The sequence below is a fragment of the Dipteris shenzhenensis genome, chromosome 12 (genome assembly GCF_047967505.1).
Source record: "Dipteris shenzhenensis isolate YYH24624 ecotype China chromosome 12, Dip_SZ_1.0, whole genome shotgun sequence".
NCBI lineage: Eukaryota > Viridiplantae > Streptophyta > Polypodiopsida > Gleicheniales > Dipteridaceae > Dipteris > Dipteris shenzhenensis.
Window position 1 is genome coordinate 23,496,745 of NC_141607.1, and position 72,089 is coordinate 23,568,833.

The 72,089-nt window shown below is 43.7% G+C and overlaps 1 protein-coding gene across 3 annotated transcripts; it reads left to right on the forward strand.

Annotated features, from left to right (window-relative positions):
- Positions 1-24,421: 24,421 nt before the first annotated feature.
- LOC147895996 (uncharacterized) lies at positions 24,422-47,591 on the forward strand. Of its 3 annotated transcripts, none has more exons than XM_087382610.1 (9): positions 24,422-24,788; positions 26,308-26,442; positions 27,008-27,183; positions 27,295-27,359; positions 40,720-40,833; positions 46,249-46,404; positions 46,523-46,654; positions 46,842-46,974; positions 47,129-47,591. In XM_087382610.1, exons 2-9 carry the CDS (start codon positions 26,360-26,362, stop codon positions 47,230-47,232), a joined length of 963 nt encoding a protein of 320 aa, XP_087238736.1. In that variant the 5' UTR covers positions 24,422-24,788; positions 26,308-26,359; the 3' UTR covers positions 47,233-47,591. The 3 variants fall into 3 exon arrangements, with proteins under 3 accessions (XP_087238736.1, XP_087238735.1, XP_087238737.1); XM_087382609.1 differs by having other exon boundaries at positions 27,008-27,165; positions 27,274-27,359; XM_087382611.1 differs by having other exon boundaries at positions 27,008-27,165.
- Positions 47,592-72,089: the final 24,498 nt, after the last annotated feature.

The window sequence follows — 72,089 nt, forward strand, 5'->3', positions numbered from 1 at the left end:
ACTCAAGAATCTACATAAGAGAACATCTACAAGAGGGAGAGAAAGCTCATGGAAGAGGCTTGAGGACACTAGAGCTACAGCAACATGAGGCCTAATGGTGGAAGAGATGATGAACAAGGGAGAGGAGGGCTCCTTTTATAGAGATTTTGTCACCCTCCTTCACCCATTTACAATTGCTACCTGTAGATTCCTTTCCCCATCAATCAGATAAGTCCATATGTCACCATCCATGTCCTTTTTGGCTACTCTTGCCATGTGTCCCATCAAAAGATGCTCAAGACTCTTAAAATATTGAGAAAGTCAAGAGTCTCCCCACATGGAGCCCATAGGGACCCTCTCTTTTCCATATGTCCACATGCTCCTTATTCCACATGGGAATTCTAGAGGGATTCCTCTTCACTCCACACTCCTCCACATGTCTTCCACATGCTTGGCATGTGGCCTCTCTTATATTATTGGAACACATGGACATGAGCCCACCTCTTTATATGACTCACTCTTCCTGTTTTCTAAAAACCCCATAATATCCCATACACAAATAACTCTCACCCCATACCAAGGTATTTAGAATTCATACCTATGGTATTTATAATGATCCATTCCACTCATCCTCTCAATCCCATACAATATCTTAGAAAATAGAAATAAGTGAGAGCTGCTAGGCTATCACTTGATACTCATTGGTGCGTCCGGGTATCACCATGTCATCAACATCCTCAAGCTGATAGGTTCCATTTGTGAACTTCTTATACATCCACCAATCTCTGCTTCTATTGTGGAGTTAACCCTCGAGGAAACATGCCTTCTTCCACATATTGCTGAACATCTTGTAGATCTAGCCATCCACCAGTGTCTACCCAAGAAACCACCCCCTGATCTTCTACAATGGCTTGAGTAGCTAACTCATCTGCCCTTTGATTTTCTTTTCTATTTATATGAACTGGTGCATTAGTCAACCTAAAAGGCATCACTCTGTTAGCAAAAACTCCCCAAGGTGTGACAAATGATGTTTTCTTTTGATCTTCCTCCTGAATACGAATTTAAAAGTACCGAGAATACCCATCACATACAAAATACATCTCATGCCCTGCTACTTGGTCTAGTATTTCATCTTGGAATGGCAAAGGAAAATGATCCCTCTTAGTGCATGCATTCAAAGGACAAAACTCCACACCAACCTGCCACTTATTTGCTTTCTTTGGTGTGACAACTATAGGAGATATCCATTCTGAATCATCAACAGGAAAGATGAATCCTGCCTCAAGTAGTTGTGTTACCTCTTTGTTTAGTGCCTCAGCTTGGATCACCCCCAATCGCCTTAACCGTTCCACAACTGGCTTGCTTTCTGGCTTCAACTCAATCTCGTGCTCGACAAGAGAGAGTGGTCGAACTTGTGAATAGCTTGTTGCAAAGAGACATGGAAAATCATCTAACATATCCAAGTACTGGAGCTTCTCACTACTTGATAGAGAATCACCAAGAAGCTCTTCAATGCATTGGCATCCTTTAGTGTGCTCCACATCCTCCACATGAAGTGTCTCTATAGGATCTTCTTGGGCCACCACCTTGTTCCTTCCTAACTCATCTTGTGTTGAGAGTTGTGGTGCCATGAGCACATAGATTAAAGGCTAAGGTATGGTATAGGAAAGAATTAAAGTAGCCACCCTAGGATGTGGACTACATGATGTGGAGATGTGGATTGAGGATATCCACAAGGAGAGATGTGGATGAGAGGATCACACATGTGTTGACTATTCAAACTGCACTCTCTATATAAGAGGCCTATCATGTATGGTTGAGAATAGCACATTGGAATAGATTGAGTGTTTCATACTTCCTGTCTCTCTCTCTATGGCCTTCCTTATTTGGTTTGATCCTCCATGATCTTTATGCTCATTAAGTGATAGATTAGGCTAGTACGATCCACACTTTGATATAGTATTAGAGCTTAGGTCTAGCTCTCCTAGGTTAGTTTTAGTTTTAGGGTGTGAGTGTTTCTTGAGTATTTATTGGAGAGAGAGAGAGTGTCTACTCTGTGAGAAATAGAGATCTAGGGAAACTCTTAGAAAGTCTATTTGTCTTCTTCCCTTGGAGAAATAGAGTGAGAGACATAGGTCTCTACTATGCCAAGACCTCCTTGGGCAGAGACGATAAGCAAGACATTGCCTATCTATGCACTGTAGCCTCATCAGTGGCAAGGAAGATGCTTCCGGAGTGATTGAGCACTATTGCAAGTGACGAGCGTCAAGTCCTCCAGAACTGCAACAAAATAACAACAAGCCACTAGCTCTTCATCAACCTCAAGTCTGACTCCCTACAGCCGGCCTCAGAGCTCCTACAAGCTCACAGTGCTCCAGCAACTTCGCGGCATGGCACAAGTAGCTCTACCTTCTGCCAATGACTAATGACCTCTGGCTGCAAGCAAGACGCCGGATGCTCCAGTCCATCTCCAAGCTCCTTGCATAGCGCCTTCCAACACCCATAACGGTTCTGCCCAACCGCCTTCTCTGCAACATCGGGCGACTCCGCCATCTCCAACAAAGGGAGCAGGATGCGCTGTAGCAGGTTTACTCGAGGCAGATGAAGTTTGTAGGTTTTCTGTGTCCAGCTCTTGATTGATTGAGCTACCAAGTGCTTATGGTGAATTGTAGCCAAGAAATTCGCTTGTCTAGCCCGATTTTGTGCCTCTCCCGGCTCTCGGATCTATGGCTATGCAACAAAACTGTAGTCTCCACCCCGCATGAAGAACCTCTATGATAGCTCTACGCTCCAAAGTCTTTGACTCTAGCGCGCCTCTGTTCTCCCTTCTGAAGCTTGATGCACGTCGTCGTCGTCGTTGCAGTAGAGAAACTGCAAAGCTTCTTCTTTCTTCTCTAAGGTTCAACCTACAACAAGTCATAGCTTCGAATGCCTTGTCTTAAAGGAAAGTCTGACTGGCTAATTCTCCTTGTAGATGCCCTCTTTTTCTTAATACGGTGTTCCTCTTCCTAATGTTCCTCCTCTACTTCTTCATTGCTTTCTTCTTCTTATTTTGCTTTACCACGCCCCCGTTTAGCCATCATTACTTCTCTTTCCTCATCCCTTGAAGAAGCTTTTAACAAGGATACTTGTTTTTCTTCTTTTTTTCTCAATCTAGGACACTCAAGGCAAGAGTGACCTTTTTCATTACATTCATAGCAAGTGACCCCACTCTTATCTCAAGGCGTATCCTCACTCTTTGGTGCTCTAGGTTGTCATGCATCAACCAAATGCTATTTCGAATCCACAAACTCTGCCATCAATTGGGAGATATTATGATCTAACTCAAAGGACTTTGGTACCTGAGGAGTGCCCATTACCTCCACCTTAGAAGTTGAAGCTGTTGAAGACACAAAAGAGGATTCAATCTTTAGAGAAGCTTCCTTCTTGGTCGCAATGCGAAGTGTCTCCATGTATGTTGTTGCATCTTTACTCATTACTTTTGGGCGAAGACGAGGCTCCAAAGCCATAATAGATTTTCTCATCTTTAAGTGCTACATCCTTGAGAGACATTGAGGGGCCAATGATGCAGATGCCACATCTCGCAAAGCTGCCCGTTTATACTTTGTCCATAAAGATTCATATCCCAAATACGAATTCGAAAGTACCCAGAATACATCACATACACAATGCAAGAGAGATTGGTCGAACCTGTGAATAGCTTGTTACAAAGAGACATGGAAAATCATCTAACATATCCAACTACTAGAGCTTCTCACTACCTAATACAGAATCACCAAGAAGCTCTTCATTGCGTTGGCGTCGTTTAGTGTGCTCCACATCCTCCACATGAAGTGTCTCTACAGGATCTTCTTGCACCACCACCTTGTTCCTTCCTGACTCATCCCAATCAGCACCAAGACAAGACCAAAGGCCACTCCTTCTACCTCACCCTCTCAGTAGACTCCTCGGAGCTACAACCTATCTCTTTTTCTTCATCGGTTAAGTCAGAGCTTCAACTCTCTGATGTTTAAGACTGCTCCTTAACAACTTCCTTTTTCTGTTGTTTTGATGTTGTAGCGCACCTTCTTATCATTTCCCTGCAAAATCAATTCTCCAGTATCCCACTTTTGAGCAGCCTTCACCTTGCATAGCCAAGGCCTTCCCAAAATCAATGGATAGGCACATGCATGTCGCTTGGTAGGGATCACCTGAAAAGTAGTCGGCACAAAAATCCCACATACATCCACTTTTAGATTCTTCACAACTCCCAAGGTCTTAACACTAGTGTTGTCAGCCAATTTGATGCGATAAGGAGAGGTAGTACTAGAGTATTTTAAATCACCATCTATCATGGTCTTCTCACTCATGACATTAATCGATGCACCTCCATCAATGTACACATTACAAATAACTTGACCATCAATGATCACATCAACCACAGGTACATCATCACACCAACATCTATATCTACCTTTTCAACAACAGGAATGGCACTTTTCTTCTTTTTCTTCTTTGACACTCTTGTGCTTGCTAGCTTTCCCCATTCCTTCTGTGGTGTTGGAGACAAAGCATGTAATTGACCAAAGGTGATATGAGCTTCCTTTTCTTTAAGGTCAGACAACAAGTCATAGCTTCCAATGCCTTGTCTTAAAGGAAAGTCTGACTTGCTAATTCTCCTTCTAGATGCCCTCTTTTTCTTAATACGGTGTTCCTCTTCCTGATGTTCCTCCTCTACTTCTTCCTTGCTTTCTTCTTCTTTTGCTTTACCATGCCCCTGTTTAGCCATCATTACCTCTCTTTCCTCATCCCCTGAAGAAACTTCTAACAAGGATACTTGTCTTTCTTCTTTCTTTCTCAATCTAGGACACTTGGGCGATAGTGACCTTTTTCATTACATTCATAGCAACTGACCCCACTCTTATCTCGAGGCCTATCGTCACTCTTTAGTGCTCTAGGTTGTCGTGCATTAACCAAATGCAATTTCAAATCCGCAAAATCTGCCATCAATTGGGAGATATTATGATCTAACTCAGAGGACTTTGGTACCTAAGGAGTGCCCATTACCTCCACCTTAGAAGTTGAAGCTGTTGAAGACACAAAAGAGGATTCGATCTTTAGAGAAGCTTCCTTCTTGGTCGCAATGCGAAGTGCCTCCATGTATGTCGTTGGATCTTTACTCATTACTTTTGAGCAAAGACGAGGCTCCAAAGCCATAACAAATTTGCTCGTCTTTAAGTGCGCCATCCTTGAGAGACTTTGAGGGGCCAATGATGCAGATGCCATAGCTCGCAAAGCTGCCCTTTCATACTTTGTCAATAAAATTTCATATCAGATTGCCAATGCAGAGACCATCTCAACCTCTCCTTGATAGAACCGGTCCAACTGTAACATCAAAGCATTTGGCAACTCCACTGCCCCAAATCTCTCCGTCATTGCTGCCATCATTTGGCCTAGTTCTCCTTGGTAGAGTCCGGGAAGGCCTCATGCCAACTCAAGGCTACCTTCAAGAAAATCAGGCAAAATCTCCGCTCGATCCTTCATGGACCATCCAGAACTTCAGACCAAGTTGCCAGTGCATGAAACAATCCCCAATCTATCATTGTGCCTATTGTCGGCATTGTCGATTCACCAACATATTCAAGAGTGCAAACATAAACGATATGATCATCATGATCATGCGAACAGCTTGAGCATCACCATCACAATCTTCTAGTTCTCTTAAACGGGCCGCAATCTTTTCTAATGGAGTTCTTCCAGGCATCTTCTTTATCACATTAGAAAACACATGCCTATACTAGGCATAACATGCAATCAAGTACACTCGAGACCATTTAGTAAGGTGGGATGAATCCAATACCAAATGTACTCGGCGTCTCCACCAAAAAGATGTGACATGAAGTTGGGGGTAATAAGCTTCATACACCTCTTCACTTCCTACTGCTTTCGAACTGAGTGATAGAGATATTTATCACTTGAAAAGAGACATTAAAAATAAGATTTTATAGCAGGAGACCACACCATACTTTTCTCCCTTAGACGAGAATGAAGATGGTAACATCCCAAGTGATGTTGCACTCAAGCATAGGGAGAAGGAAAGAATCAGCAGAGGCCATAATCTCAGCAAGCCAATCTGTGCCAAAGAGAAGAGCGATACGTTGTTGAAAGAAGATCTTGCGACTCAACATGACATGAACTGATATATATTGAGGAGTTTAAAGGGGCTGATTGGGTCGGATGGGTAGGTTTCGAGGAAACATTGCAACTTCTTCATAGACACCTTTACACTTAGCTCAAAACACTCTCCAAAAAAAGGAAGCAGAAGCTCCAAGACCTACTCATAGAGAGAGAATGAAGTAGACAGAGATGGACTCAAGAATTTACATAAGAGAATATCTACAAGAGGGAGAGAAAGCTCATGGAAGAGGCTTGAGGAGACTAGAGCTACAGCAACATGAGGCCTAGTGGTGGAAGAGATGATGAACAAGGGAGAGGAGCGCTCCTTTTATAGAGATTTTGTCACCCTCCCTCACCCGTTTAAAATTGCTGCTTGTAGATTCCTGTCCCCATAAATCACATAAGCCCGTATGTCACCATCCATTTCCTTTTTGGCTACTTTTGCCATGTGTCCCATCAAAAGATGCTCAAGACTCTTAAAATATTGAGAAAGTCAAGAGTCTCCCCACATAGAGCCCATAGGGACCCTCTCTTTTCCATATGTCCACATGCTCCTTATTCCACATGGGAATTCTAGAAGGATTCCTCTTCACTCCACACTCCTCCACATGCCTTCCACATGCTTGGCATGTGGCCTCTCTTATATTATTGGAACACATGGACATGAGCGCACCTCTTTATATGACTCACTCTTCCTATTTTCTAAAAACCCCATAATATCCCATACACAAATAACTCTCACCCCATACCAAGGTATTTAGAATTCATACCTATGGTATTTACAATGATCCATTCCACTCATCCTCTCAATCCCATACAATATCTTAGAAAATAGAAATAAGTGAGAGCCGCTAGGCTATCACTTGATACTGAAACTCTTATCAAACATAGAAGAAAACAATACCAATGCCAAATAAAAAATATCAAATTTTGGCATCACATCTTTCCCCCCCCAGCAGATCCTCTCTAGTGACAGAGAGGGTTTGCTGACCCTCAAGGTGGTCGATCATAGAAGAATTTAAAGTGATACTCATTGGTGCTTTCGGGTATCACCATGTCATCAACATCCTCAAGCTTATAGGTTCCATTCGTGAACTTCTTATACATCCTTATGGAGGTGTCACCAAAGGTAACGAATTTTTGCTTCTGTTGTGGACTTAACCCTCGAGGAAACATGCTTTCTTCCACATATTGCTGAACATCTTGTAGTTCTGGCCATCCAGTGTCTACCCAAGAAACCACCCCTCGATCTTTTACTACAATGGCTTGAGTAGCTAACTCATCTGCCCTTTGATTTTTTTTTCTGTTTATATGAACAAACTTGCAAAAATCAAACTGACTACATAGTGCCATAGCCTTTTGATTAAGCTCCTTTAAATGAGGACTTCTTGTCTTGTAATGCTCTTGTATTTGCTTCATAATAAGCTAAGAATCTCCTGTTACTTCCAATTCTTTAACTTGACTTTGAAGACAACCCTCCAAACCAAGAATCAAAGCATTATACTCAGTTGCATTGTTAGTGGTTGTGATACCTGGAAGCTCTTGTCCTCTTGCCCACACCTCTTGACCTTCGGAATTCACCAAGACTATCCCCCTGGCTCCTTGTTGGCATGAAGGACTAAAAGCCCTATCAAAATACAACACAAAAGCTGTTGGTCGTGTCTCCCTTTCATCATTAATGTCCTCCTTATATTTCTTTTCTTCTCTTAGATCTTGCCGTCCTGTGACCAAATCTGCCATTGTGGACCTAGTGGTATTTTTAGTGACAAAAGAGAAAGAGAACTCTTGAAGCTATGACAACCATTTTGCAAATCTCCCCCCATGATTAGGCTTGCGATTTAGATATGCTAATACAGACTGAGACGTAAGGAAGAAAAATGGCCGGGGTAATAAATAGGAGCAAAACTTTATGACTGAAAACACCAAAGAGAGGGCTTGTTGGTCCATTTCTTCATACCTTTTTTCCACCTCTGTAAGCTATCGACTGGCATAATAGATGGGTTGCATTCTACCTGCCTCTCCTTTTTGTAGCAATACAACACCAACTGAATGCAAAGATACACTTGGATTTACATAAAAGTCTTGAGACCACCAATCAGAGGGCTTCAATATTGGGCCCTTACTCATGGCCTCCTTAAGTTGCTGAAAAGAATCTTGTTGCTCCACACCCCATTGGAAAGAAAGTCCTTTTCTTGTCAACAAGTTCATGGGATGCACTATCTCTGTCCAATCATCACAAAAATGTTGATACTACTTGCTCTTTCCTGGAATTCTACGAACACCAGTGACACTCTCAGGACTTGGCAATGCCATGATTGCTTGAACCTTGTCAGGATCCATTTGCAGGCCTTCTTCAGACACAATATGCCCCAACAAGGCTACTTTTGTTTGAGCCAAATGACACTTGCTAGGATTTAGACACCCTTTTGCTTCATCAATCCTAGTAGCTAAGGCCATCTTTAACTTCTCCATGTGATCTATGCACCGAGAATAAATGCAAAAATCATCCAAAAACACCCCTATGGCAAGGCTCGAGCACTTGACTCATGAACCTTTCAAATGTAGCTAGTGCATTGGTCAACCCAAAAGGCGTCACTCTGTAAGCAAAAACTCCCCAAGGTGTGACAAATGATGTTTTCTTTTGATCTTTCTCCCGAATATAAATTTGAAAGTACCAGAATACCCGTCACATATAGAATACATCTCATGCCCTGCTACTTGGTCTAGTATTTCATCTTGGAATAGCAAAGGAAAATGATCCCTCTTAGTGCATGCATTCAAAGGATGAAAGTCCACACAAACCCGCCACTTATTTCCTTTCTTTGGTGTGACAACTACAGGAGATATCCATTCTGAATCATCAACAAGAAAGATGAATCTCGCTTCTGAATCCCACCTCAAGTAGTTGTATTATCTCTTTCTTTAGTGCCTCAGCTTGGATCACGCCAAATTGCCTTAAGCGTTGCACAACTGGCTTGCTTTCTGGCATCAACTCAATTTTGTGCTCCACATGAGAGGCTGGTCAAACCTGTGAATAGCTTGTTGCAAAGAGACATGGAAAATCATTTAGCATATCCAAGTATTGGAGCCTCTCACTACCTGATAGAGAATGACCAAGAAGCTCTTCATTGCATTGGCGTCATTTAGTGTGCTCCACATCCTCCACATGAAGTGTTTTTACAAGATCTTCTTGCACCACCACCTTGTTCCTTCTTGACACATCCTGATCAACACCAAGACAAAGACCAAAGGCCACGCCTTCTACCTCACCCTTTGTGCTAGTAGACTCCTCGGAGCTAGACCCTGTCTCTTCTTCTTTATTGGTTAAGTCAGAGCTTGAACTCTCTGATGTTGAAGACTCCTCCTTGACAACTTTCTTTTTGCGGCTTCTGATGTTGTAGCGCATCTTCTTATCATTTCCCTGCAAAATCAATTCTCCAGTATCCCACTTTTGAACAGCCTTCACCTTGCATAGCCAAGACCTTCCCAAAATCAATGGATAGGCACGTGCATCTGGCTTGGTAGGGATCACCTGAAAAGTAGTCGGCACAGAAATTCCACACACATCCACTTATAGATTCTTCACAACTCCCAAGGTCTTAACCTAGTGTTGTCAGCCAATTTGAAGCAATAAGGAGAGGTAGTACTAAAGTATTTTAAATTAGCATCTATCATGGTCTTCTCACTCATGACATTAATCGATGCACCTCCATCAATGTACACATTACAAATTACTTGACCATTAATGATCACATCAACCACAGGTACATTATCACACCAACATCTATATCTACCTTTTTAACAACAGGAATGACACTTTTCGTCTTTTTCTTCTTTGACACTCTTGTGCTCGCTAGCTTTCCCCATTCCTTCCATAGTTTTGGAGACAAAGCAAGTAATTGACCAAAGGTGATATGAGCTTCCTTTTCTTTAATGTCAGACAACAAGTCATAGCTTCCAATGCCTTGTCCTAAAGGAAAGTCTGACTGGCTAATTTTCCTTCTAGATGCCCTCTTTTTCTTAATATGGTGTTCCTCTTCCTGATGTCCTCCTCTACTTCTTCCTTGCTTTCTTCTTCTTCTTTTACTTTACCACGCCCCCGTTTAGTAAGGTGGGATGAATCCAACACTTAACATACTCGGCGTCTCCACCAAAACATGTGACATCAAGTTGGGTGTAATAAGCCTCACACACCTCTTCACTTCCTATTGTGTTCGAATTGAGTGATAGAGATATTTATCACTCGGAAAGGGACATTAAAAAGAACCCTTTATACCAAGAGACCACACCATACTTTCCTCCCTTAGATGAGAATGAAGATGGTAACATCCCAAGTGATGTTGTACTCAAGCATAGGGAGAAGGAAAGAATCAGCGGAAGCCATAATCTCAGCAAGCTAGTCTGCACCTAAGAGAAGAGCGATACGTTGTTGAAAGAAGATCTTGTGGCTCAACATGAGATGAACTAATATATATTGAGGACTTTGAAGGGGCTGATTGGGTTGGATGGATAGGTTACAAGGAAACATTGCACCTTCTTCATAGACACCTTTGCACTTATCTCAAAACACTCTCCAAAAAGAAGGAGCGGAAGCTCCAAGACTACATAAGGAGAGAGAATGAAGTAGATAGAGATGGAATCAAGAGTCTACATAAGAGAATATCTACAAGAGGAAGAGAAAGCTCATGGAAGAGGCTTGAGGAGATTAGAGCTATAGTAACATGAGGCCTAATGGTGGAAGAGATGATGACCAAGGGAGAGGAGGGCTCCTTTCATAGAGATTTTGTCACCCTCGTTCACCCATTTACAATTGCTGCCTATAGATTCCTTTACCCATCAATCACATAAGTTTGTATGTCACCATCCATGTCCTTTTTGGATAATCTTGCCATGTGTCCCATCAAAAGATGCTCGACTCTTAAAATATTGAGAAAGTCAAGAGTCTCCCCACATGGAGCCCATAGGGACCCTCTCTTTTCCACATGTCCACATCCTACTTATTCCACATGGGAATTCTAGAAGGATTCCTTTTCACTCCACACTCCTCCACATGCCTTCTACATGCTTGGCATGTGGCCTGTCTTATATTATTGGAAAACATGGACATAAGCCAACCTCTTTATAAGACTCACTCTTCCTATTTTCTAAATACCCCATAATATCCCATACACAAATAACTCTCACCCCATACCAAGGTATTTATAATTCATACCTATGGTATTTACAATGATCCATTCCACTCATCCTCTCAATCCCATACAATATCTTAGAAAATAGAAATAAGTGAGAGCCCTAGGCTATCACTTGATACTCAAACTCTTCTCAAACATAGAAGAAAACAATACCAATGCCAAATAAAAAATATCAAATTTTGGCATCAAATCTTTCCCCTACCAGTAGATCCTCTCTAGTGACAGAGAGGGTCTGCTGGCCCTCAAGGTGGTCGATCATAGAAGAATTTAAGGCGATACTCATTGGTGCGTCCGGGTATCACCATGTCATCAATATCCTCAAGCTGATAGGTTCCATTCGTGAACTTCTTATACATCCACCAATCTCTGCTTCTGTTGTGGAGTTAACCCTTGAGGAAACATGCCTTCTTCCACATATTATTGAACATCTTGTAGTTCTGGCCATCCAGTGTCTACCCAAGAAACCACCCCCCGGTCTTGTACTACAATGGCTTGAGTAGCTAACTCATCTGCCCTTTGATTTTCTTTTCTATTTATATGAACAAACTTGCAAAAATCAGACTGACTACATAATGTCATAGGCTTTTGATTAAGCTCTTTCAAATGAGGACTTCTTGTCTTGGCTCTTGCATTTGCTTTATAATAAGCTGAGAATCTCCTCTTACTTCCAATTCTTTAACTTGACTTTGAAGACAACCCTCCAAACCAAGAATCAAAGCATTATACTCAGCTACATAGTTAGTTGTTGTGATACCTGGAAGCTCTTGTCCTCTTGCCCACACCTCTTGACCTTTGGAATTCATCAACACTATCCCCCTGGCTCCTTGTTGGCATGAAGGACTAAAAGCCCTATCAAAATACAACACAAAAGCTGTTGATGGTGTCTCCCTTTCATCATTAATGTCCTCCTTACATTTCTCTTCTTCTCTTAGATCTTGCCGTCCTGTGAGCAAATCTACCATAGTGGACCTAGTGGTATTTTCAGTGACAAAAGAGAAAGAGAACTCTTGAAGCTCTGACAACCATTTTGCAAATCTCCCCCCACTATGAAAGGACTCTTGTTGCTCCACACCCCATTGGAAAGAAACTCCTTTTCTTGTCAACACGTTCATGGGATGCACTATCTCTATGAAATCATCACAAAAGGTTTATAATACTTGCTCTTTCCTAGAATTCTGTGAACACCAGTGACACTCTCATGACTTGGCAATGCCATGATTGCTTGAACCTTGTTAGGATCCATTTGCAAGCCTTCTTCAAACACAATATGCCCCAACAAGACTACTCTTTTTTGAGCCAAATGACACTTGCTAGGATTTAGACCCCTTTTGCTTCATCAATCCTAGTAGCTAAGGCCATCTTTAACTTCTCCATGTGATCTATGCACTGAGAATAAATGCAAAAATCATCCAAAAACACCCTTATGGACTTTCCCAAGTAAGGCTCGAGCACTTGACTCATGAACCTTTGAAATGTAGCTGGTGCATTAGTCAACCCAAAAGGCATCACTCTGTAAGCAAAAACTCCCAAAGGTGTGACCAATGATGTTTTCTTTTGATCTTCCTCCCGAATACGAATTTGAAAGTACCCAGAATACCCATCACATACAAAATACATCTCATGCCCTACTACTTTGTCTAGTATTTCATCTTGGAATGGCAAAGGAAAATGATCCCTTAGTGCATGCCTTCAAAGGACGAAAGTCCACACAAACCCGCCACTTATTTCCTTTCTTTGGTGTGACAACTATAGGAGATATCCATTCTGAATCATCAACAGGAAAGATGAATCCCACCTCAAGCAGTTGTGTTACTTGTTTCTTTAGTGCCTCAGCTTGGATCACCCCCAATCACCTTAAACGTTCCACAATTGGCTTGCTTTCTGGCTTCAACTCAATCTTGTGCTTGACAAGAGAGATTGGTCAAACCTATGAATAGCTTGTTGCAAAGAGACATGGAAAATCATCTAACATATCCAAGTACTAGAGCTTCTCACTACCTGATAGAGAATCACCAAGAAGCTCTTCAATGTGTTGCCGTCGTTTAGTGTGCTCCACATCCTCCACATGAAGTGTCTCTACAGGATCTTCTTGGACCACCACCTTGTTCCTTCCTGACTCATCCCGATCAGCACCAAGACAAAGACCAAAGGCCACTCCTTCCACCTCACCCTCTCAGCTGGACTCCTCGGAGCTACACCCTCTCTACTTCTTCATCAATTAAGTCAGAGCTTGAACTCTCTGATGTTGAAGACTCCTCCTTGACAACTTCCTTTTTGCGGCTTCTGATGTTGTAGCGCACCTTCTTATCATTTCCCTGGAAAATCAATTCTCCAGTATCCCACTTTTGAACAGCCTTCACCTTGCATAGCCAAGGCCTTCCCAAAATCAATGGATAGGCACATCCATCTGGCTTGGTAGGGATCACCTGAAAAGTAGTCGGCACAGAAATTCCACATACGTTCACTTTTAGATTCTTCACAACTCCCAAGGTCTTAACACTAGTGTTGTCAGCCAATTTGATGTGATAAGGAGAGGTAGTACTAGAGTATTTCAAATCAGCATCTATCATGGTCTTCTCACTCATGACATTAATCGACGCACCTCCATCAATGTACACATTAGTGGCACTTTTCTTCTTTTTCTTCTTCGACACTCTTGTGCTTGCTAGCTTTCCCCATTCCTTCCGTAGTTTTGGAGACAAAGCAAGTAATTGGCCAAAGGTGATATGAGCTTCCTTTTCTTTAAGGTCGGACAACAAGTCATAGCTTCCAATGCCTTGTCTTAAAGGAAAGTCTGACTGGCTAATTCTCCTTCTAGATGCCCTCTTTTTCTTAATATGGTCTTCCTCTTCCTGATGTTCCTCCTCTACTTCTTCCTTGCTTTCTTCTTCTTCTTTTGCTTTACCACGCCCCCGTTTAGCCATCATTACCTCTCTTTCCTCATCCCCTGAAGAAACTTCTAACAAGGATACTTGTTTTTCTTCTTTCTTTCTCAATCTAGGACACTTGAGGCGAGAGTAACCTTTTTCATTACATTCATAGCAAGTGACCCCACTCTTATCTCAAGGCCTATCCTCACTCTTTGGTGCTCTAGGTTGTGCATTAACCAAATGCTATTTCAAATCCGCAAACTCTGCCATCAATTGGGAGATATTATGATCTAACTCAAAGGACTTTGGTACCTGAGGAGTTCCCATTACCTCTACCTTAGAAGTTGAAGTTGTTGAAGACACAAAAGAGGATTGAATCTTTCGAGAAGCTTCCTTCTTCGTCGCAATGCGAAGTGTCTCCATGTACGTTGTTGCATCTTAACTCATTACTTTTGGGCGAAGACGAGGCTTTAAAGCCATAACAAATTTGCTCATCTTTAAGTGCTCCATCCTTGAGAGACTTTGAGGGGCCAATGATGCAGATGCCACAGCTCCCAAAGCTGCCCTTTTATACTTTGTCCATAAAGTTTCATATCCCGAATATGAATTTAAAAGTACCCAAAATACATCACATACAGAATGCAAGAGAGATTGGTCGAACCTGTGAATAGCTTGTTGCAAAGAGACATGGAGAATCATCTAACATATCCAAGTACTGGAGCTTCTCACTACCTGATAGAGAATCACCAAGAAGCTCTTCATTGCGTTGGCGTCGTTTAGTGTGCTCCACATCCTCCACATGAAGTGTCTCTACAGGATCTTCTTGCACCACCACCTTGTTCCTTCATCCCGATCAGCACCAAGACAAAGACCAAAGGCCACTCCTTCTACCTCACCCTCTAAGCTGGACTCCTCGGAGCCACACCCTATCTCTTCTTCTTCATCGCTTAAGTCAGAGCTGAAGACTCCTCCTTGAACACTTCCTTTTTGTGGCTTTCTGATGTTGTAGCGCACCTTCTTATCATTTCCCTACAAAATCAATTCTGCAGTATTCCACTTTTGAACAGCCTTCACCTTGCACAGCCAAGGCCTTCCCAAAATCATGGATAGGCACGTGCATCTGGCTTGGTAAGGATCACCTCAAAAGTAGTCGGCACAGAAATTCCACATACATCCACTTTTAGATTCTTCACAACTCCCAAGGTCTTAACACTAGTGTTGTCAGCCAATTTGATGCGATAAGGAGAGGTAGTACTAGAGTATTTTAAATCAGCATCTATCATGGTCTTCTCACTCACGACATTAATCAATGCACCTCCATCAATGTACACATTACAAATCACTTGACCATCAATGATCACATCAACACAGGTACATCATCACACCAACATCTATATCTACCTTTTTAACAACAGGAATGGCACTTTTCTTCTTTTTCTTCTTTGACACTCTTGTGCTTGCTAGCTTTCTCCATTCCTTCCATAGTTTTGGAGACAAAGCAAGTAATTGACCAAAGGTGATATGAGCTTCCTTTTCTTTAAGGTCAGACAACAAGTCATAGCTTCCAATGCCTTGTCCTAAAGGAAAGTCTGACTAGCTAATTCTCCTTCTAGATGCCCTCTTTTTCTTAATACGGTGTTCCTCTTCCTGATGTTCCTCCTCTACTTCTTCCTTGCTTTCTTCTTCTTTTGCTTTACCATGCCCCTGTTTAGCCATCATTACCTCTCTTTCCTCATCCCTTGAAGAAACTTCTAACAACGATACTTGTTTTTCTTCTTTCTTTCTCAATCTAGGACACTCGGGCGATAGTGACCTTTTTCATTACATTCATAGCAACTGACCCCACTCTTATCTCGAGGCCTATCCTCACTCTTTGGTGCTCTAGGTTGTCGTGCATTAACCAAATGCAATTTAAAATCCGCAAACTCTACCATCAATTGGGAGATATTATGATCTAACTTAGAGGACTTTGGTACTTGGGGAGTGCCCATTACCTCCACTTAGAAGTTGAAGCTGTTGAAGACACAAAAGAGGATTCGATCTTTAGAGAAGCTTCCTTCTTGGTCACAATTTGAAGTGCCTGCATGTATGTTGTTAGATCTTTACTCATTACTTTTGAGCGAAGACGAGGCTCTAAAGCCATAACAAATTTGCTCATCTTTAAGTGCTCCATCCCTGGGAGACTTTGAGGGGCCAATGATGCAGATGCCACAGCTCGCAAAGCTTCCCTTTCATACTTTGTCCATAAAGTTTCATATCGGATTGCCAATGCAGAGACCATCTCAACCTCTCCTTGAGAGAACCGGTCCAACTGCAACATCAAAGCATTTGGCAACTCCACTGCCTCAAATCTCTACTTCATTGCTACCATCACTTGGCCTAGTCCTCCTTGGTAGAGTCCGGCAAGGCCTCATGCCAACTCAAGGCTACACCTTCAAGAAAATCAGGAAAAATTTCCGCCTGATCCTTCATGGACCATCCAGAAAGTCGGCATCCTCGAACGAAATCCCAAAGATAAGACTCCGGGTCTTCCCCTTGTGTCCCTCAAAACACTAGAATCTTCAACATGATGAAACACAAAAAGGAAACACCAAGATCCAACTAATATCCCAAACAAGATCCAAACAAGATTCCACAGAGCCTTAGTATACCAAGACCAACATATTATGTATAACCACTTGTTGAAAACCCTCCACAATATGATCCTCGACAAAATCTTCAAAAATAAGTAACCAACCAGCACCATGAAAACATTGTGTATACATGCATTCAACAATCACCCTTCTCACAATTGGAAGTGCACATAACAGCTTCAAGATGTCGTACTCTACATCACTTGCATAGCAAAAGAAGTTGAAAGCATTGAGAAGCACCACTCCACTATTATAGTCAAAACTACCCAAAGACTCAACTCTTCTTTACACCAAGCTGCCAGTGCATGAAACAATCCCCAATCTATCATTGTGCTTGTTGCCGGCATTGTCGATTCACCAACATATTCAAGAGTGCAAACATAAAGGATACGATCATAATGACCGTCTGAATTGCTTGAGCATCACCTTCACAATCTTCTAGTTCTCTTAAATGGGCTGTAATCTCTTCTAACGGAGTTTTTCCAGGCATCTTCTTTATCACATCAGAAAACACATGCCTTTACTAGGCATAACATGCAATTAGGTACACTCAAGACCGTTTAGTAAGGTGGGATGAATCCAATACCAAGCGTACTCGGCGTCTCCACCAAAAAGATGTGACATGAAGTTGTGGGTAATAAGCTTCATGCACCTCTTCACTTCCTACTGCTTTCGAACTGAGTGATAGAGATATTTATCACTGGGAAAGGGACATTAAAAAGAAGCTTTTATACCAAGATACCACACCATACTTTCCTCCCTTAGATGAGAATGAAGATGGTAACATCCCAAGTGATGTTGTACTCAAGCATAGGGAGAAGGAAAGAATCAGCGGAGGCCATAATCTCAGCAAGCCAGTTTGTGGGAAAGAAAAGAGCGATACGTTCCACATGCTTGGCATGTGGCCTCTCTTATATTATTGGAACAAATAGACATGAGCCCACCTCTTTATATGACTCACTCTTCCTATTTTCTAAAAACCCCATAATATCTCATACACAAATAACTCTCACCCCATACGAAGGTATTTAGAATTCATACCTATGGTATTTACAATGATCCATTCCACTCATCCTCTCTATCCCATACAATATCTTAGAAAATAGAAATAAGTGAGAGCTGCTAGGCTATGACTTGATACTCAAACTCTTATCAAACATAGAAGAAAACAATACTAATGCCAAATAAAAAATATCAAATTTTGGCATCACATCTTCCCCCCCCCAGCAGATCCTCTCTAGTGACAGAGAGGGTCTGTTGGCCCTCAAGGTGGACGATCATAGAAGAATTTAAGGCGATACTCATTGGTGTGTCCGGGTATCACCATGTCATCAACATCGTCAAGCTAATAGGTTCCATTCATGAACTTTGTATACATCCTTATGGAGGCGTGGCCAAAGGTAACCAATTTCTGCTTCTGTTGTGGAGTTAACCCTCGAGGAAACATGCCTTCTTCCACATATTGCTGAACATCTTGTAGTTCTAGCCATCCAGTGTCTACCCAAGAAACCACCCCCCAATTTTTTACTACAATGGCTTGAGTAGCTAAATCATCTGCCCTTTGATTTTCTTTTTTGTTTATATGAACAAACTTGCAAAAATCAAACTGACTACATAGTGCCATAGGCTTTTGATTAAGCTCCTTCAAATGAGGACTTCTTGTCTTGTAATGCTCTTGCATTTGCTTCATAATAAGCTGAGAATCTCCTGTTACTTCCAATTCTTTAACTTGACTTTGAAGACAACCCTCCAAACCAAGAATCAAAGCATTATACTCAGTTGCCTTGTTAGTGGTTGTGATACCTGGAAGCTCTTGCCCACACCTTTTGACCTTCATAATTCATCAAGACTATCCCCCTGGCTCCTTGTTGGCGTGAAGGACTAAAAGCCCTATCAAAATACAACACAAAAGCTGTTGGTGGTGTCTCCCTTTCATCATTAATGTCCTCCTTATATATCCTTTCTTCTCTTAGATCTTGCCGTCCTGTGAGCAAATCTGCCATAGTGGACCTAGTGGTATTTTTAGTAACAAAAGAGAAAGAGAACTCTTGAAGTTGTGACAATAATTTTGCAAATCTCCCCCCAGGATTAGGCTTGCGAACTAGATATGTTAATACAGACTGAGACGTAAGGAAGAAAAATGGCCGAGGTAATAAAAAAGAGCAAAACTTTCTGACTGAAAACACCAAAGAGAGGGCTTGTTGGTCCATTTCTTCATACCTTGTTTCCACCTCTGTAAGCTATCGACTGGCATAATAGATGGGTTGCATTCTACCTACCTCTTCTTTTTGTAGCAATACAGCACCAAGTGAATGCAAAGATACACTTGGATTTACATAAAAGTCTTGAGACCAATCAGAGGGCTTCAATATTGGGCCCTTACTCATGGCCTCCTTAAGTTGCTGAAAAGACTCTTGTTGCTCCACACCCCATTGGAAAGAAACTCCTTTTCTTGTCAACAAGTTCATGGGATGCACTATCTCTATCAAATCATCACAAAAACATTGATAATACTTGCTCTTTCCTAGAATTTTGTGAACACCAGTGACACTCTCAAGACTTGGCAATGCCATGTTTGCTTGAACCTTGTCAGGATCCATTTGCAAGCCTTCCTTAGACACAATATGCCCCAATAAGACTACTTTTGTTTGAGCCAAGTGACACTCTCAGGACTTGGCAATGCCATGATTGCTTGAACCTTGTCAGGATCCATTTGCAGGCCTTCCTCAGACACAATATGCCCCAACAAGACTACTTTTGTTTGACCCTTTTGCTTCATCAATCCTAGTAGCTAAGGCCATCTTTAACTTCTCCATGTGATCTATGCGTCGATAATAAATGCAAAAATCATCCAAAAACACCCTTATGGCAAGGCTCGAGCACTTGACTCATGAACCTTTCAAATGTAGCTGGTGCATTGGTCAACCCAAAAGGCATCACTCTGTAAGCAAAAACTCCCCAAGGTGTGACAAATGATATTTTCTTTTGATCTTTCTCCCAAATACGAATTTGAAAGTACCCAGAATACCCGTCACATACATAATACATCTCATGCCCTGCTACTTGGTCTAGTATTTCATCTTGGAATAGCAAAGGAAAATGATCCCTCTTAGTGCATGCATTCAAAGGATGAAAGTCCACACAAACCCGCCACTTATTTCCTTTCTTTTGTGTGACAACTACAGGAGATATCCATTTTGAATCATCAACAAGAAAGATGAATCCCGCATCAACTAGTTGTGTTATCTCTTTCTTTAGTGCCTCAGCTTGGATCACCACCAATCGCCTTAAGCGTTGCACAACTGGCTTGCTTTCTGGCATCAACTCAATCTTGTGCTCCACAAGAGAGACTGGCCGAACCTGTGAATAGCTTGTTGCAAAGAGACATGGAAAATCATCTAGCATATCCAAGTACTGGAGCTTCTCACTACCTGATAGAGAATGACCAAGAAGCTCTTTATTGCATTGGCATCATTTAGTGTGCTCCACATTCTCCACATGAAGTGTTTTTACAAGATCTTCTTGGACCACCACCTTGTTCCTTCTTGACTCATCCTGATCAGCACCAAGCCTTGACAACTTCCTTTTTGCGGCTTCTGATGTTGTAGCGCACCTTCTTATCATTTCCCTACAAAATCCATTCTCCAGTATCCCACTTTTGAACAGCCTTCACCTTGCGTAGCCAAGGCCTTCCCAAAATCAATGGATAGGCACGTGCATCTGGCTTGGTAGGGATCACCTGAAAAGTAGTCGGCACAGAAATTCCACATACATCCACTTTTAGATTCTTCACAACTCCCAAGGTCTTAACACTAGTGTTGTCACCCAATTTGATGCGATAAGGAGAGGTAGTACTAGAGTATTTTGAATCAGCATCTATCATGGTCTTCTCACTCATGACATTAATCGATGCACCTCCATCAATGTACACAATACAAATCACTTGACCATCAATGATCACATCAACCACAGGTACATCATCACACCAACATCTATATCTACCTTTTTAACAACAGGAATGGCACTTTTCTTCTTTTTCTTCTTTGATACTCTTGTGCTTGCTAGCTTTCCCCATTCCTTCCGTAGTTTTGGAGACAAAGCAAGTAATTGATTAAAGGTGATATGAGCTTCCTTTTCTTTAAGGTCGAACAACAAGTCATAGCTTCCAATGCCTTGTCCTAAAGGAAAGTCTGACTGGCTAATTCTCCTTTTAGATGCCCTCTTTTTCTTAATACGGTGTTCCTCTTCCCAATGTTCCTCCTTTACTTCTTCCTTGCTTTCTTCTTCTTCTTTTGCTTTACCACGCCCCTGTTTAGCCATCATTACCTCTCTTTCCTCATCCCCTGAAGAAACTTCTAACAAGGATACTTGTTTTTCTTCTTTCTTTCTCAATCTAGGACACTCGGGCGATAGTGAGCTTTTTCATTACATTCATAGCAACTGACCCCACTCTTATCTCGAGGCCTATCCTCACTCTTTGGTGCTCTAGGTTGTCGTGCATTAACCAAATGCAATTTCAAATCTGCAAACTCTGCCATCAATTGGGAGATATTATGATCTAACTCAGAGGACTTTGGTACCTAAGGAGTGCACATTACCTCCACCTTAGAAGTTGAAGCTATTGAAGACACAAAAGAGGATTCGATCTTTAGAGAAGCTTCCTTCTTGGTCGCAAGGCGAAGTGCCTCCATGTGTGTTGTTGGATCTTTACTCATTACTTTTGATCGAAGACGAGGCTCCAAAGCCATATCAAATTTGCTCATCTTTAAGTGCTCCATCCCTCAGAGACTTTAAGGGGCCAATGATGCAGATGCCACAGCTCGCAAAGCTGCCCTTTCATACCTTGTCCATAAAGTTTCATATCGGATTGCCAATGCAGAGACCATCTCAACCTCTCCTTGATAGAACCGGTCCAACTGCAACATCAAAGCATTTGGCAACTCCACTGCCCCAAATCTCTACTTCATTGCTGCCATCACTTGGCCCAGTCCTCCTTGGTAGAGTCCGATAAGGCCTCATGCCAACTCAAGGCTACACCTTTAAGAAAATCAGGCAAAATCTCCGCCCACGATCCTTCATTGACCATCCAGAAAGCTGGCATCCTCGAACAAAATCCTGAAGATAAGACTGCGGGTCTTGCCCTTGTGTCCCTTGAAACACTGGAATCTTCAACATGATAAAACACAAAAAGGAAACACCAAGATCCAACTAATATCCCTAACAAGATCCAAACAAGATTCCACATAGCCTTAGTATAACAAGACCAACTTATTATGCATAACCACTTGTTGAAAACCCTCCACAATATGATCCTCAACAAAATCTTCAAAAATAAGTAACCAACCAGCACCATGAATACATTGTGTATACATGCATTCAACAATCACCCTTCTCACAATTGGAAGTGCACATTACAGCTGCAAGATATCATACTCTACATCATTTGCATAGCAAAAGAAGTTGAAAGGATTGAGAATCACCACTCCACTATTATAGTCAAAACTACCCAAAGACTCAACTCTTCTTTACACCAAGCTGTCAGTGCATGAAACAATCCCCAATCTATCATTGTGCCTGTTGCCGGCATTGTCGATTCACCAACATATTCAAGAGTGCAAACATAAATGATATGATCATAATGACCGTGCGAATAGCTTGAGCATCACCTTCACAATCTTCTAGTTCTCTTAAACGGGCTACAATCTCTTCTAACAGAGTTCTTCCAGGCATCTTCTTTATCACATCAGAAAACACATGCCTATACTAGGCATAACATGCAATCAAGTACACTTGAGACTGTTTAGTAAGGTGGGATGAATCCAATACCAAACGTACTCAGTGTCTCCACCAAAAAGATGTGACACGAAGTTGGGGGTAATAAGCTTCACGCACCTCTTCACTTCCTACTGTTTTCGAACTGAGTGATAGAGATATTTATCACTGGGAAAGGGACATTAAAAAGAAGCTTTTATACTAGGAGACCACACCATACTTTCCTCCCTTAGATGAGAATGAAGATGGTAACATCCCAAGTGATGTTGTACTTAGGCATAGGGAGAAGGAAAGAATCAGCAGAGGCCATAATCTTAGCAAGCCAGTCTGCACCAAAGAGAAGAGCGATACGTTGTTGAAAGAAGATATTGTGGCTCAACATGACATGAACTGATATATATTGAGGAGTTTGAAGGGGCTCATTGGGTCGGGTGGGTAGGTTTCGAGGAAACATTGCAACTTCTTCATAGACACCTTTACACTTAGCTCAAAACACTCTCCAAAAAGAGGGAGCGGAAGCTCCAAGACTACTCATAGAGAGAGAATGAAGTAGATAGAGAGGGACTCAAGAGTCTACATAAGAGAATATCTACAAGAGGGAGAGAAAGCTCATGGAAGAGGCTTGAGGAGACTAGAGCTACATCAACATGAGGCCTAATGGTGGAAGAGATGATGAACAAGGGAGAGGAGGGCTCCTTTTATAAAGATTTTGTCACCCTACTTCACCCATTTACAATTGTTACCTGTAGATTACTTTCCCCATCAATCACATAAGTCCGTATGTCACCATTTATGTCCTTTTTGGCTACTCTTGCCATGTGTCCTATCAAAAGATGCTCAAGACTCTTAAAATATTGAGAAAGTCAAGAGTCTCCCCACATGAAGTCCATAAGGACCCTCTCTTTTCCACATGTCCACATCCTCCTTATTCCACATGGGAATTCTAGAAGGATTTCTCTTGACTCCACACTCCTCCACATGCCTTCCACACGCTTTGCATGTGGCCTCTCTTATATTATTAGAACACATGGACATGAGCCCACCTCTTTATAAGACTCACTCTTCCTATTTTCTAGAAACCCCATAATATCCCATACACAAATAACTCTCACCCCATACCAAGGTATTTATAATTCATACTTATGGTATTTACAATGATCCATTCCACTCATTCTCTAAATCCCATACAATATCTTAGAAAATAGAAATAAGTGAGAGCCGCTAGGCTATCATTTGATACTCAAACTCTTATCAAACATAGAAGAAAACAATACCAATGCCAAATAAAAAATATCAAAATTTGGCGTCACAGCATCCAGGCAGAAACATTAGCATTTAACGCAGCAAGAGCTTTGCCCTTATCCCGAGCTGCATTTGCTGGTTTATTGGACTTATTCTTAGCCTGAGAGGAGGCATTTTGTGCAAAACACACACACATAGACACACACACACACATTTTTGGCCTGCCTTTAGTAGGCCTTAGTGGAGGCAAGGGAGCTACAAACTGAAAAATGGCCCTTTTTTATTTTCAAAAAATTTAAATTAATTTTACTATCCACTTGCTATTTTTTCAGCTAGAAATCCTCCACATTTTTAGCCCCCCTCTCTCTCTCTCTCTCCCTCTCTCCCTGCCCCCTCCCTCTGAGTCCCTCTCTTCCTTTCTCTCTCTTTCTTTCGCCTCTCGAGCAAGCCTATTGAATGATACATATCATTCATCTTGTTTTTTTTTTTGGTGAAACACACACACTTTTTTTTGTGTGTGTGAAAGCCATGATTGTTTATATTGCAAGAAAAACCACCTAAAAGAGGGGAGCTAGAAATTACATAAGCTGAAAACCTCTGTATATGCTATGATCATACACATCATGATCGATGTAGCGAGGTGAAAAACACACACACACGACCACACGTTAGGACAAAGCCTTGGGGGCAGTTTTGTCCATTTTAGGCTTGGGAGAAGCGACTCAAATTTCATTAAAATTTGGAACCACGCCTTTTGTTCCCTTGTTCAAATCTTCCAACTCGCTAAGCTCGAATCCTCTTTCAAAAAGTGAGTACGCCTCTCCTTGGCGTCCCGGGCATCGAGATCCTGCTCCATGCACTTAATTGTATGCTCATCGAATCCACTCAATTTCAGTTCTGGACAACGAGAACGTGACGACTTTCATTGTTGCCGGCGGCTTCCCGTGAGTATATTCTACATTGCTGTAATTTTTGGAATTTACGCCGTCCACCTCTAGGAGTCTCATCAGCTTCCTCTCAGAGCATAGAAAAATATTCCCTGAGCTTTGGTTGCACAGGCATTAGCATGTTTCAAGAGCAAAATTGAGATAGATTAGGGATTTGCAGTTTAAGGCATGAAGACAGTGATGGATCCAATTCAACAAACCTTCTTGCTGCATTATCTTCAATTATCGTTCTTTGCGAGCAATACTTTTGAAGGTAGGAAAGTCTCTTGCAAAGTATTAGCTTGAAGAACTAACTGGGATCTCAATCAGATACACATCATCTGTCTTAATCCAATGAATTGCTTCCTAAGATTTATTTCAGGAAAGCTACATGGAGAAGTTAACTCATGTATCGCGCTCAAGAGAAGTCATGGAATTGCTCCATTTTGAGACCTCCTTGCAGCTTCCTTGCTCCTACAATGGCCATAGGGCCAAGGGCGATAGCAAGCTATTCTTCAATACTGTGCATTGCTAAGCTTACTAGCTAGATTCATGGATCGCGTGCACTCTACGTTAGATATTTTAGGCATCAATGTGGTTTGTGTCTAATGATCTCGTAGTTTGGTCCCCACTAGCTTTTGCTCAGCGTTGCGTACTATCTTTACTGCTTCTAGATCTTACTCTTCTTTGCAATCATTGGCGCTTACCAGACTATGACATAGCATCAGACATCAACTCACGTACTCTTCAGAATTGTTTGTCAAGCCCAGTTGCTTGATTAAGCTCATTGTGGAGGCTATGACAAGCTGGCTAACAAGCCGTTTCTCTTCTTAGATTAAGTACCTAGTCCAAGAATTGGGATGATTTTTAGTCAGGCGCACCGGAGTCCACACATGGATTTGCTGATTTTTTAGGGGGAAATGAAGAAAAAAGTTTTGGAAGCTGGCTTTTTAGAGCTACTTTGCCATATTGAACATTACGTTCTCTAAGGAGAGCTCACTCTACGTATTCACATCTATGTATTCCAATGTTTGCAAGAAGTGAAAGAAATCTACGTTGTCGGTGTGTGCAAGATATTCATTTCAGAACGAGAACAATTGACAATTGACATCCAGGTGTGTCAGTATATTACACATCCACTGTTTTTCACTTGAGAGTTCTTCAAGACAATAATATATACAACATTCTCAAACATGACACTCTCTTATAGTGGGAAAGAGTTTTGATTAGAAAAGGAAAGGATCAAAGGCAACATAACTAGGGTGGGTAGGCAGCGTAGGATGAGTTTTTTGTGCACATTGGTGACACTATGGAATCAAAGGCACAGCGAAATTGTTAGTTTCAGCTCGTACTATTTTGTAGAATGAAGTAGGTTCTCTTTGAAAGTTCAGATGATTTTAACTACAAAAGGAAATAAACTTTTTCACAAGTCAAGGAAATAGCTAACTTACTTGAAGCTCAAACAGAGTCTCCTACTGATATTGATAATTATGTGTGGATTTATAGTATTGACACAAACATTTTTTCTGACTTGTAGACGTCCTTGCTTTTCTGATGATCAATATAAGGGCCCTAAGCCTCCAAGTGGCATGACGTCTTTGAACCCAAATACATGCTTGTGGAAGCAATTCCGTTCTTCCTCTCGGTTCACGTTGGAGCCTCCTAAATCTAGGTACTTCTTTTCTGCTTGAATCCATTCTCATTATTGTCTTTGAAATCCTCTTTTAAATTATCCAAAACTAAAACTTGAGAAAATTCTAAAATCTTCAAGACAGTGATAAATAAAGATTCAGTGTGTTTCTCTATTCTTCCAAAATGAGGGACCTTAAGGAGCTCTTTATCTACATTTGAGGAGCTTTGCATAACAATAGTTTTGCCAAAAGTCAGCTAACGATTCTAATTTATTTAATCTCACCAATAGGTATGATATTTCCTGTTTGTGAAACATGTACAACGTGCCCATGGTAATTCCTATGTTTGCCTGTAAAGGAAGTTGTAATTGAGTTCATAAACTAAGTTAAGGAATCTGCAGACTCGTTTCTGTGTCTTCTGAATTGTGGAGCTAAAGGATGGTTTTTTGAAACATTTGTGAAATTAGAAGTTTATCAAGGGAAACATTCAAGCTATACTTGGAAATTGTCCATTTTGAGCATTAAGTATTCATTAATGGTTATCAATATTTGTGTGTGAGTCACAATTCTTTTGCACGTCATGACTTCATTCTTTGTGAACCATAGGGAAGTGCATTTGTGGTGCCTTTTTCCTGATGAAGTGTATCAGTCAAGCCTTCTGCAACTATACGAAAGAATTTTATCTTGTGACGAGAGAACACACATGTTTCAGTTGAAGAGTGATCAGCTGCAGAAAGAGTTCCTCTTGACACGTACTCTAGCACGTACATTACTTGCCAGATGTATGTCATTACCAAGAAAGGAAGGAAATTTACTTTTGCTTATTTTTTTGGTCAACATGAAAGGGTTGTAAACTAAGCTCGTAAAAGTAGAAATTGGTGCTTCCTATGCAGATACAGGGGGCATGGTGGAGCCTAGATCTGTGAAGTTTGAAAGGAGCAAATTTGGAAAACCACAGGCAAGCTCTTGCTCGTTTTGCTCATGTTGTAAGTGTTGAGTCTTTTAGCTTTCTTGGATTCTGTTGTATGCGATTGATAGAGTATTTGCAGGCTTTTCCCAGTGGGCCATGCATTCCTATTTCTCTTTTAGAAGGAACCAACAAAGTTTATTGCTCTAAATTTAAATAATAATTAAGCAATATGTTCGTCTAAACATATGTCAAGTCTAAGTAAAACATATCTACAATGCTGATGCAATTCTTAACAAATATTTTCAACATTTTTGCATTAGTTTTAAGATTGTTGTATTAGTGGCTGTATGATTGGTGTTGATTGATTCTTTAATCCTCAAGTGTAAACATATTGGCCCAGTATGTAGAATATGATATTTATAGACAGTAATCATTGAATCAAGGAACATGCCCAAACTCATCCTCTAAAAATACAAAACCCAGTAATCATTAACATAAGGCTCAAAATGCACTTGGGTCTAACAGAGAAATAGAGAGATGAATGACTCAAATCAAAATGGAAATAAGGAAAAATGCTCCATCAAAGATCTTTTTCCCAACCTTAACTGGACTCTTAACTAGTGGAGGAAGTACAGAATACAGCCATTGATGACGTTTATGCATGAGATTTGACACTTTGGTAAATTCACAGAAAAGTCCAAAATACACTTAGTTAAATTTACATTGGCATCCTTCATGCATGAGATTTGACACTTCGTGGAATTCGCTAAGCTGAATTTATGTTTGCATCCTTCGTGTGAGATTCTACCTATGGAATATAATAACACTTTATGGGTGTATATGGTGCTACTTGTCCAACTTTAGGAGGCAGCCAAACAAATTATCATAAGAATATGTCGACTTTTGAAATTGCACGTAAAAACAGCAAAAATAGAGCAAATGCTTTCTTCCCTTGGTATACCCACTTGTGTTGGTATATTGGGTTTTTTCAATGGATATATTGATGGAAATATTTTTGCCAAAAAAACAGTGCTGATTATATTACTTCGAAAACAAGATACATGAGGTCAGCTTTGCAACTGACGGGGCTGCGTTCACAAATCGGACGCAGCCCTAAAAGGAAACAAAAAAATGTAAAGCTCTCTCTCACGGAGGGATCAGGCGAGTGTGAATGAACAGCCAGAGAGGTGGTGGATAGCGCCACTGAAGGCCCTGCGAAGTATGCTCGAAGAAGAGGCCCTGCGTATCCCAATCACGGAGGAAACGTCTCCGCTTCTCCCGGCCAGCCCGGGAGTCTCCCTGTCTCTGGTCCCACTGGCCTCCGAGGGTGTGTATAATCTCACTCCAGATGTCGATCATGACCTGGGCAGTCGAAAGGGAGGTGCCACCGAGGATCTGCGCGCATCGCGAGGTCCAAATGTGCCATCCTGCGATGCTGCTAATAATCTCCCAGACTGGCTGCCTCTCCTGAGATCCTGTGTCAGCCTTTGCCAGGTGCGGCGGAATGCTCTCGAGCGGCCCCCAAGTCCCCTGTGTGATAAGGAACGTGGGGTTCTGTGGGCCTGCCTCGAACAACTGATGAAAGCCAGGTGCGGTGCTGCACCAGCAGAACGCGCCCCAAGTGATCAAACCTAACTCTGGTGCTATGCGAGTAAGGATCCCAAAGGTCCACCTCCACACTTCCTGGGCGCGAGTGCAGCTCCACAGGCAGTGTTTTGGTGATTCCTCGTCCTCATGACAGATCTGACAACGTCCATCCTGACCAACCTGCCGCAACCAGCTCCCCACTGGAAGACCCTTGTGGGCGAGTAGCCAAAGGAAGTAGGAGATCTTCCGCGGCCGCCAGCTCTCCCACAAGGCCTTCCAGAAGGCTTGCAAAAATAGCTTGGAGATACCCTGAGCATACCAACTGGGCCGCTGGGTGGGCGGGCGGCTCTGCATCCTCCCAAGAACTCTCCTGCCCAATGTCGTGCTGTAGGTGAAGAAAGAGGTCAGCCCCTGACCTGTCACAATCTTTGGCCATCTCCACTCTCCTGGGTCCCAATCAAGCTCTGACAAGGCCCGCTCCTCCCAGAGCCAGAGTCGCCATAACTGCAGCTGGTTCTGCTCTATACTAGGATCGGTCCGCCAAACTTTCCCCACGAGGCCTACGACCCGAACCCTCTGCCATGGGAGGAGGGGGTCGATGAGCACATCCTCTCTCCTGAGTCGGCCATCCGCCAAAACCGCGAAGAAGGAAACAGAGGTGTCGTCCATCCGACCTGCAACCACCAGTGGGATGCCACGGGGGGTGAACTGTCCCAGCCAACGGTCATCACCAGGCATGAGGATCTGAATCTCGGGTGGAACCAACCAACCGGCTGGAATCACTCCGTCTATCTCTGTGCGTCTCGCCTGAGCTCCACGGGCACCTCCAGCTGCGGCTGCTAGAGCAACGGTCTCCAAGTGTCTGTACGTGTCCCTCCAAACTCGAAGGGACCGAGCTGGCCCCCGCATCCAACCGTCCCACCTGATGTGTGATCTCTCCCCCAGCTGAAGGCCCACGGCATCTCTGACCTGATCGTTCTATATGAGCGGCTGGCGGTCGATCTCCTCCTGACAGCTAGGAGGGGACTGCATGAGACTGAGGCGGAGCCGCCTCCAAACCATGAGAAGGCTACGAATGAGCGGGGAGCGCTCCAGCATCATCTCATCATCCTGAACATACAGTGCTGTGTCATCTGCATACTCCGAATCCAGGAGCTCCGTGTCCTCCCTGATGGGAAGGCGAACACCCCGGATCCCGGTCGACCTCGCCTGAAGGTAGTATGTCATGGCCTCGGCGAAGAAGAGAAACATGTAAGGAGCAAGGGGGCAACCCTGACGCACTGATCTCTCCAAACGAAATCGCTTTCCCATCCTGCCGCCGATGATGACCCTGCTGGAAGCTGTCCTGTATAACGCTGAAATACCCTGAATCCATCCTGCTGGGAACCCTAGTCGCTCCAGAGTACCCTCCAGGAAGGACCAGTCCACTCGATCGTAGGCCTTCTCAAAGTCGAGAAGTAGGATGGCTAAATGTGACCCACTGTGCTGAGCCCACTCCGCCGCCTCTGAGAAGGTGAAGACATTATACAAGATACTGCGATCCTGGACAAAGCCTGTCTGAGTGTCATGAATGAGGTCAAGAAGTAGAGGTCGAACTTTGGCGCTGATCATCTTTGCAAGGATTTTGTAGGCAGTGGTGAGGAGAGTGATCGGGCGCCACTGACGGATCTCCTGTCGATCTCCTCCCTTCGGGATGAGGCAAATCAGTCTTGAGGAGAGGCTCTCTGGCATATATCCGCTGCTGAAAATCCTCTGAAGGGCAGCTAGGAGGGGTGAAGAAAGCGCGAGAGAGCCCATCCTCGCCAGGGCATTTCTGCCCATCGATGGCCATCAAGGCCTCCAACATCTCGTCAGTAGTGAACAGTGCCATCAACGTCGCCTGCATGCTGGGCTGAACCAGGGCTGGAATGTGCCTCCAGGGCTGGAATGTGCCTCCACACCTCCTCGCGGGAACGTCAAGTGCGAGGGGCAAGCTGCTCGTGCTGGAAAAGAGTCCTGTAGAAGTCGGTAGCCAACCCCAAGACCTCACCCGGATCAGTAACGATGTGCCCCTCCGCTGTCGTAAGACTCCGTAGCTGATCACCTGCTGCTCTCTGGCCATGCGTCCTGAAGAACTCCCTGCTCATCCGGTCGCCCTTCCGAGCCCAGTATGAGAGGGAGGCGTGATAGGAAAACTCTGAGCGGCGCTGGAGAGTCTCCTCAAGAAGGGCTCTGGCTTGAAGGGCCTGGATCCGAAGCTCCTCCGAGCCCGGGGCTGCCTGCTGGAGTCGCTGAATGGAGGCGAGGTCCCTATGAAGAGCTCTCTCTCTGCCCCACCACTCCTGGCGAACCTGAAGGGCTGCGAGTTAGCAAATCTGGCTGGACTCCTGCAAAGCCTGCGCCACCGAATCAACCAGATCCACGCACTCACCCCAATCTCTGTCCCAAAGGCTACCGATACTATTGCGCACCTCCTCCCTCGAGAAGATGGAGTCGGGAATCCGGCACGAATGGGGAGGAAGGGACTGAGCTGCCGAGTCTAATGATAAGAGCACAGGCGCGTGGTCGGAGAGTGTCGTCCCTGGCACTATACCTGCCTGATCACCTCTGCTGATGGCCCAATCACTGACATAGAATCTATCCAGTCTCTCCAGGAGTCTGCCTCCTTCCCTGCGGAAGCCCCACGAGAAGTCCAAGCTCCCGTGCCAACGGCGGAAGGACGGGTCTCTCCAGCTGTCCCTACCTCCTGTCGCAAAGATAAAGGAGTCCCAAGCGGATTGCTCTGCCTGAGCCATACCTGTAAACTCTGGTCCTCTGCCCTGCTGGTCCTCCAAGGTCTCCAGATTGTTGAAGTCACCTCCAACAATCCAGGAATCCATGTTTGGGAGAATCCCTGTGAGTGTCCTCCAGAAAGTGGCTCTGCATCGGAGGTCTGTGGGAGCATAGATGTTGAGGATTCCTATTTTGGAACCCTCCAACTCTAGGCCAACCCAAATTGCACGGCCTGGAATCAACGTACCATGACCAAAAACTCCCTAGGCTAACAGCTTGCACACGGAAGTACAGACACCGCCACTCCTCCCCTGTGCGCCAATCGAGGGCTCCCAATAAGTGTGAGAGCGTCCAGGGAGGATCTTCCCACAGCTACGGGAATGAGCCACTGAAAGCTTATGCTTTTGGAGCAGAAGTATATCCAAGCGACCAATCAATGCTGGCTGAAGTTCCTGTCTCAAGATGAGCTTCCTAGGACCACGGGTGCCAGAAGAATGAAACCCGTTCACGTTCCAGGAGACAAGGTGTAAGCTCATGGTGAGGACTGATAGGCTGCGAACAACTGTCTGCTCGCGGCTGATGTCGATGAAGAAGCTGACATTTCGGAATGGAGGCGCTGACGCTTTTGAGAGGGTTTGGAGGGGGAGGTGGGGTCGTCCTGCCCGTTCTTCAAAACTTTTAGCAAAGGCGTAAGGCCTTTAGTGCCATGGACAAACGCTTTCTCGAGCCAACTCGAGATCTCTGAGGTAGTCATCCCGTAGAAGGCTCGGAGTTTCTGAGGAGTCCAGGCTCTGACATCCTGGGGAAGGGGCCACGACAGAGGGGGCCTGAGGATCACAATCAATCTGAAGTGTTTGGCGGCACAACGCCACCGCAGGCGCACGTCACCCTTGGACCACTTAGTCTCGAGAAGCTATCCACCCGACGGGCCTATCCAGGAGCAAACCTGAGCGTGCGTCTGCTCTCTGAGAGCCTCCCAGATCGAGTCATCTGTCCAAGTCTCGGTGCCGTCGCTGAGAAATGTGAAAGCAAAGCTAGGGCCATCCCTCGGGGCCAAGGCTGCGATCTTCCATCCGCCCCTTTACGGAGCAGGAAGATACTGATGTCGAGACAAGCAGGGAAGGTCCCAAGGTCGGCCACATCCAAGTAGTCCCAGGGGCCAGATCTGTAGAAGTCGCGAGGAAGCTCTCTCTCCTGAAGCTGAGACCCACCAGAGTCTGCAACTGAGGGGGTCGGGCTAGCAGAGAGGGAAGACTGCTCCACGGGTGGTGTAGACTCCGGGTGTCTTGCCTGGGGAGGGGAAGGGGGAGGTGGCTGAGGGGTAGGCAACTCAGACTCCACGGAGGCGACTAGCGGGGGGGGTGGAGGAGGGGGAGTGGGGGCTGCCCGTGGTTGAGGAACCATCGGTACAGTTGACACTGCAGGAGAGCTGAGAGGGGCGGGGGGAGGGGGATGGGGCTGAACCTGGGACTGGGGCTGAGAAGGAAGAGGAGGGGGCTGAAGAGGAAGAGGCGGGGGCTGATGCTGCGGGTCGGGTAGAGTGGGGTGCGACTGGGGAAGGGGCTGGGACTGAGTGGAAGGGGGCTGGGGAGCGGAAGAGAGGGGGACCTGAGGCTGCGGAGGGCGGGCTACGGTCGAAGAAGAAGCTCTCCCAGGACCCTGGGGCGGCTGCCTGTCAAGTCTCTGAGGTGCTGCTGCAGGTTGGGTAACCTCTGCCTCCTTGCCTTTTTCAGAAATCTTCTTATTCTTTCCTCTTTTCCTTCTGACCTCAGTCCAGCCGCCAGCCATCTCTGGACCGGACTCCGGTTGCCTCTGCTCCTCCTGACGTGGCTGCCCGGAGGGGGGGGGAGGGGGCGGGGGGGCCGAGAGGAACTGGGGAATCGTGGACAAATAGCAGCCAGGTGCCCAAAGCCGTGACACCTCAGGCACTGGCCTGGCTGTCCTGTGACTACCATGCTCTGGGTAATGCTGCCAGCGTCTATCACGATCTCAATCACTGCAGGGAGAGTCGCAGGGTCTGCCACAGCCACACGGGCTCGGGGGGCTCCTGCCGTAGTAACCGCGTCAGCGAAAGTGTCATGCATTACCCAGCCAAAGTGGGAGCCCAGGTCCCTGACTATCGGCCGCAGCTCAGCAGCAAGGCCTGGAAAAACTAGCGTCACTGGGTGGCGAGGTATGCGGAAACGAGCATCAAAATCCGTTGCACTGAATCCACGGTACCAAGGGACTATCATAATGATCTTTCCATCCACAGAAGTGGGGGAACCAGCAATCAGGTTGCTCGAAGCTTTCGCAGTGGAGAGTTTAAGCCAGAAGATGCCCCTTCCCATAAGGGCCACCTCCTCAATGTGGCTGTCCTCTAGCATGAGAGTGGACTGGAGCCAATCCCTGATGGCTGATCTGGAGGGGGAGTGTCCAATGACTCTGCCATAGACGGAAGTAAGGGCAAAGTCATTGGCAACCTCTTGTACCCGAGACGACTGTTGCTCTGTCAAGATAATGTGGTAGGCATCTGGAGAGGGAGGGTCCGACTGGGCCTCCGGTTCCGGGCAGGGAGCCGCCATACCGCCAAGACAAACTGCGAGACCTCCGATGAAGAAGAGGCTGCCACCCAAAAAAGGGGGGATAGACGAGGGGGTGGAGCCTGGGTGTGACGAAGAAGGGTGAGGCGATACGAAACGAAACGAGGCGGGTGGGGGAAGTGGAGGCGAAGGCGAGGGCGGAGGCGGAAGGTGGAAAGGGGTGGAGGGTGGAGGGCGGAGGCGGGGGTCGAAGGCGAGGGGGAGGGACGGCGGTGGAAGCGAGGGCGGGAGGCGGAGGGGGAGGGGGGGGAGAGTGAGGGCGGGGGCGGAGGTTGGAGGGCGGAGGGGGGGGTGAAGGGGGGCGAGGGTGGGGGGCGGGTGGGGGTGGAAAGCGAGGGGCGGGGCGGAAGGGCGGAGGGGCGAGGGGCGGGCGGGTGGAGAGCGAGGCGAGGGGGGCATAGCGAGGGGCAAGGTGAGGCGGAGGGGCGAGGCGGGGGCGGGCGGAGGGCGCGGCGAGGAGCGAGACGGGAGGCGGGGGGTGAGGCTAGGGGCGGGGCGAGAGGAGAGGCGAGGGTCAAGGGGCGGAGAGGCGAGGGGGTGAGGGCGTGGAGGTGGGCTGAGGCGGGAGTGTGCGGCGAGGGCGAGGGAGAGAGGCGACAACGGAGGCTAGGGAGGTAGAGGCTGCGGGAGGGAGGGAGGGGGGCTCGCAGGAGCTGAATCTCTTACAAAAATATTATTGATGCAAATATTGACAGAATACTTGGGAATTTCCTATTCAAATATTTTTGAAAATACTGATGCAATTCGGCGCAAAACCTTGAACCCTGAAGGATTTCTGTTGCATGTTTCTTGAACTCTCCTCCTTCCTCACATTCTTCAGCTTGTTCAGGGGTGAGGCTTCTGCTGGATTCCCCGAGGGAAGACTGAGATATGTGGGTTGTTGTTAGGATTGCAAGGCTAATTCAAGTGCATGCAATTAACTCTTACACACAGTATGAAGATCATGAAATAATGGAAATGATCTTTCAGCTTATCATTGCAAAGATCGTACCCACATGTGATAATAAGATGAGAGGAAAACACGATAAACACTGACTTGACAGAGATGCATGAAGCACTCATCAAAGATCAACCGACTCCACGCGACTCTCATCGAACCCTGTCAGATTCATGATGGACAAAGAGACTTGCTACAGATTGCCTCATCGGTTTGATAGAAGGAATAATTATCTCCACCTCCATCCACATGTAGAAGTTGCCCCAGATTGAACCAAGTGTCTTCCATGCCCTGTGTGGGTAATCCAACTTTGGTGCCGTGCCCTGTGTGGGTGGTAGTTTGTTACCATGCCTTGTGTAGGTGGTGACTTTTAGTGCTTTCGGTCTCTGTCAGTATATTGAGCAGGATTGTCTCTGTTGTTGTCTTGATGCTTCTCCCCATTTCATTTCGGGGGGGATTGTTGGAGTGATCCTCATAGGGTGACCTTCCTTTGATAAAGGTTTTAGAGGATTCTAGTATTGAGCTCTCTCTTTGGCCGAGGTTGATTGTGATTGGCTTGATGGAGATTTCTTAATGTGGTACGTGCATTTCAATTGGTCCATGCAATGCCTCGTCTCTTGCTTGGATGTTAGTGTGGCTGGCCCATGCACAACCCAATAACAAGATCTCAGTCAGCACCAACTAAAGGCCTAGTCTTCATCAAAAATCTCTTCTGAGTTTAGCTCTCATACTGCAGCCAGGATGTCTAGTGCACGCCTTCTTCTTTTTGAATTGTTGTTTCTGGATTTCTTGCGCTTCCAAGGTAAAAGAGTTTGACCGCGATTTGTCCTGGCAATCCTCTGACCAGTAATCCTTAAAAGACTGCTCATCTTCATGCTCATAAACTCATTTAGCTGCACTGCCGACAAGCTTAGATGCTTGATTCTGTCTCACGATCCTCAAACCGAAGTGGGAAAAACAATGTAGAGATCACAAAACAAGTGCCTGCCACCAACCGATCGACATCACAAAAACTGTCATGTCTTCCAAACTGGAGCAAAGAACCAAACTAGGCACCAAGCAGCGTGGCCCAAACATATGAGATAAGACCAACCCGGCATCGATACATGTATCAAAGAAACCACCACAAGAAGGAAAAGCCAGGCCCAAAAACCAAAGCATCAACAAACTTCATCTTTGACAATTGACTGCATGGCATATCCTTCTATGTCAAAGCTAACACGGTCTTCTTCTCCCAGGGACCCGAGCTTGAAAGAATGCATGGACGATCTGCTGTCGACAAGCTTCAGAAACTCAAAAACTCACTGCACTAACCAAGTTGTTATCCCTCTGATAGAAACACCGGTGCTGAGACAATCAAATATGTGACCTCACACAAGAACTCACAAGGTTCCCAATTGAAGTGCTCTGATACCACTGTTACGATTTGCAAGGCTGATTCAAGTGCATGCAATTAACTTATACACACAGTATGAAGATCGTGAAATGACGAAAATGATGTTTCTGCTTATCACTGCAAAGATGATAAGATGAGAGGAAAACACGACTCTATTAAAAACTAATTTGACAGAGATTTTGCAACTGACCGCCTCAACCCTACGGCATTTGTTGGCTTACAAAATTGATCTGTCTATTACCTCTCCGACCTCTAGAAGAGTACGAGCTGCTGCTCCTACATGAAGCACTAACTGAAGATCAAATGACTCAATGCAGCTCTCATCGAATCCTGTCAGATTCGTGATGGACAAAGTTACCTGCTACTGATTGCCTCCTCGGTTTAACAGAAGACAACCATCTCCACCACCATCCACGTGTAGAAGTTGCTCCAAAATTGAGCCAAGTGTCTTCTATGCATAGGTGAGCCACACTAACATCCAATCAATAGATGAGACGTTGCATGGACCAATTGAAATGCACATACCACGTTAAGAAATCTCCATCGAGCCAATCATGATCAACCTCGACATCCACCAGCCAAAGAGATAGCTCAATACTAGAGTCCTCTAAAACCTTTGTCAAAGGAAGGTCATGCCATGAGGGTCACTCCAACAATTGTCAAGTGGGACTGGATATTTCAATAGAGCAGCAAAGTGCCCAAGTGTTAAAGAGTGTTCATCGTAAGCTTCTCTCTTGGAGTGTGGCTAGACTCTCCTTGGTAGGGAGAGCGTTGGTGTGAACTAGGTCCTTCTGGCAACTGCTTGATATATGCCTCATCTGGGCCAGCCCCTAGGGCAGGGACGAGCTCAAGCAGCAGCCCTTGATTTGGCAATTGAATGTTCGAGACCAGGATGGTTGTATGTTGGGGCAATGCACACACATTGTGTGGGCACAATGGGAATAGTGGCTTCTCAAGATCCCTGGGGGCATTTCTCTGGCAGCCTGAGGTTGAGAGCACGTGTCCACCTGAGAGGAGCCAGCCCATCCCAAAACCATGGTGGGATGGGCTTGGTAGGTCTCTGTCACTGTCTCCGGATGCCACAGAATGGCTACATTGATTTGGATCTTTCTCCAAATAAAAGTTCCTCGGAGAGTCTTCTAGATGCAGCAGCACCATGATGATCTGTATCTGGTCTTCTTCAGCATTTGTTCAAGTGGGGCACTCTAGTTGGAGTCAAATTGCGGAGATAGAGACCTGATAGATGACAGGGTCTTAGACTTAGCATAGTGATAGAGCATCAGAGTAGTTGGCCGGCAGGGGCAGGAGTTGAACCATTCACCCCATAACATTTCTGTATGGGCAAGCTCACTCTAGTTGGTACCTCTGGTTATGGGAAGTCCCTTGCACGAGGTGCAGTGGGATTTGGTGGCCGAGCTTCCTTTCTTCCCTTGCACCACTCGCATTGTTTACATTCTCACAGATTGAGGAATCCTCTGGTTGCAAAGCCCCCCACTCTGGTTGTTGGCATTTGTTTCCGGGATACCCTAGGCAGTGAGGTGGGGAAACAAGCTGCATAAGTAGCTTCCTTTTCTGACTGGTCGAGCGTCCTATGGATTGCTGATCTGTATTGTATTGCAGCTTCAAGGGCAAGGAAGTCAAAATTCAATTTAGCAGCTTAAGACTGCCCAAGGGCATCAAGGAAATTGGCAATTCTCAAGGAACGTAAGATAATGAGTTGAACTCGAGAGGGAGAACACTATCATGATTTTCCAGAAGTAATCAGGCTGCAGAAGACTAAGCATTAACCAGGTCTAATGAAATGCTGGCCACAGCTGAGTTTGACATGCTATTTGGGGAGCCACTTTGAAGAGATCCCAAAGGCTATTTGGGAGCTTAAAGGAGCCACAGCTGAGTCTCATATGCTATTTAAGGAGCCACTATGAAGAGCTCCCAAAGACTTGAACGTTCATTAGAGATGATTACAAGGATCAGCTTGCCCAATCCAGGTGCAGCTACTGTTTGGGAGATAATTTTGAGTTCAACAACATAGAACATTGGGAAGTCTAGAAGCTCTATGTTCTAGAGCATCACCTAATTCCTGCATTGATACTGCCATTTAAGTTGGACCTGATTAATTCCCTTAGAGGCATCTAGGATTTTCATGATGATGGATTGAAAGCAGCTCAGATTATCAAGAGGATCTTTTCCGGCCTTGGAAACATGGTTTCCCTTGTCTTCATGGTGCACATGGTATTGGTTGGCAGTCCTGTTGGAAAGGTCACCTCCCCATCTGTAAGCCCCCATATGAGGATAGCACGGGGGGAGTGAACCTAGGGTTTGAGAGACTGACACATGAGAAGCAGCATGGCTGCCATGTGGGCAAGAATCAAAGAGATGGAAGGTACCCGGAGCTAGGATGGATCTGCAGCAGCAAAAGGCGAAGCAGTAGCCAGCACAAGGGACCCAGAATAGAGGCGATCACATGGCGCTGACATCTGCAGGGTGTACGGCTCTGTACAGCGCTGGAGAAGGGCCTGGCAGAGGCGCAATTATGGCAGGATGTGCAGGCGCAGATGTGGAGCAGGTTTTGGGCCTGTTTGGAGGCCCTGGTTTACGGCTGGAGAGTGGGCGCCCAGGTGGGCAGGAGCAGCAGCAAGGAGGGCTGCAAGGGACTGACCCTGGGAGGGCATGTTTATAACACATATGGGACAGCCAGGCAGGCCTGCATAGGGGCTGTACCCCTGCCTTGAAAGGCGGGCTAAAGCCCTCGGAGTGTGGGCCAAAGGCCCTGGAAAAGAGAGCCCCAAAAGGGGCGTTTTGTGGCAGACAAGTTGGCCAGGGAGGGGCTGACTGAGTTGGCTATTTTGCCCCTCCCCTGGTTGGTTTTTGCAGCAGGCCTTGGGCCTATAAAAGGAGAGGCCTTGGGTCTCATTCATCATCCAGCAACTCAGCAAAAGGGCAGCAGACAGGAGCAGCCAGAAGATACTTCCTTGGGCCTCATCCTGGAGGTGAAGGAGAGTGGAAGGTGCCTCATTTAGACCCGGGGCATGCCCCACGGGAGTCACGGTGGCTCTGGTCTTGCGTCGAGCCTCCTCCAGGAGACCGAGACACACGGCACCCCTTGACAGACGCCAGTGTCCCATCACCTGGCTATGCACCAGCCAGGGCGACATGACATATGGAGGATTCCACTCCCTCTCCAGTCTTTTTTCTTTTCATTTGTCACACTCATATGTATTTGATTATGTATGATCAGACTTAGGACTTAGCACAGGTGATGATGCTCGTTTTGTAGCTCCACCCTTATTGTGATTTGTATTAGGTTTTCTTTCAGTCTCATAGACCCATCGGTCTTCCGAAGACACTAATAAAATTTCTTTCTTTCTCAAGGGCTGAACCTTGGCTGTCATCTTGGGCAGCAAGGTGCAAGGATCAAGGACGGCGAGTCTACATACGCTCGAGGTGGAGCACGGGGGCTCGAGGCTAGAGATAACCGGCAGATAGGAGAAGGACCTTGTGGTAAGATCAGAGGACCACACCATTGGTGGGACTCTGGATCTCTTTTGTATTGTGTCCATATCTTTGGACGGAAATATATTATTTTGGTGGTTTCTTTATTTAGCTGGTCCATTGTCTATTGATGAGTCTGCACATCTTTTCTATGCACATAAGTTTAAGAAGTTTGTGATTCCTCACCCCACACCACACTGTGTGAGCTCTTGGGCAATTCTATCAGTCTTCCGTTGTGTGTACCCTCTGTTGGGTCATTTCTAACAAGTCCTAGTTCTGAGGTTGTGGACATTGAAGTCCAATCAAACGTCACAGTTAGTTTTTGTTTTGGCAAACATGTTAATGGGATGTAAAATTCCTAATGATAAACTTTGTCTTCAAGCAATATCATACATTATAGAGATCCTCAGGTTGTTGTTGACATTGAAATCCAATCAAACTTCAGAGTTAATACTTTGCTTTGGTAAACATGTTAGTGGGACGGAAAAGAGGCTTAGTGAGGACTTTATGCTTTCAAGCACGCATTTTTTGGCTTTTAGCTGGTTAGCTTACGTTTCTTTTAGACTAGATGCTTTACCTTTGTTTTAGACTAGATATTTTGCTTTACGCAGTAACAGACACATTGTTAAGATTTTAGTTGAAAATGTGTTGTCAATATAACAGGTCGTATGGCCCACATATAGACAAAGTGGGGAAACATGGTGTCCACGGCAACTATGCTTCAACCTTTCACATACCCGATCACTTATTGCTTGCGTGATCACAGGTGGTTCCCAGGTAGGTGCAAAAGCCTTTATAGTATATTATATTAAAAGTTGACAAAGAAGAACTTGGTTACTTTACAGTCGAACCTTAGAGTAATATGCACCATTGATTTTCTCTATGCATTGATAGAAGTCTAGCCAACGATTTTTAAAGGCACTAGAACTTGCGTGATGATGTCCTTCATAGCTGGGATCTTCGCTTTTGATCACTGAAGCCATGCAGCATCTACTAGCTTGATGAATGTTTTCCGTGTATGTGAAATTTGAGGGTCTCACATAAACACGAACACATGTAATAAGATTCAATGTTTGAAAGGATGATTATTTGTGCAACGCCTGATTTACACTTGCGAATCTTGTTCCTTTCTTTGTATATCTTTAGAGCTCTAAAATTTGAGGGTGGACCTCTGGCACAGGGGTTACACTAATGCAGAACAGACCACACCTCAAAATTTTTAAAATCTTTTAGACCATACTAGCTTGCTAGCTCTACGTTTTGAAGGTGGACCTGTGGCACAGTGGTTACAGGAATGCGGAAAAGACCACACCTCACTCGATTACCCATACAATGTAGACCGACATAGTGCCCGATTAACAGAGAATGTGTGTAGTGCTTGGGGCGATTAAAAGATAAGAAGGTACAAGAAACAAAAACAGACATAGGATATGAAGAAAGGGTGACCAAACCAAGTGTCTGGAACTATCCATTGACTAGCACCATTGTTAGATTTAGCTTTCAGAAGATCAGTGGTCAAATCAAAAGATCAAATTAATGAAGTATTGATCACTTAAACGGTGCTTGTATAGACATGTGGAATCAATGAAGACTTGAGATTTGGCACATGACATGTGGCATATGAAAGAGCCACATGACACATTGCATGTCACACATGGCACCATACATGAATTTAGCTTCACTTGAGAAATTGCATGACATGTGGCATCGCTTGGCACACGGTGAGATGTTTTGTCGCAGTGTTTCACATGCTGCTCTTAAGGCTCTTTAGCATGTTGAGCTGGTTAAAGAGGAGGGAATACAAATTTCCAATTATTAAATTTGAGGCTCCTTGTTTTTCCTTTGCTGTTCCTCTTCATGAGGAAATTCGAAATTCGAGTCGAGGTGACATGTTATATCAAGCATGGATAGCCTATGATTTTTGAAAGGCCTCTATCTTTTGCAGATTTTAAGCATCACTTGGATGAGGTTGGGGATGAAGGTGAAAAGATCATTGCCAGAAATAAGGCCATTCCTTTCAGCTGAAGATCAAACTTGCAATTAATGGAGACCATGTCTCAGAGGTTAACAGTGTTGTGCATAGGTCCCACGTCATTGACAGAATTAACTTTGAATCCCTACGGATAGTTTCTCACAATAACATTAAAGAGAATTGCACAACTACGCATGACATAACCAGAACCATAAAGGAGAGTAGGGTTTACTGGAGGATAGAACACCGGATGGGGGGTGACTGAGGCCCATGTCCATTGTCGATGAATCCTGGCATATTGGACAACTAACAACCTTAGGGCCCACGTCCCTGGGTAGGCATCCATAAAACTGAGTAGAAATGCCTCCAAAATTTGTAGAACCAATAGAAGATGCTTGGAAAGCACTGAACACCTCCAGATGACACAAATCAAATAGAATCAGCAATAATCCAGTTTTTAGCAGCTTAATTTATTCTTAAACCTCTGCCTCTGGCCCTCTGCATAATCTGATGTACATCTCTGCTTCCTGTACCCTGTAGATACCCAGGGTTGGGAAATACCTGGCATATTGGACAACTAACGACCCTATGCCCATGTCCCTAGGTAAGAATCCATAAAACTGAGTAGAAATGCCTCCAAAATTTTGTAGAACCGAAAAAAAATGCTTGGAAAGCTCTGAACACCTCCAGATGGCACAAATCAAATAGAATCAGCAACAATCAAGTTCTTAGCAATATAGAGTGGCTAGCAAGAGGGGAAAATCGAAGCAGGAAATAGGAGGAGAGCTCAGGAAATCAAGTCACAATTTGCAGGAGGAAGTGGCAGGAGCAAATCTCAACTTGGCGAGCGACTTCAGCAGCATGGTGACAGGCCTCAGTGATTGGAGCAGAGGTGGCCCGCGGGTAGAGGGTGAAGCTAGGTACGCTCTGGAGAAAACGGATCAGAATTTGGGGCTTGGAAGAGGGATGTTGTAGGTCACTGCTCCACCCTTTGTTACTGTTTATTGTACCTTAATTGCCCCCAAATGAGGAGAAGCTGTGAGCATGTAGTGTATATAAATATGAGATATATAAGCATCTGTAGAGGGCTGCATACAGATAAGCATCTATATGCAGCCCTCTATCTTCTTGACAAGATGGGCTACATCTTCAGGACTGCATATAGTTGTCTAGATAATCTCTATGGATCCAAAAGCATGCAGAGTTGGCATACAGCAACCTAGGTGCTTGTGTGGCATATGGGACATGTGACAGCTGTACGGTGCTGATGTGGCACTATATAGAGGTGGTGATGTGGCTGTCTGCCATGTGGCACTGTACGGCTGCTGATGTGGCATTGTATGGCTGCCGCTGATGTGGCAGCTGACTACTGATAGTATGCTGATGTGGCAGGTCAGCCAAGGGTTGGCCGGTCAGTTGACTGGTTGCTTGGGCTCTTATTTGCCAGCGGGTCTTCTTCTGGTTTGGCATCCCATAGAGCTCTCTTGGAGGGTGCCTTTGGACTGGGGGCCTTTTGGAGGTTGGGCGCATTTTCTTTTTGCTCCACCCTTCCTTGGGCCTGTTATTTCAGGGCTGCAGCTGCTTTGCAGCTCCCTTGTTCTCCTTTCTCTTCCTGGCCGCACTTTGCAGTTCCTGTTGCTTTTCCCACCTCTTGCCGCCACTTTCTCCCTTGCTAGCAGGTGTATCTCTTAGTTTGTTTTTCTAGGGAAAGCTTACTTGGTCGTAACCTTCTTTGGTCTGGCTAGAGGAGCTCTCATGGCAGCTCCCTTGAATCCCACAGCCATTCAGATCTTCTGTTTTCTAAAAGACAAACAGCAGGTGAAGACAGTGGTCCAGTCCCTCTAGGATAGAGCACTGGTAGGCTGTATCATTGGCCTCATGTCTATTCTATCCAGGCAAAGCCTAGGCCAAGAGGGTGACTATATTCACGAGGTCACTTATCTATGGGAGAGGAGTCTTTCTTCTCTAGGTGAACACTGCCGAAGCTTTGGTGGAGCAAAGTTTCATCTTCCTCGGCCCCCATTTGGTGTACTTCATTCCTTCTATCGTGGGTTCACGTGGACAACGTGGAAACGACACACCATGTGCCTCAATTTATAGTGATGCTCCGCTTAGCCAACCACGGCAGCATTTGTTTTGATAGATGATGGGATCCCTTGCCTTAGGGCGATCATTGAGTCCATTGAGACTCTGCCAGATGAGATCTTGCTCGAGACAATAGATGGGCGACCTGGATGATTACCCCTTGCCTTGGAGATGATGGTCTTGATACTTCAGTCCTGCAAAAGGGGTTCCATTGGAGGAGTTGGTTCACCTTCTTGTTCTTTTTGGGGTTTCAACTTCACTTCCACGAGAGAGAAATGGACCCATGTGCTCTTTGATCATATGACGGGGGATCGAATGTTCTGTATGATATGTTAGAAAATAGAGGGTACAAACAGTGGAAGCTAACCCAAAGAGAGTTATTGAGCCCAGGAATCACACAATGGTAAATGTCAAATCCCAAACTTCTTATCCTCAATGTGTACCATGTAGATGTGCAGTAGGCAAATGGACAATGCACAAGAGAAAGATGTAGAACCAGCAAAATATATATTTATCCAATGTGGACCAAATCATATACAATAGCTATGTCCAATGTACACAGTACCACCGTCTAGCAGTGGAGCACTGACTAGATGTAGACCGGCTGTCATGTGCACGGATTGGTATCTGACGTGTATTGGGTACACAAGACTAGCTCAAGTTGCCTGGGGAGGCTTAGAGCTAGGTAGGCTTGATTCTCGGGTTGAGTGGCAAGGGTACGAACCAGTTAGAGGTCTTCGCTATTTTTGGTGCTTGGGGCCCGAGTCTATATAAGGGACCCAGGGGTTTCAGTTCTCAGAGAGCCGATGGGAGCAAGTCTTGTTCCCAGGTGCTAGGTCTGATCTTGGATTGAGTTGCGGACGCTGAGTGGTGAGCAGCCTGCTCAGTTTCCTCATGTTTGGTGTGTTCTTGTGTACGCTTGCAGATCAGAGGTTTCAAGAGTGATGGGGTCGTGTCAGTTGGTATTAGAGCCAACTCTTGAGGTAGGAACTTCTGTTGCGAGAATTTTGGACGAATTTTTCTCTAGGTATGCCCTAATTTCGAAATTCGTGCTCAAACCTTGCAAGTGTCTGCTGGTTCATCGATTAAGGGAAGTGGTATTAGATTGGGATAGAAGGAGAGAGAGAGAGTGCAGGGTGATTTCGTTGCAAGAAGTGACAGGTTGAGAGAGAGAAAGTAGTGAGGTCTAGGTAGAGGCGTCAGAAGGGAGTCAGGAGAGAGCGTAGAGCTGGGGCGAACCAAAGGGGATCCTGCATGTCGGCTGGCTGCTCATGGGTCGTGATGGCAGGTAGAAGGGGAGCGCAGGAAGGTGTGCAATAGGATAGGGCTAGATCGCAATCTAGGCCAGTTGCTTTTTGGGGGGGCCTGGAGGCCTAAAAAAGCGCTACCCCTCCGTTTTTGGAGGTTGAGCTTTTGAAAAAGCAGGGCTTTACTAAAAGCCTGCTCTCCCACTATTAGTTCGGCCAAATTGCCTTCTCCCATAGCCTGCAAATTGCGCAGAATTCCAGCCCCTCTACACCTTCACGCCCGGGAGCCAGAACACTTGTACGGCCTATTACAGCACTTCGTACGGACAGCTAGGAGCAAAGTCCTAGGTTCAAGAATCTGAGCTGAATCGTCAGCTCAGCTCAGCTAGCTTACCTTCTTCATCGGCCAGCTTTCCCTTCTTCCATCGCCTTCTTCCCGGCCAGCTTTCACTTCGTTTCTACCTCCTAGCTCTGAGGATAATAAGTTAGGATAGTCCTTGGATGAAGATAGTGCCATAAGGTCTGTACACTCAAGTAGGATACGGCTCAATATACCGAGCTTGTGGCTAAGAGCAGAGTCAGCCAGACTGCCTTAAGGGGCTCTTTGTTGGTATTTATGCCTGTTTCCCAGCTTAGCTGCTTGGGGAACAAGACTGTTTTTGAGTATTGACCCCAAATGGGTCATTTTGCGATTTTGCACTTACAACACTAAGTTTTCTATTGAATTAGCTGAATACTAAGTTTTCTATTGAATTAGCTGAAATTTTTGTGATGTTTCTCTCTTTCTAAATTCTGCTTGCCAGGAAAATCTACTTCATATAGGCTTTTAAGTCTGCTTTGTAACAAAAAAATTTAGATGAATAATGGTTTCTCTTTTGTGCCTTCTAGGTCGGTATTGATGTAGAAGAAAGAGGCCGAGATTTGAGCACAGATGTGTTGACATTTGCCAGGCGTAAGTTTTCCAACGTGGAGGCTTCAAGACTGGAGCAGTTTGTTGATCTTGAGGAACGAAGGCATCACTTCATACAGCTTTGGACCCTCAAAGTAGTTGCATTTCTCTTTTCAATAGAGCTTTAGATTTTGTGAAACAAACGATGCACAGGATCTCTTGCTCTTTAGGGGGATACAGATCCCTTTAAACATGTTTTCAATGTGATGATAGGAAGCTTATGGGAAGGCCTTGGGTAAGGGTATTTCCGGGACACTTTTGAAGGATATTGCATTCCACTTCAGGGCCTCATCTGAAATGTGCAACCTTTTGGAGAAGGCAACTGGAATACCTGCCCATGAACAGGTACGGAGATGAACTTGATTTGTGCTTTTGTTCTTTCTAAACTTAAAGAATAGATGGTCCAGGCATGAATTGGACCAAAATTTTCCACAGCAACGTTAGCTGATCTTAACACGCCTTCTATTTCTCAGGTCGCTGAAAGAATTTTAAAGACATCACATGGCTAACATATGGTTTGATGTTTCTGCAGGCATTCTCAATACAGCTGGAAATTCTGAAGTCGTTGCAGTTGTACTCAAACACTTGGCAGTTCTTGCTCCTTCAACCTACCGATGTGCACTATGCATCTATATGCGTAGAAAGAAATGGTAGCTGTGATCAAGGTCTGTCAATATTCTAGAGATTTGCTGAACTTTCTGGCGAGTTAATATGTGTTTTTGTTGATGTCAAATCAGTCATCAAGAGGACATTTTGGCTGCTTTACCAGGCTTTCAAGTACAGATGCCATAGAAACTGATTGCTTGAAGGTATCAACAGGGCCTGGAGAGAAAGCTGGTTTGCAGATGCAGATTATGAAGACAATACCTCTTGTAAAAGATGAGCCTCTTCTCAAGGCTTTAGCACTTGGTCTAACTACATGATATTTTGTATAGTTTATGAGCCTTCTCCTTATGGTACCATATCACAGTGGTTTTTCAGGACACATTGTTCTACCTTTTTTCTTGCTCATACTTTGTCTAGGTTGTCCACAACTATATGCATTGACACAAACATAAAAACTCTGCTAGATTTCCAAAAAAATTGTACATGACAAATGGAGAGGGATTGCAAGGACGGGTTGAGGAAAGAAATCTTTCCAAATTTTCAATTGAAGCTGACATCCTTGTCAAGGGTTGTTAGGACCTCTAAGAAGTTATTGCAAGATCTTCTCCTTTGTATGTTGGTTAGTTATTCTTAACAGCATAGCCTAATAGAGAGAGATGAGAATTGGGATAATCAAGCTGGACCTTTTGAATTCTTTTGAACCGTTTTTACAAAAACATGGCATGAAGCTGACAAAAAGGAAAAATTGAATACGCAAGAAGAGAAACTTTGATGACAATGAAATTAAGTTGCATTTGATTTACAAGTAAATGATTTCTTTATTTAAAGAACTATGAACACTATAAAATTTAGATTCAACCATTATACAAAAAACTTGCCTTGGTGTCCTCTCCTCCAGGTTGGGAAGTTGCATGATTTTGGCTTGATAGACCATGTACATTTGTTAGAAAACAGAGGTGGAGGTTGCTTACTGCCTCGAACACTCCCCCCAAGATATGTTAACATATGCCTAGAAACCACCCAGTGCTAACTCAAAACAATAATTATATATTGATCCAAGGATGGACAAAATATTGTACAAAGGTGTGCGCAGTGTGCCACCATCTAGGTGCAAGGAATTGCCTAGATGTGAAGTCCTATCACTACAAAACTGTTCTCTCACCTCCTTGTGGCAGCTTCAAAATGCTGTCATCCTGCATGCTCTCCTAGATCTTCAGTGGGCTGCGTAGTGATGCCCTGCAAACAAACCTCCTTGTTGCTCTGGTGGATCATCAAAGGTGAGGCATTGTCTGCACCTCGATCGTTGATTCCCCTGACCCTGCAGTATACCGCTCTTCACCCTTCAGATTAACTGCAGGCTGGACTGCCTGTTGCGTGGCCTCCTTTGCTGCTTCAGATTGATGTGAAATCTTTGGCTCACCAACAGTGGTTGTTGGCCTCCTTGCTGCTCTCCAAGAGAACCTACTGAGGCAGTGGATGAATAAGGATGCCCAGGGCTTGTGCCCTTTTTATAGGGCTGGGGGCTCCCAAAGTCAACCAACCCAGTCACCAGACTGGTCGACCAATCGGCAGATTGGTCGATCTGCCAATCAGTCTGCTGACCTGTTCCTACCCCAATTGTTGTGCCTGGTTGCCATGTGGCGGTTGTACTATTCTGCTACGTGTAGTGACTGTCTCGATTTGTAATTTTTCTCCAACCTCTGTCCTCTGCAGTTGCTGTTTCTACAGCCTTGTCTGCAGGTCCTATCATGTAGCCCTTTTGTCTGCAGGTCCTATCATGTAGCCCTTTTTTCTGTCTATGGGCTTGGAATCCGCCCCATCTGTGGGCCCTTCTGCCCACCATTTTGGGCTTGTCAATAATCTGTTCTGTTGCAAACATGGCAGCCCTGCTGCTTATCGCAGATCTGCCCCCATGGTGGCAGTCCCTTTCTCTAGCCATGTGGCATCTCTCCTAGTCTACCTCCCCTGTGTCGTCCTCATTTGGGGGGCTCAAAGGTGGGGAGGTGATTCCTAAAATAGGCTGCATATTGCCAGAAAGTGTTATCACATTGATGAAGATGCCTCATGCTCTTCAGAGTATTTTGTTGCTTGAAGTAACTTCGTACACCGTCTTGTGCTGAGTTCTGGGAGACTATTTCTGAGTGGCGAATTCTATTTTTTCCTGTTCTATTCCAACTGGTCCTCGTGATGGTTTCAGTTCGTTTCTCCATGAATGCCCTGTGGATTGTGGGCGATGTCTGAGGTTTGCATGGATGTTTTTGTGGAGGTTTCAAAGATTGTGGCTTTAATTTTCAGCCATGTATGCTGCTAGTGCCGAGGACCAAGAAATTGGTTACTCAGAGGTTTTTTCTTTTGGCTGCCAGGGAATTCTTTTTGCTGTTGTAGAGTTGCTTCTCTACTCAGTTGTCAACGGGTATCCACTGTTGTCCCTGTTACATTGCCATTTGGTATCTACTACCATTGACCAATTTCTAGACAGTTTCTTACTTGTAAAGGTTGTAGATCCTTGTTGTTCGTAGCATTCCAAAAAAGTTTTTTTTCTAATGTACTTTCAAAACTGCTATCCGAGATTCATCTCTTTGAGACAGTGGACGATGAGATAGAGTGTGTTTAGGTGTTGCTGTCCATCATAGTTATTGGAAGAGGATTCCTGATTCTTGTTGGTAATGAGAATATTTGTTCTCTAACTTGAATGACGAATGGATTCCGCCTTGATTTCCAAGCGAAGTTCACCACACTATCGTCAACTTCCTCATCACTTCATACTTCATCCTGGATTCGCTCGACGACTTGGTTCTGTTCCCTCTCAGAAATCATTTGTTAGCACTGCCCTGCTAGGGGCAGGCTATAGCAACAGGAACTTGCCCCGTCTAAACCGGACTTGCTAAGAACTTTCCAAAAAGGAACCTTGTGTGGTAAACAATGTTTGGTTCCTGTTTTCGTTTGATTCCTCTGCACAAGTCCTTTCGGAAGGTAATTTTCCAAGCAGTGTTTGAATCACTGTGTTTTTGTCAGATTCCTGTGCTTAGATCTGTCGGGTTAAGCTCAAAATTACTGAATGTTCTTCCGCTTCTGTAAAATATTTGGTGTTTTTGTCTAATTCCGGTGCACAAATCAGGTTATGAAGGCTCGAATTTACCACGGTGGGAATTTTTGTTTGCTTCCTATCCTTGATCAGAGTTTGAGAGTCCTCAACTCTTCATCCAGTTGTAGCGACCATTCTTCATCCAATTGTAGCGACTGCAAAATTGGTCTCCGGCTGTTGCTCTTCACAGTTGTCCGTTCAGAGCAGGTTCCTAGTTTTCAATTGCATTTCTGTAATGGAAAGGGGGGGAAATGTAGTGCAGTAGCTTTCATCTTCATGCAACAATATACAATACACTGGGTATCTCAGTCTTCTGCAGAAATCAGTCCATCGATGGGACTATGATCAATGCTTACCTTCTAGTTTGAGATCATTTCCTTCTCCAACATGTGCGCTTTTATTTGCTTGTTTGCATGTACAAACGAAGTAAAGAGGTCTGGGTAAAATATGTCAAGCCAGGCTTTTTACCCTCCAAAAACTTCAGGTTATTTCATTTTCTAATATGAGAGAGAGGGAGAGGGGGCAGTGCTGTCGGCACCCCGTGCCTCTTGTTTTTATCTCAAAGATTCTCAAAGTCTTCCAATAACTGACATGTGGCATAAATTAAGGGCCTTAATATTTGACACCTTAAGGCATTTTGGTAGCACTTGAGCAGGCGGCTACCTATTTGTTGCTTCAGCTGAAGATACTCACTCTCGCGTGCTGCCGACTTCATTCTTGATTTATGAGTGAAGTCTCATCCACCAACACTAGCCCATCGGTTGCTCAACAAGACACTTCAAGTTCACAGACTTATTATCATTCTCCACCAATGGTACCTGTACGTCTTCCTTCTCACATTGAGAGATTCTCTTAGTACGAACTTTAGACATTAGGAGACAAAGGTACGCCTCGTCCTTACGCGATACAGTGTGTGGAAAGTTGCAAGGGAATCAAGCCCAAGCTTCAAGGAAATGTAGCTGCAATGATTGCATGGGATGTCTAAAATGATCTTGCTCTTGTCAAAGTTGAATAAGTCTTAGATTAGATTAGATTCTTGTTTGAGGTAGGTGTATGTGACCTCATCTATGAAGCGTCAATGTGGAAAGATAAGGCTATCCTCAACCTATATAAAAGGAGGTAGGTGTACTTGCTCAATTAATCAATCATAATCAATCATATTCAACTGTTCATTGCCTCAAACTTGTGTCACGTCTGCTCTCTCTCTCTCTCTCTCTCTCTCTCTCTCTCCCCTAGCCTCCCCGTTCCCCTAGCCTCCTCGCTGCCCTAGCCGCTCCGCTCAGCCTCCTCCCCTCTTGCTCCGCCCCTGCAGCTCCCCTCGCCTCCTACAGCTCCTCTGCTGTGCCGCCGCCTCCCCACTTGCTTCGCCTGCTGCTGCTCCCCTGTCGGTTGGAGCTCCCTCCTGCTTCGCCTCCCGTTTGTTGCAGCTATCCCCGCTCCACTCCAGCCGCCTGCTGCAGCTCCCTCCACCTGTTGCAGCTCCCTCTTGCCTGCTGTAGCTCCCTCTGATGCGCCCCCTCCTCCCCTTCTACTCCGTCGCCTCCACTCCAGCCATGCGCCACCCTTCATCTCCCGCCATCCTTCATCCACCCCTCGCGACCCCTCAGCTACTCCCGCTACTCCCTCTACCCCTCAGCCACCCCCGCCTGCTCTCCAGTCACCCCCCCCCTTTCCCTACTAGCCCCCCCACATGCTTTCAGCCTACATACAGCCCCCCCCGCCACTCCTCAGCCTCTTTTCAGCCCCCCTCGGGGTACCTCTCATCATGGGGAGGAAGCTCCTACTCTCGCTCTTGCACTAAGACCTGCACCGAACACGCGTCAATCAAAAGAAATGGGAAAAGGTGGCAAGGATACAGATAAAGCCACCAAGAAAAAAGACAGCTGAAACTCGAAGATGTGAACACACGATACAATCATGGTGGACTTGGAGTGGACAGCAATGGCCACTTTTGCCTCAGCTTCAACCACAGCCTCAGCTTCAGTCTTAGCTTCGATCTCACCTACATCCTCATACTTAGCCTTAGTGCCAGCCTCAGCTTCAGCCTCAATGTCAGCTCTAGTTCCAGTTCCAGCTTGACTTTCAGCTCCAGTTTCGCCCACAATCTACAGCTACTGGCTCTGATATACCCCTACCCACCATGACATTGATTGTTCCATCCTCTCCTAGGATAGAGGAGTTGTCACTGACACCATCTCTTCCATCTCTCCCTTCTTCTCTCGCTACAATTCTCTCCGATTATGACACCTACTTTGGAGGGGTCATACACTATTTCACGCTACTCGACCTTTCTCTCTCCTCTGCCTCTCAGTCAGCCCACACTCCCTTACCTTGCTGGGATCGCCTCATCATCCCCATACTGCACCCATCTTACCCAGTCTACAGTCTCTTACACCTTCAGGCCACATTCCTATTAGTTTCCGTTGGAGCACGGACGAGCTGACCCATTAGAGGCTTGGGAGTATTTACTGATGGAGGTCTAAAGCATCCGAGAGCGCGAGAGGGAGCTCACGCTTCGCATAGGAGTAGACACGTTTCACCTAGGAGCAGGCATGACTCATACAGGAGCAGTCTCAGGCTATTCGAGTCCAAACTGATCTTATTCAGGGGCTCAGATAGGAGATCTCACAGCTCCGACAGGAGGTCATTGCTGTACATACAGTCCCAGGGAGCACCCCAGTTGTGGAGGCATAGATTGCGAGCATGCAATCTGTCATCGAGAAGACGTTTAGATGGGTCGACGTGCCAAACCGGAACTTGCCAGGGTAACCGTTTCGGCTACCCTCTTGGAGCACCAGTAGAGAGCCAGCAAGGCTCTCAACATCAAAGTACGTGGGGTTCCTCACATTGAGGCTTCCTCGATAGGAGATGCGCAGGCCTTCGTGACCACTACCCTAGGGGTGACTAAGCAGAGGATAGAGAGCATGGCAGGTTGGGAGGGACCCCAACCGAGAGCAGCCCCTTATCACCAACACTTCTGTTTCCAAGCTTTGCTCAGCCCTTGGCGGCCTTCCATAGTCACGCCAATCTTGCCCTCAACCTGTTGAATCTGTTCGCTAGCCTTTGCTCAGCCATGGATGTTTTCCATCGCCTCTGAAGAGTGACAGCTTGATGCCAATCTCTGCATAGCATGCTCTATCTCTTCACCTCGCCATCTCAGCCTGCGAGTAGAAGCCTTGATGTCCAGCACATCTCCTCAGCCAGCCCCTCTTATACAAGAAAATCTCGCCTCTACACAGCAGATCGAGATCTTGGGTGATTCATGGTTTCGTTGGCAACATATTTTGCCCACAATCGAACTGTTTGATCGTTGAATCGCCTCCCTCTCCAGCAAACCCTAATTTTGAAATTTGAAGCATGCCTATTGTCTTTTACCAACTCGACACCAAGACCTCCTTTAACTCGCAATTGATGTTGTACTTTTTCTAGCCCGAAGCCCATCGTTGGTACACGCTTTTCAGCACAGTCTTGCAAATCTAATCCATGCCAGGTGGATTCTTTCCATTCTTTTTCTAAGAATTTGCTTTTATATTGTTATTTGCTGCTCATTATCAAATTACAACAAATGAAAGCCCCCTCCTTAAAGCATGGAAACCCCTGGTAATGCCTCAGTCCCTTCAAGGACACCTCAGGCATCATCTATCACACAATATCGTGTTCAGATTGCACAACCAGCCCATTTCGGAGCTTTTGCATCGTGGGCCTTTTGTGTCACGTGCCCTTCCAATGACTTAGACCACATCCTATATCTTCTACGTGAGGCACCTCAATTACATTACTTTCTCAGCACAGTCCAGGTTGTGTTTCATGAGATACATAGATACCCAGAATCTGATATTCCTCACGAGTTTGCTGTCCATTTTTGGAGAGACTTTTACCCCTCAGCTTCTTCATCTCCAGGGTACTCTCCACCTCCTTCAGCTCCCAGATATCCTCCTGCATAGGTTTTACCTTCCCCAAGACAGTATTTACACTCTGAAGGCACTCCTTTTGGATATCCTCCACTCTTGACAATAGCTCCTTATCCCTTCTCAGATCCGTGGACTCTGCAACATACCCATGTACTCTCACGAGTAGTAACACCCACTTCAACATCACCAGTGTTACCTCAGCTAGGACCTCCTTTACGATATTTCCATGGGTGGTTCCATCCAGCCTCGCCTACCCCCTCCAACATGAGTAACCTCAGGGAGCAGCCTGGATCTTCTTCCAGGAATGGTACAAACTGGAGCGCAAGTTCGTGCTCTTCTCACAGGGACCTCAAATATGTCGCAATGCTCGCGTGCAGCCTCTTCGGAGATGAGCGATTCAAGTCCAAAAAAGACCCTTGAAGTCAACTTACAAGGTGAAGCACTATTTCAACTTCAAATTTCTCAGCTTCACTACAGCATCTTCGACTTGGTCTAGAAAGTCCAACAACTCCAGGATTCTCCCAGTACCACACATACAGAGGATGATGTGACGCCACCGGACGACTATGTGGACTTGTTCCTACCACAAGTAGAAAACACTAAACTCCGTGCCCTCTACCGCTTACTCCAAGCTTCCAAAAGTAAAAGACTTGACATTAAACTTCCGGAAGCCTACACTGGTCAACGAAATCGTCGAACAGTTGACCAATGGCTTGCAAAACTGCGCATGTACTTGATTCTGTTGACCTCACTAAAGGCAAAAAGATTGCCTTGGTAGCCTCCCTTCTCAAGGATACAACTTTCCTATGGTGGCAACGATGCTTAAAGGATAGCAAAAGTGTGTAACTTGGGAACGTTTTGAACACGTGCTCCATAAGCAATTCATACCTGCCAATGCGGACTTCCAAGCACGCTCAAGACTCTTGACAATAGCTCCTTATCCCTTCTCAGATCTGTGGACTCTGCAACATACCCATGTACTCTCACGAGTAGTAACACCCACTTCAACATCACCAGTGTTACCTCAGCTAGGACCTCCTTTACGATATTTCCATGGGTGGTTCCATCCAGCCTCGCCTACCCCCTCCAACATGAGTAACCTCAGGGAGCAGCCTGGATCTTCTTCCAGGAATGGTACAAACTAGAGCGCAAGTTCGTGCTCTTCTCACAGGGATCTCAAATATGTCGCAATGCTCGCGTGCAGCCTCTTCGGAGATGAGCGATTCAAGTCCAAAAAAGACCCTTGAAGTCAACTTACAAGGTGAAGCACTATTTCAACTTCAAATTTCTCAGCTTCACTACAGCATCTTCGACTTGGTCTAGAAAGTCCAACAACTCCAGGATTCTCCCAGTACCACACATACAGAGGATGATGTGACGCCACCGGACGACTATGTGGACTTGTTCCTACCACAAGTAGAAAACACTAAACTCCGTGCCCTCTACCGCTTACTCCAAGCTTCCAAAAGTAAAAGACTTGACATTAAACTTCCGGAAGCCTACACTGGTCAACGAAATCGTCGAACAGTTGACCAATGGCTTGCAAAACTGCGCATGTACTTGATTCTGTTGACCTCACTAAAGGCAAAAAGATTGCCTTGGTAGCCTCCCTTCTCAAGGATACAACTTTCCTATGGTGGCAACGATGCTTAAAGGATAGCAAAAGTGTGTAACTTGGGAACGTTTTGAACACGTGCTCCATAAGCAATTCATACCTGCCAATGCGGACTTCCAAGCACGCTCAAGACTCTGACAGTTGGAGAAAACGGGCTCCCTGTCTTCCTACATCTCTCAGTTCACCACATTGGTGCTGGAGATCGATGGTTTAACGGATGATGATTGCCTTCATGCTTTCATCTCAGGCCTAAATCCCTCATTACGCATTGATGTCCTCAAAGCAAACATCACCACCATAGTTAGCGCTATTGCTTACGCAGAGCGCATTACCGATTTCCAAAACACAGGGAAGCAGAGTTCTGATAGAACACAGAACTCTACTATGGCCAAGGGTGCTCACCCTCAAGATAACCCCAAGTTCAAGAAAAACTTAGGCAATCAAGGTCAGCAAAGTCTCAAGATCCCCACGTCTGAGAAATCGTATGTTGGATCCCAACAGAAGCACTCCTCCAAGGATCGCACCTCTTCCTCTTCACAAAGTCATGACCGACATCACCAACATAAAGGTGCGGCCACTGACAAGAAGAACAAATCCATCACAAAAGGACTTTGTACCATCTGTACAGGTGACCATAGATGGTTCGATTGTCCCCAACGACCAAAGCAAAATTCCAATATGGAACCTAGCACTTCCCAAACGGAAGCTGCTACCCCAGCACAAGACAAGAAAGGCAAAGCTGTTCGAATGGCAAATACCATCCACATGAGCCTTGCCAGCAACCCCGAACCTTCCCTGGCCACTCAAGTACTTTGTGTCCAAGGATCGATTCATGGAACAACGGTCACTATCCTCATCGATAGTGGCTACTCTCATAACTTCCTAGCTAGTTCTATGGTTGAAAAACTTTGGTTGACCACCAATCCTAGTCCCATGGACTATCAGATTGAACTCGCAAATGGAACTACCTTCTTGTGCAACACCAGGATCAAAAACTTATCTTTTCGCATCCAACATTATACGGACAAGTTGAACTTCGACATCATGCCTCTTTCTTGGTACGATCTCATACTTGGACAACAGTGGCTCTACAACTATGATCCATCAATCAGTTTTTGCAGCCATACTATCCAGTTTGTCCCACCAGGGAAAACTTATTGAGCTAACTGGTTCTAGGGACTCTCCTTCAACCCCAATTGCCTCTGCCCTACAAGTAAAGAAGTGGGTTCGTAAACGTCAAGTAAAGACTTCACTTCTGTTGGTTATGGCAGTAGAGGAGACACCAACACAAGTTCATCCTGAGTACCTCAACCAACCTTTTTTCCAGCCTTACCTAGATATTTTCCCATAGGAATTGTCAAAGCAGTTACCACCTCGACGACCAGTAGATCACCTAATCGAGCTTATTCTCGACAATAATCCACCGTCGAAACCTCCTTATCGGGTTTCTTACACTCAAAATGAAGAAATCCAAAGACAGGTTGCCGAACTACTCGACAAAGGTCACATTCGGCCCAGTCGCAATCCTTTCAGATCTCCTGTACTACGTGTGGAAAAAAAGAATAAGTTAATGCACCTCTCCATCGACTATTGAGCCCTCAACAAGCTCACTCTCAAAAACAAGTATCCATTGTCTCACATCAATGACCTCTTCGATCAACTTCTACACGCAACACAATTCTCAAAGATTGATCTTCGTTCAGGTTATCATCAAATTCGCATACGACAAGGCGATGAGTACAAGACAGCTTTTCGAACAAAGTATGGACACTATGAATGTTTGGTCATGCCTTTTGGGTTAAACAATGCCCCAGCCACATTCATGACACTAATGAACGACATCTTCAGGCCTTTCCTTAATAAGTTTGTCATCGTTTACCTCGATGACATCCTCGTTTTCAGCAAATCCCTACTTGAGCACAAACAACATCTTCACCAAGTTTTTGAAGTTCTCCGTGCAAATTCTCTCTACATCAACGTTGAGAAGAGTGAGCTATTCAAGACCCAACTCGAATATTTGGGACATGTTATTTCAGCTCAAGGCATCTCTGTGGATCCCAAGAAGGTCGAGGTAATCTGAAACTGGCCTACTCCTAAGAATGTTCATGATGTCCACTCTTTTCTCGGATTGGCAAACTTCTACCACACAAAGGTCTATCAGTTTTCTGAGATCGCAGCTCCTATGTCCGAATTATTGAAAAGCACAACAGTTTTTCAGTGGCTTCCTGAAACATAGTATAGTTTCGAACAACTCAAGCAAGCACTCACTATCACACCAGTTATGGCTATTGCTAACCCAAACCTTCCATTTGAGGTCATGAACGACGATCCCGACATCGTACAGGAGCAGTCTTGATGCAAGAAGGTAGAGTTATTGCTTTTGATAGCCATAAACATTCCGATATCCAAACCCGATACCCGGTTTATGATAAGGAGTTTCTTGTCAAGTAGAGGGGCTCCAGAGACACCTTGATGCACTACAGTCCTTTTGTGAGTCTCATGATTTGAAGGTCAACTTGGGTAAAACCAAGGTTATGATCTTCAATACATCTCGAGTCATCATGCGCGATGAGCATTTCACATTTGATGGGTCCCCTATTGAGGTAGTTTCATTATACACTTATCTAGGGGTCTTCTTTTTCGGACCCACCTTCACCATGAGGCCCATGATGTATGCGCACCTGAGCAAAGGATATGCTTCATTGGCTAGACTAGAGAGAGAGTGCTTCCACTCTCATTTTCAGGATCCATGGACCAAAGGATTGCTTTTTGACTCCTTGGTCCGCCCTGCAGGGATGTATGGTAGCCCATGTTGGGGGCCAGATTTATCGGATACTGAGTGGGCCAGGGTGGAGTGTGTATAGGTTCTCATGTCATCACAGATGACCCGTGGTAAGCCATCTGTCCCTCACCAGATCATTCGGGCAGAGTTTGGGTCACCCCCATTACAACTGATGCTGCATTTCAGGTCATTACATATCTGTACCGAGTCAGGGAGTATGGGGATTACACATTCGAGCATAGTAGGATACCATGGCCTAGCACTGTCCTCTTCTAATGGCACTTGCAGCAGGGGGAGATCAGAGGTGTTGGTATGCACACATAGAGAGATCGTTTGCAGGACTAGGGCTCCACATGGATAGACTACCTCCTTTCCAGTACAACATGGATGCTCATTTCTCTTCCCTCCTATCACACGAGGTCAACCAGGTTATCTATGAGGATCTACTATAGCTACACACATTCCGGACTTGATTGGGGCTTGAGTGATCTTCCAATGAAGCTGGGCTTCTACAAAGATCACTTCCTACATATCACAGCGGAGGGTTTCATTGATCCACCAGGATATACACAGATTCACCTACCCCACTCACTGAGGATCTCCCTTGGGCAGCTTCACATAGACTTCGTATTGAGAGCGGCTGAGCTGAGCAATTACCCATGCAGGAGGTTGAGACAGAGGAGCACTTCATCTTTAGGTGTCGTGTTTACTATGAGATCCAAGGGCGTTTCTACTGCCTCTTCAGAGATAGTTATGTGATGTTGGCCCGTGTCCTCTCCTAACCAGACTAGCGATCCTTGGCTAGTTTCATTCATGAGATGTTGACACCGTGATAGGATACTCCGAGCACGGAGATAGGAGCAGCCTTAATCATAATGAGGCAGGAAATGAAAGGAACCTATGAGTCCAAGTCGTATGCTTGGATTGATCGAGGCAACACAAGGTTCAAAGCAAAGAGGTAGAGGTGCACGGGGTTCAAGATATAGTGGCAAGCATCGGTTAGTAGACACAATTTCACGATCACAGGGACTTGAGGATAGTGGAGAGGACGTACGGGTTATGGAGAGGGCTGAGAGTGACCATAGTAGTGGGCACACAGACTGAGGACATGGGCACCGAGAAGTCAGCCATCAGCAGCCTACAGGATAGAGTAGAGAGACGAAGATGGGATAAGATAAGAAGCAAAGTAGGTATGGGAAGGAGATGGGGAGGGGGGTATTAAAGCCACGGGTGAAGTCGATTTCAATGAAAGGAGGTAGATGGGTCGAAAAATGGTTGAAGGGAGACAAGCCGATGGGGAAGTAAACAAGTCGCTAGGGTTAGGGAAGAGAAAATATTAGTCGGGGGGGATAGTTTGGGTTGGGTCAGGGAAGGGTTAACATTAGGTGGGGTAGGTTATGGGAGAGAATGGAATGAATAATAGAAGATAGATAAATTAGGAGTTAGAAAATTAATATAAGGGAAAGTGGGAAAAAGGAAAAAGCAAGGAAAAAATTAAGGGATAGAGGGGAAAGTTTGGGGGAAGAGGGAGGGGGGGGCGAGGGGAGGGTGCAAGGTGGGGGTTAGAGAAAAAGAGGAATTAATTACGAAAAATGTAAGAAAATTTCAAAAGAATTAAGAAAAAATTAGGGAAAATTAGGGGGAGTTAGGGAAATAAGAAAGAAAGAAGAGGGAAATTAGAGAAGAGCTACTGAGAGAATAATAGAGAGAAATTAGGGGGGGTAGAGACAAAAATATATATAGGGGAAATTTTGAGAAATGTATTGAAAGAGTATGAAAATTTAGGAAAAATAGAGAGAAAATTTGGGAGAGAAATAGGAAAAAGGGAAAAGAATTAAGGAGGGAACCAGGGGGGGTAGGGAAAAGCAAGGAAAAAAGGTTATAAGGGGAAGAAACTAAGTCTATGTGTGTGTGTGTGTGTGTGTGCGCACGCGTGAGAGAGAGAGAGAGAGAGAGAGAGAGAGAGAGAATTCAAAATCATACATTTTTTTGTATAGTCACTTTCCCCTTTTTCGTATGTATACGTGTTGCAATTTTGGTTTTGAAAGTCCCCTCCATACATGTACATACCATAATTATAATATATAACTTTTTTAAAACCACTTTATATTAATAAATGGCATGACCCCACGTTTAAAAATCCCCTTGCATTAACAAACCTACTATCTTACATGTTGTATAGAGTGACCACCCTTGAGTTAATGGATAACATGCAAAGTTATCCCCTCTTCATTATCACACATGGCTACGGGGGTGGGGATATGTGTGTAGAATCCCTTATATTGTGCTCCCTTGTTGTGTCATATGGCATGCTCATAATTACTCAAGGCTATTCAACTATCATAGTAGTCACTATTTTAAACCATTTTAGCCATATTATGGTCAATTTTGACATCATTTTGCTACTATCTTCACATTAGAAACTTTTCTAGATTGAAAGAATTGTGTTTGAAAAAAATACCATAGAGACTGCTTGACATGTTTTTGGATATTATTTCAAGGGTCAAATCATTTAGGCATTATATGCATCGACTTGTGCATAGCTTGGTCAAAACATGATAAAAGTAGATGAAATATTTAGTAGGAGATTCAAGACCTCAAGTGCTCACTCTGTACCTTGATCATGGTGCACTCCTTACCCCTATAGCATCCATTATAATCTATCCTTATATTATGAAATTTTATCTACAAATTCAAAGGTGTTTTGACTATCAAATGGCAATCATATCAAGACAAATTGCTTCAACAAGTGGCAAACTTAATTAAGGGCAAGTTAACTCATAAGTAGGTATCGACTAAGTTTATGGAAGGATATCACATGCATTTGGAAAGGGATTTTAATGTTTTTTCATCAATACTTACATGATCAAGAGTGGGAGATATCATCATCAAGAAGACTATCGTTCTCATGATCAAAAGTAGAAAAAAGTAGAGTTACCAATTTTGATCCATTCCATTAATAGATAGCAATATGAATTGAAGGACATTATCACAATTAGCACAAGCTTATGCAAGTTATGATGATTTGAAACAAACGGAATTTTTCGGCAAAGCATGTTGAAAATGTGAATCGTACACCAATGTTAGTTGGATTCTTTTTAAAAAAATCAATCAAACAATGCAATTAACATATACAAAACTAGTACTTCTAGCAAATATGTTTTCCTACAAAGGGTAAGACTCAATCAATGTGAGTGAATGTACTTACATTAAGACTGTTTTAGTAATTTTAGTACAATATTAAGTCCCAGTGTTATAGAAAATTCACTACTATTACTTTCATGCCATGCTTGAACTTGTTTGAACATGGCCCATAATTTTCAAGTGTTCCATGCTCTAACTTAAATTTGAGAACTAGCATATATTTTTCAATAAAGAGGATAAGAGAGAGGGAGAGAGATGATCAAATTCATCCCAAAATCAAGGAATTGCCCCAAAATTTCTAAAATATTCTTCATTTATAAACATTCAATGGATTTACGTAAGCCTCTATCATACAGCACGCGCCATCAATTGGAAGCACCACGCTCAGTTAAGGTAGTCCTATAAAAGGGAGCACCTCTAGCAAAAGAATCAATAAGCTTCTAAATGGGATTGAGTTAGAAGCATCATGTTCATTCAAGGTAATCCTTTCAAAGAGAGAACCACTAGCAGAAGAATAGATTGGCATCTAAGAGAGAGCATTATCATTGTCAACATTATGGAGAACATCATCATCATCAAAACTATGGATAAGCCTTCAACAAAAAGAAACATCAGATTATGTAGGCCTCTTGTAAGAAGGATTGTTATATATTGGAAGACATGGATTGTGACATTATAAACCATCCAATGTGAAAATGCAAACAATAAATATTTTAACAATTGCATGCTTAATGCATGTGTGCATGTGCATGTGCATGCATGTATGTGTGTGTGTGTGTGTGCACGTGCGTGCGCACATGCACGCACATGCACAAGTGCATGCAACATGTATATAGGCATGCACACATGTACATGCACATGCCTAAAACGTGTGTGGATGCATGTTAGGGGTAAAAGGGATTATGAGATGCACCATAGCACTAGTATAGACATTGTATCTACTCGTCGAGGTGGCATAAATGGTAACAATGCCAGAGAAGCACATACATGATGCAAAGAGAGGGATAAGATATATACATGACAAGGGGAAGTTTTGCAAGAGTGGAAGGAAAGGGGAGAGGAAATTCTAGAAAGGGATCATAATGATGGATAATTGGAGGGCTGGCTTTTGTGCCAAGCTTGTCTTACTTTCCTATTTAAATAATATTATCACCATGGACTATGCACTACCTATGTAATGCACTCATGGGAGGGAAATCCATGTGAAAGGGTCAAAGGAAAAAATGTAGAACAACACATCTTTAAGAAAATAAATGAAACACCAATGCAAGCACAAGCACAAGGAAACAATGATGCCACAAGTTAGAGCTTGCCACCTCAGCCATGGCCCAACATTATACATTGCACATCACCATAATTAAATTAGCTACAACATTATTTGTATTTTTAACCTATTACATATTCCCCCTACGTTTGGTTGCTTAGAAATTATGCTAACCTACATGCAAGAAGCTAGTCATGTAGGGAGGAAAGAGCTAAGTAAAGCATAAATCCAAATGTAGACTAAATGACTAACTGAAAGCATAAGAAGATAATCAACTAGCAAGATACCAAATGTAGACTAAATGACTAACTGAAAGCATAAGAAGATAATCAACTAGCAAGATAATGCTCAAAGCTAAGCAAAGAAAAAGATGCATAAGAAACTCTCATTGAAATAGAATGAAGGTAGCAACAGATTTGACATGCAAAAAGAGGATGCTTTCCATTCCTATGTTATGCCTTACACAGCTTTTGAAGAGTCAAGATTTTGGATGTAATGTTTCCACCTATGTATATGTTTTAATCATTTCATTATTCTACTAATTCCACTAAAAATTGGATTACAACCAACCTTACTGCAATTCACTTAATATTCATGTACGAGTTTGGCAATGCCTTTAATCCCCTCCTTAAATGAGTAGGGATTACATTGCAAGATCCCAATCATCAATAGAAGGTTTCTCCTCATCAAGAAAATAGATTTTTCCATCAATAAAACAATAAACATCATGAAAAAATAAAAAGAACTAAAGCATGCCATCAATAGGCATGCTCATTCAAAAATCATAATCAAGATGATCTAGTGTAAAATAAGCTATAGTTTACTGTCAACAATCGGTAGAGAGTGGTGTAAATGTCAGACACCAAGTCTACTTTTTCTTTCTTAAATTCATTGCCACATCTATACTTCTAGTAGCACTTTTCCTTGTGGCCTTTTTTACCATAATAAGAACAAACACTTTTAGCATGCTTTGATTTAAATTGGTCTACAATGCTTTCTCTGAGACATATGTATTCTAATACAACTTAGATGTTCACCCTTGTTCATCAATCAAGGCACTCACCATATTAGGCCATTAGCCCATATTGGTCCATAAGTGGAAATTATACACGTGAAGTTGGAATTTATATATCTCAACAAAATAAAGTGCCCTAGAATCTGCTTGGGATTTTTATGGGTAAGAGATATAGGCTAAGTAGAGTTACTACTAGTAGATGAATTCAACTATAATGGTCCATGCATTCATTAATAAATATGTTTCCATTCAAAGCTATACATGGCCATATTTACATTGTATTTTTTTATATTTTAATCCTAGAAACCAAATATGGGTACCAAGGGATTTTTAGATAGTATAATTGTTGGTTTTATGAGAAGGCTCAATATAGGGAAAAATAGGAATAGTTGTGATGAATGCTTGATGAACCTCAAACACATATACTACCTTACTAATAGGCATGCCTCTTCAAGGGGTTCCAAAACATGTAAGTATGCAAGAAAGTAATATTCCACAACACATATGTGGCTAACCCTAATGTGCATTAACTCTATGATAATGGAAAATTAAGGGTGTTACAACGGGAGTATTGTAGGCCATTCTTGATTAACTAGTGAATTAACTCTAAAACAAGAAAATTTGAGATTTTTTGCTAAATTAATATTTTAATCAAGTGGATGATGCTATGTGTGTGTGTGTGTATGTGAGAGAGAGAGAGAGAGAGAGAGAGAGAGAGAGAGAGAGAGAGAGAGAGAGAGAGAGGCTTCACATTGAATATGAATATAAGATCCTCTATTTTCTGTGCAGAATTTGATGATTCTGACATCGTCGCACGACCAACTGGCCAAATCGCATTTTATGGCAAATCTTCCGTTTCGAGCATTTTTTCCCTTTTTCGGGCCTCCGTGCATCGGTTTTCGATGTCTCCAGGGTTGATTTAAGGGTTTTGGCCCGCTTCGAACGCACCGATGATGTCAGAATTAGTAGATTCTGCACATAAAAACATCTTTGAAGATCGCCTATGTCAGACCTAATAAAAGAGAGATTTTGAATATGACTTCTTCTATCTTTTTATGTGATTTTTGGTATGTTTCCAATGTTACATTGCCCTCTACTGATTGGTCGAGATCCTATTTTTTTAAACCCTAAAAGGCTTCAAAACGAGCTTCCTTTTTTCCTAATCATAGAGGTCATTCACCAAAAGTGTATGTATGCTATCACCCCCAAAACCTAAAGACCGAGAGATAAACTTGAAATCCATAGTACATTAGTTAAGGACTACATCAATTCCAAATATCAATTAAGGACTAAGAGTCCATAAGTAACCTTACAACTTCCCCATACCTATTGCAACCTTGTCTCCCACCATTTTGGAAATCTCTATGATGTGGCAAATCTGGTGTGTTTGGAAAAAAAATATTTTTGATGATGATGTAGGTCTAGGGTACAAGGCTGGTGCCATTTGGGGAGCCACAAAAGTGATGCTGGCAGACGTTAGACCTCTCTGGAGGATGACTTGGTACATAGTTGTATGTATGAAATGAGTCAAGTGGGTTGAGTTTGGTTTGTCTTGCTATATAGCATAGGCCATGGGTAGTAAATTCGACCAATGTTTGTATCTTTCTTATTTTCTTTAATAATAAAGCCGGCACTTTTAGTATTAAAAAATTTCAAGTCTATAAATAAAAATGAAAACCTATGGATTTTTACATTATATATTGATGGTCTTTTGGTTTAGGTTTTGAATCATTTATGAGATCCTAGGATGCCATCTACATAGATGGTCCATTTGCCTTTCTTTCTGGATGCCTTCACCTTTGATAGCTGAATTGACTTTTGTTTCAATTGAGCTCTAGTTAGAGTTCTTTTGCTATCCAACTAATGTTCCTTTTAGTTTGTGAGTTTTTTTGAGGAGGCAAACTCGTTCAACCCTTGTATTGAAAGTGATTATTACACGAGTGCCATGTAGCTCAACATTCATCTATGAGTTAGCCCAATCTATACCCAAGGTTGCAATTTTTATTGAAGGTTTTAATACCTACTTGAAGGATATGTATTCTCACTACTTTTTTATAAGTTTAGCAAGATGCAAGGAATGCAAGGTTGGTCTAGTGTTCTCATCTTAGTAGGGAGGAAACACTCACTAGTAGATAGCTAGAGGGGACAACTTCAGACGTAGGCATGATATGCCTCTTGCATGATGATTGAGGGATTTGGTAATGTGGAATTCTTAGAGGCCTTGGAACTCACAAGGTTAGTTGTCAAAGAAGCCTCTCAAATAGCTCCAATGGTACGATGCTAGAGATTTACGAAGTAGACTCTATCAAAAACTTTGTATAAAAGGTGGGTGAGGCACAAGGGAAGAGTATGGATTGAACCTTGAAGAATTAGGGTTTGAACTTATTTATTGGTAATTGTGCATAAGGAGCATTGATCTAGAGATGTCAAAGTTTGACACTGCATCATCATCCTCAAGGGGACCATAGTCTAAGAAAACTGACCCAATCATTTGCTATCCATCCACACCGCAAAGTCCCTCCCATCAAGACTCATGGATGGCTAGGTCAATCTCTCTCATCCACTGCCCTGCCCCTCGCAAATGCACTAAGGCTCCAAGCCTCGCCTCTGCCTCCATGGTGGGTAATCTGTTCCATCTGCCAGCAAGCTGGGCCACTGTCCCATTGTGCCCAACCAATGTGAGTTCGCTGCCTGAGCATATGCCCATCTTGATCCTGATCTCCGGGTGCCAAATGATTGGATGACGCTCGAACTCCTCTATATGTGGGCCATCTACTAGGATCTCTCTACACAAGGGTCAACTTGGAGATTCACGGAGATATTTGTTAGATGGCTCTAACATTTGGAGGGTGATATCATGGACATGATATGACTCATGTGGAGTGTAAATATGCAAATTAATTTTTTGGGCCACATCATCAAAGAGTAAATGCTAGAGTTTGATCTATAGGTGTTTGGACCAAACATAGATGCTCTTAACATGTTCCTAAGAACTCTTTCTAGGGAGAAGATGGAGTGCATTATTTGAGGAGTGGGCTATGGCTCACAAGGGCTATTGAGACAAGGTGTCAAAGTGGAAGGGTCAAATCCCCATTTGTAAGCCCCCAAATGAAGAGAGCATGGGGAAGTGACACTCACATCATGATAAGGGGAAGATGGAGGGAGAGATACCCTACTAGTGGGAACATGTAGGTTACCACATAAGTAGCGGACAAACATCCTTTTTGTATTTATTCATGACCTACCCCACAAGGCCAAATAAATCCATAATATGGCTATTGTGGTATTACCCGCATATGGGCCTGTATGTAACCCATGTGGAGGGCTGTAAAGGATGCACAAAATTGGCCATCAATCAGGTAAGGGACTTCTAGCTTGCATATATAACCCCTATTGTGTGGGTTGTAGACACTAAGTGTAGAGTAGCACTATAGGTTTGTATCAAGGTCTCAAGAGTTTATTCTTAGGCACTAGAAAGCAAGGGAAGGAAACAATAAGGGCATCTATAAACCAATAGATATAGCTTACAATGTGCATTTAGGAACAAGAGAAGGGGGATCAAAGACATTGGTAGGGAGTGACAAAGGCACCTAACACATGTGAAGTGCTCAAGTAGTGAGAAAATCATAAGAAGTGCAGAAAGGAAGATGACAGAGTTTCAGGGTCCTCTCATAGCCATCTTGCAAGGACATCAAAAGTAGAGCGCGAAAAGTGTGGGCAATAATACTTGACCTTGATACTAGCACTAGTGGACAACATCGTATTTTTTAGGTAATGAAGTGTGTGATTCCACCTTTTGTACTTGTTTTGGGTCATATCTATTGGATGTGTTTTGATAAATAGTTATTAGTTTCCATATATCATGACATGGCTATGGAGACACAGGTTACCATTTCCAAAGCATCTTCCTTTATGATACATACATAACCATTAAAATAATTTAATATCTATTACAATCCAATATCATCCCTCAAGGGAAGTATAGTGTGCCATCTAGTCTAATGCTCAACTCATATTTGAGCTAGCCCTCAGTCATAGTCAAGAGGGTCTTGAGATGTAAGGTGTTATGGTGGAGACAATGGCTAACCTTGTGGAGGGTCCTGAGGAAATTTTTGATCTTGTGGAGGGTCCTAAGGCCAAATCTTAGTACCTTGACATGGAAGGTGAGTATCCTAACATGGAGGGTCCGATGTAGGGTCCTAAAGTAGAGGCTAAGGGTCTTGCACCTATATATCAATCTCTTTAACCTACTTTGGTATGACCTCTCCCATTGTCTTTGAGTTTTTTTCCTACTTACTCTTCACTTTCGATGCAGGGAAAGAATATTCGAGAAGCTCCATAATAATTCTAGCTCTAAAATTATATACATAGTATGCGTCATAACTATCCTCCTTCATCTATACAAATAGTAACAAAAACTTAGTTTCTTATTATCATATATCAATTTTCGATACATGAATGGAAAGCCAATGGTACTTATAGTTGATGGTGGAATGAGAATGTACTTTGTCAAAACCCTCCACCTATAAGAAGGTGCATCTTTCTATTGTGTTGTCTGTAAACATGAGAAGATATTTAGCTTAAATATGTTTGGATAAATTTCAAGTATACAGTCTATAGGACAAAGAGGAATTCAAGTCTTACCTCCATGTGTGAGGGTTCAACTACACCTAAGTTACTGAGATTTGGGGGCAATGATCCAATGCATCAAATAATCTCTTTAGAGTATTGCAATTGAGATAAATCTTATTATCAGGTCTCCACTCCAAAAATCCTCTATCAAATTTCAAAATGAAGATACTTCTTGTAGGAAGTGGGGAATGCATATAGGTCAATCTCCCTATGAGTATCTTCTAGGGCATTGAAACAAAAGCACTCTTGTGATGAGAGATCAAGTGCTACCAAACTCCAATGTTGACTGCACCTGAAGATGCATACAAGGATTAGACTTCTATGTAGCTTAAATGACTACTTTGAGTGGTAGTGGAGGATCATCATAGAATCTCTCTAGAAATCCCAATACATGAACCATTTTGCAATTTTCTTAGCCGATTCTTTGTGATTTCTCAATTAAAGAGATTGTAGGGTCCATAATATGCATACATTGCTGAATAGACTCATGCAATATTTTCTTGAGCATGCTAAAAAGTCATTGAACCAATTAGGAATGATATAAAAAAGAGTTGTCTAGTTTAAGTGTTCTCAAACAAATAGAAGCTTACTTCTCCATCTCTATGGGTGATTGTATCTATTACTTCTCCATCTCTATGCTTTATTGCTTTTATATAATCCTTTATAAGCTCAACCTATCTGACTAAATTTAGATCCTCAAGATTAATAAGAATATTTGTTCCTAGGTTAATTAACCATTGTAAATCTACAACTCTAGGCCTCTAGTTTCATTGATGAGGGTAGAGGAGGAACGATGCCTTTGTTCCCTGACATGCTCTCTTTTTTATTCTTCAAAAGGGTTCTTTGTTCTGGTGTCTCTCATGTGTGTTGCCTTTGGTACTTTGACCTCTTCTACTCTTGGCTTTCTTGTAGGTGGTATAAGCAAAATATCCCTCATCTTGATATCTACCATCTGTAGCTTTAAGGATCTTTTCATATCTCCACTTGGATTTTGTGCCTTTGACTCATAGGGAGACATCGATGATGAAAAATCTAGATGTTTTTTAATTTAAAATTTGAGTTCACTTATATGCAAGTTTTATGTTTAATTAGGGTTGCGGGGGATCAGGCGGGTATCAAAATTTCCACTATTAGAAGAACTGTAAAACCATTAAATCTTTTCAACTTACCCTTGCAAGCATGGGATAGGAATTCATATATTCAATTTGGAATGTTAGTTGCAATAATTTTTATGATTTAGTTTCTCTAAGCATTATGAACTATTGTAATAGAATGAATGATTCTAAAAGCATGGCATAAGCTACAAAATAAGGTTCACTATTTTTTATTCCAAATATGTATGTATCTTAAGAGATGATACTTTACATAAATAATACCATTCATAACTACGAGTAACATTATAATCCTGTTTATTGTAACATGTCACACTCCATGCAATGTCACAATGTTGTTTATTTAGTGAAGAGGCAAAATTGAAGTAGTCCTCATCAAAAGAATAAATCTTTGTGTGCACTTGCATACATGTACATAAAAGCAAGTACGTATGTATTTGTTTGCAAGCACGTACATACATGCATGTGTGGGTGCATGCATGCAAGAGAGAGAGAGGAGAGAGGACAGACGAGGAGGGTTTTTTAACTTCATCGAAACAATTCCAAGGAGCCAAGTATGTCTTACTCGAAGTCAATCAAGCACATGACACACACAACATCATGATCACAACACATTAAGTCTGCTCATAGTGAGTGACAAAAATGTTGGTTATGATGTGTCTATACAAAATGGAGAGGATGGTTTTTTTGCTTCATGGAAATAATTCAAAGGAGTCAAATATGGCTCATCTGAAGTCAATCTAAGGATCTAACACATGACACACACAATGAACGACCACCAAGTTTGCACGCAGTGAGTAGTAGAAATGTTGGTCGTGATGTGACTATACACAGTAGTAGAGGGTCGTGATGTGACTATACGCAATAGAGAGGAGGGAGTTTTTACTTCATGGAAACATTGAGAGAGTCATGAAAATCTCATACAAACCTACATTTTTCTCAGAAAAACGATGGCTAGAGGGAAGATTTAGTCTTTTGCCCAAATAGTGGCCTCCCCAGCACAAGACAAATGAATAGACTTTGAGTCTCTACTAGTAGCTTGAGACCCTCTTATAAGGGAGTCAACCTCTCAAAAAGTAGATGGAAGAGGTACTAGAGCACTTAGCCTCATTGGAGACCCGAGTGTACAAGCAACTCAGCCCTAATCTCATTCAAGGAGCTATATAAGTGATCCTCCTTTGCATGTCATTTCTAAGCTCCATAATCTGATATTTCAAAAGGTTGAAAGCAAGTTATAGAAGTAAATAGGCTTAGCAATTTAGGTAAAATGTACTCAAGATGAATATCCTCATGTTGTCACTTGCTATGCCACACCTCTTACTGCCATCCTTGTGTGATTTTAGAGAAATCCAACAATATGAGTTATTTTACTCTTGAATTCTACAGTTAGTGTGTATCCGTATGTCTTCTTCCCCCTTAGTGTCGATGGCCTCATTTTTAGTCTCCAAATCTAAGAGATAGATGATTTACTTCACATAGGAATCTACATTAGTGTACGATCACTCAATGTCTGACATTTTAACATCACCTCACTATCTACATATATTGTCTCATGGACGTTTGGGGCAATCACATAAAAGAAATCATATTGGCTATTAGTTCTTCCTTTTGGTACTAGTTCTTCTTTTGATCAACCTTCTTTAATACATAATCTTTTGCTATGTTTCTAGGCTCATCAATAGTAGAAGGATTTTCTTTGTTTCTTCTTGCTTCCACTGCCTAAGGAGCCCCCTACCTCTTTAAAAGAGTCACCATTAGTCTTGGTCTTACCTTGTCCATGTTTCCCTTGTTTGCCTTTCCTTTGTTTGAAGCTAGAAAGTCCTTGTCCTGTGCACTACTGGTTGCATACTTCTTCTTCTTATCATCTTGCATGAGCATCATGCCTAATTCCTCAAAAGTGAGTAGCTGGGGGGTGGTTAGTGTTGTGACCAAACCCATGAAGCTCTTGGAAAGCACATTTAGTAGCACTAACAATGTTGACAGATTTATCAACATTGTAAACAATTGATTCTAAAGCATACGGATTGGGCCATGTTATTTCTCTCATACAAATGTTTTAGTATGGTCTAGGCCTACTCTCAAGTACCCAACATCTGATGTTGTGTCAATAATCAGAGATAACCCCTCCATGTCCTTCTCATCGAGTTCTCCTCCCATCCTTCCACTTACGTTGGATCAGCAAGTTTCCCTATCATACTCGCAACATCCAATTGATCCTTGGGTTTCAATTCTTCACCTATGGCAACCTTCCATATCTTCCTAGACACCATGTGGCTCTTTATCTTCACCTTCCAAATCAAATAGTTGCTCTCATCTAGCTTGCCCTTGCCCTCGAAGTTGGGTAACAACATTCATGAAGACACCATTAGAGCTTGAAAGGGATTGGAAAGTAAACTAATACATAGTACCCTTTGCACATCCTTTCCTTTTCTTCAGGCACATAGGTAGATCGTAGTTTCTAAAATGCAACAAAGGCTTACTAATAACCTTGTGATAAAACTTTAGTATATATTATGGGGACATTGTTGAAATAACCCAAAGCATTTATGGAATGTGTCGCGTGATACCTCATAGGCATACCCTGAGACAAACTAAGTTTTTTGTGAATAGTAAT

Excerpts from the sequence above, each read along its gene's own strand:
- LOC147895996 (XM_087382609.1), top strand. The coding sequence starts at position 26,360 with ATGACGTCTTTGAACCCAAATACATGCTTGTGGAAGCAATTCCGTTCT. Across the intron at positions 46,405-46,522 it reads TACAGCTTTGGACCCTCAAA|GAAGCTTATGGGAAGGCCTT; the intron begins GTAGTTGCATTT and ends ATGTGATGATAG. Across the intron at positions 46,975-47,128 it reads AAATGGTAGCTGTGATCAAG|GGCCTGGAGAGAAAGCTGGT; the intron begins GTCTGTCAATAT and ends AGGTATCAACAG.